The sequence below is a fragment of the Sparus aurata genome, chromosome 5 (assembly GCF_900880675.1).
Source record: "Sparus aurata chromosome 5, fSpaAur1.1, whole genome shotgun sequence".
Lineage (NCBI taxonomy): Eukaryota > Metazoa > Chordata > Actinopteri > Spariformes > Sparidae > Sparus > Sparus aurata.
The window spans coordinates 4,158,991-4,231,079 of record NC_044191.1 but is presented as its reverse complement, the minus strand read 5'-3'; the positions used below and the strand labels follow the sequence as shown (position 1 = coordinate 4,231,079).

Sequence of the window (72,089 nt, the reverse complement as noted above, 5' to 3'; positions counted from 1 at the left end):
GGAGACAGTCTATGTGTCTTTTAGACTGTTGTCTTTCTTAAAATAAATCTTTATTTCACCCTGGAATAACAAATGTCAAGTCTTTACTAATATTGTATAACCAAGGTCATATAAATCTTTGTTAAGAGTTGAAGATTCAAGATTATCTTGTCCCTGAGAAACATGCATTAGTCAGGGGCTGAAGAAGATCAGGAAATCTAAAGTTGAAAACCAATCTATTTGCACACATACATGCCTTAGGACAATATGAGTTTGCAATATCTATAGAAAAGGATGTTTAATCCAATATGGATAACACAGGCTGAGTGAGATTAAAGAAAGGAAGGATAGTGACTTTTGTTCATCCCTTGTATGGAGTATCTCATTATGTGTGATAAAAGGTACATTAGACCGGTAGATGCAGGGGCCCCCAAATGACTGTACGCCTTGAGCCCCCAAATGGCTAAGTTCGCCACTGCTCTTCACTTAGCACTAATTTTGGTTGAGTTGATATGTAGATGTGCAGAAGTGGGAGTTTAACTTCACACCAAAAGCAACTTGAGCGACCGTGGCGACCAGCTGCCATTCATTTTTCAATGTACACTGGCGACGAGGAGCAACTGGAGCGACCGGCGGTGTGAGCGACGCAATTTCGACGTGAGCGAGGCGATGCGAGCGACAAAAGTTGACAGACGCTCAACTTTATGCAAGAGAGCAGTGGTGTGACCGCGGGAACAGCAAATTGGGGGCTGATCTGGATTCCGAAGGCAGAAAAGGCAGAAAAGGATGAGAAACTTATAGCGGTCTACGGTAGTTCTACAGAACCATATGGCGCCAGCCTGTTTGTCTATAGAGACAACAGGGGAAAAAAAGGGGCTTGGAGGAAGGTTGAAGACATTGTGGGACTGTTTGGTGAGTTGTAGGTTACTGTAGGAAGGCTACATGTAAGTAAATGCAGACCATAAGTGACATGCTGTGTCTATATGCAGAGGGAGAGATAGTGAAGTTGTGTATGTTTACAGTTGATGATTGTAGGAAGAGGTGGAAAAATGTGAGGTACACTCACAGAAGGAAAAGAAAGAAAGAGAAGGAGAGGTGCAGGAGCAGGGCCGAGGCATCTACCAGTTGACAGTGGCTTTACAGCCAAATTATGGCATTTTTAAATCCTTTCATGGAGGACAGGGCCACCAACAGTAATATCCCGGCAAGTCATGGGCAGAGTCTGAACCCCCATCACACACATTCACACCCACGTCCACATCCATACTCACACCCACATTCACGTCCACACCCACACCCACACCATCACCATCTACCTCCAGGGAGAGGTCTAGGCCTAGGGGACAGAAGAGGCCACATGAAGAGTCCCTCTCTCCCTTTGAGAGGCAGCTGATGGGTGCTGTGGAGAAGGCTGTGACCCAGACAGCACCCCTGACCCAGACAGGCAGTTCTTTGAAAGCCTTCACCCTGACCTGAAGGCCCTGTCAGCAAGAAGGAGGGCTGATTTGAAATTTAAAATACATACTAATTTTTGATGCCACCTGCCAAGAATTGGATGAACAAGAACAATCATAATTTTTGTTGAGATTTTTGTTCCAAGTTGTTTTGTTTTTTTTCATTTCATAAATCTCTTTTTTTATTTTTGTTGTAATTGTTCAAACCATTGTTTCATTTTATAAAGCCTGTTCCTTGAGAGGTCTAGGCCTAGGGGACGGAAGAGGCCACATAAAGAGTCCCTCTCTCCCTTTGAGAGGCAGCTGATGGGTGCTGTGGAGAAGGCTGTGACTGATTGAATTAGACAATTTAATACATTCATATAACCCAAGTGTGGTAATGATGTTGTACTCATACTACCTGAAGCAGAGAAGGTTGAAAATATGACTGCATTATACATTTTAGTTACTAGAAAGGTCAATATTTGCAATCACAATGATGCATGGAATGTAACTCTGTGTTTGGTAATAATTCTGATAAACTATTATTTCTGAACGAAACAATGAAGAAAAAATATCACCAACAGGAGGAGGAGAACATGCTGTTTAGTTTAATGTAGTTAGTTCTTAAAAGAACCTTTTTTGTTGATGTGTTTCCTCGACTATAACCTAGGGTTGCCATGGCACTGCACCCTCAGCTGAGAAGTAGGAAGCATAGATCTCCCTCACACGGATGGCCTCCCGTGTAGCATTGTTGCTTCCCACTCTTGGCAGATCCTGCAGCACTGAGACCTCCACTCTGACACTGGCACTGGTTCCCTCCTCGTCCTGGTGATCCTCCTGATATAATTGTGCAGGATATAGGTCGCCTTCACACACGCATCCACATTTTCAGGGCTCACACCAATGACCCAACGGGACATGCGCCACTGACTGGACAGGATACCGAAGGTGTTTTCAACAATCATCCTCGCTCTGGACAGCCTGTAGTTGAAGACCCTGTTCCTTGGAGGGAGGTTGGCTCCTGGAAAAGGCCTCATGAGGTCCCGGCGGAGGGGGAAGGCTTCATCTGCCACAAGCACATGGGGTTGTGGTCCCAAGTGCTCTGCTCCTGGAAGCAGGGCATCTTCAGGGAGCTGGAGAGTGGGATCCACAAGTGTCTGACCAAAAGCGGAGTTTGCCAGGGTCCCTCCATCACTGGTCCTCCCATAACTACCGACATCTACCACACGGTAGCAATATTTTGCATCCACAACTGCCAAGAGGACAATAGAAATGTCCCCTTGTAGTTGTGGAACAGTGAGCCGGAGTTGTTTGGAGCCTGGATGACTACATGCTTTCCATCTATGGATCCCAAACAGTTCGGAAAGTTCCAGCGCTGGTAGAAGTCTTCAGAAATGGCTCTCCAGTCTTCTGTTGCTGGGATAGACATGTATTCCTTCACCAGTCAATCCTATATTGCCTTGCCCACTTCTGCCACAATGCTGCACACTGTGGAATGCCCCACACGATAGCTGTATGCTGTGTTGCGAAAAGAATCCCCAGTTGCAAGGTATCTGTTAAATGAGAGAGATTTAAATCTTAAAGATGAATGATCAGGGGGGCGCCCTTTAGCTCAGTTGGTAGAGCGCACGTCCCATGTGCCGAGGCTCTGCAGCGGACCAGGGTTCGACTCCTGGCCTTGGTCCCTTTGCTGCGTGTCATTCCCCTTTTCTCTCCCCAGTTTCCTGTTATATCTTCAGCTGTACAATCAATAAAGCAATAAAAGGCCTAAAAAATACAAAAAAATATAAATGGTTAGGCTATATTAAATTCACATACACAAATAATTATATATTGTGTACAGAAACAACACATTCATCCACACACTAATAAAGGAAAAGGTGAATAGACATTTAGGTTAAACTTTTTTTTTGCGATCATATTTTTATTTTCATTTTCATTTTCATGAAGTCCAACAGAAATATTTCAGGGGATACAATATTGTTAGGATGGATTCTCAAAGAAAGACAGTTAGCCCAAGACATAAGAACGTGTCATGAGAAAGAACACAGTGAAAGTATTGATGATTAAAAAAAAAAAAAACACATGTACACACAGACATATATGACAAGACAGAAGGGACTTGACATCTAGAAGGGCTAGGTGAGAGGTGAGAGAGCCAGTGGGAAAATCAACTCACAGCATGTTTTTCAAAGAGTCAGCGGTGCTACGCCAGGTGTTAAGGGTGCTCTCATTAGCACCATTAATCCGAGCTGTTGAAAGCTCCATGTATATGACGTCCAAAAGAGAGAGAATCCAAGACTGAGTAGTCAGAGAATGAGGTGGCTTCCAGCGAGTTGCAACCATTTTCTTGGCTGCTGTCAGTCCAGCAAAGATGACTCTCTTTTTGAGTTTAGAAATATTGAGGATTGACAGATTATTTAGAATCAACACACAAATAGTTACAGGTACTGTATCATCTATCAAATCAGACAATTTGGACGCAACATTTCCCCAAAATTGTCTAACAGGAGAACAGTCCCAGAACATGTAAATAAATGTGCCTTGGGCTTTCAATGAGCACAGATTACAACATGGCTCACTAATAATTTTCATGTGATGGAGTTTAACAGGGGTGAGGTATGTTCTGTGTAAGAAATTGAAGTGAATTTGCTGATGATCTGGATTGCTAGATGCTTAATGAATGCTGGACCACATTGCGTCCAAATCAAAATCCTGAGCTAGGTCTGGGCAATCTCTCCTCCAGACCCCCTCCACAGGGAGTGAAACAAGGTCTGTTACCTGCAAAAAAATGTACAGTTTGGATACCTTAGTTCTGTTTTGTTTAGTGAATAAATCTCGGAGTGGGTGGGTAGGCAATGGATATTGCCAGGGCACGCCATCTGCTCTAAGTGGTGACCTTAGCTGTAAATAAAAGAAAATGGTGGAACCTGGCAGATCGAATGCATCCTTAATATCAGCAAAAGAGAGTAATCCAAAATCATTATAAATGTCTTTTAAATAGTGAACACCCCTCTGCTCCCACTGGGGAGCACAGATAGGTCTCCCCCCAATTAGAAGTGCCTTGTTATTGAATATTGGAGAAAAGGTGTGCCACTTGCAAGAAAGATGACAGTGTGTTTCAACTAATCTCCATACCAGCACAAGATGAGAGATAATTGGGCCAAGGCATAGTTGACACTGCTTTTTAGAAACGTTGCTAAAGAGAACGTCTTGAAGTGTCCATGGCTGAACTATATTGCTCTCTAGCATGAGCCAAGAGACAGAAGAATGAGAATCAAACCAGGAGAGCAGGGGCCTGAGCACGAACGACCAAGAATAGTGTTCAAAATTAGGGACGGCCAGGCCGCCATCCTCCCTCCTTCCCTGAAGAATAGACAGTTTCAGACGCGGCCGCTTCCGTTTCCAAATGAATTTGGAGGTTGTAGATTGGAGCTTGCTCCAGGAATCAGGTGGATGGGGAAGAGGAACCATAGAGCTTACGAAATTGATCCGGGGCAGAATATTCATTTTTACAATAGAGACACGGGCTTGAATAGACATAGTGAGGTCAATCCACCGGTCCATGTCCCTCAAGATCTTATTCAGGACAGACGAATAGTTATGCTTAATAATCTGATTTAAAGAAGAAAATATTTCAATTCCTAAATACTTAAAGTGTTGTACTATGGGAATATTGGCCGGTAGGACAGACGTTTTTGCAGGGTCATTTAGATGTAAGAGAGCAGATTTGGACCAGTTTATTTTAAAACCTGACATACTACCAAACTCCTCACAGATGGTCAAAAGGTGTGGTATCGACTGAGCAGGATTATCCAAGAAAACTAAAACATTGTCCGCATATAGCGACAGCTGGTGTTGGGTGTTATAAACAGAAATGGGGGAGATCAAATCGGACTGACGAATTGTTTGAGCTAGTGGCTCCAAGGAGAGCAGGCTTAGCGGACAGCCCTGGCGTGAGGACCTGGAGACTGAGCAGAGGGAGGAGTACGTTTGACCAGTAAGTACCTGTGCAGAGGGGTCTGAGTATAGTGTCTTAATCATACCGATAAAGTGTTACCGAACCCCATTGCTTCTACAACAGACCATAAATAAAGAAGGCTTTCATAGCATCAAGTGAAAGTACAGACATGGGTATTTTATTATCTGTTGCAGCGTCAACGATGTGAAGTAGGCATCTAACATTATCTGCTGCAAGCCGTGACTTTATGAAGCCTGTCTGATCAGGATTGACTAATGATGGCATGTGGTGCTCAAGGTGGCGAGCAAGGAGCTTTGCAAAAATTTTTAAGTCAGAATTTAGGAGGCTGAGAGGACGGTAGCTAGAGCAGTCAGTAGGATCCTTATCTTTTTTCACCAGTAAAGAGATGAGGGCCGTGTTAACGTCCCTTGAGAATCTGCCGTTTTCAATTGAAAAAACAATCATATCCAGAAGAAATGGGCCCAACTGCTCCCAGAAAATAATGTAGAATTCAGGAGGGATCCCATCAATGCCTGGTTATTTACCTCTCTGCATAGCCTTTGCTGCTTCCCACACCTCTTCTAATAAAATCGGCTTATCTAAGTCAGTAGAACCTGTACTTGATAGCTGGGGCAAGTGTAATCGACTTAAAAAATTATCACATTGATTTTTGTCTAAGGACACCTCTGACTTATATAATTCGGAGTAAAATGTTTGAAATATACCATTTATCTGTTTAGGGTCAGTGCTAATATTGCCACTTGCCGACTTAATAGCTGGGATGTCTGCAAAGTGGTCACTGGTCCTAATTTTCATGGCCAGGAGATGGCTAGGTTTGGCGCCATGAAAGTAATACTTTTGTCTGGTCCTGTGAATTTGAAATTCTGACTGTTGCTTCAAAATGTTGTTGATTTCCTTCTTAACTAGTGTACGCTGTAGAGCAACTTGCTCTGTGAAGTTAGTTTGCAAGATAGAATCCAACCTGGAAAACTCTGCCTCAAGATTTTGTAACTGAAGAGATCTAGTTTTGCGAGCATTAGAGCTAAATAATATTGTGTTACTCCTAATGAAACCTTTTATAGCATCCCAAAGGATTCTGGGGTCCTCTACAGAACCAACGTTAAAATCTACAAATTCTCTGAATCCTGTAATAAACTGATTAATATATGCTTCATTTTTTAATAACGAGGCATTAAAACGCCACCTGGCTGCACATTTAGATAGACGGCCCAGAGTTGCTGAACAGAAGACACCTTTATGGTCTGACAGAGCTATCGGGAGTAAATCAGCAGTATTAATACGGTTGAAAGAGCTGGAGGGAAGCAAAAAGGAAGTCTATTCTAGAAAAAGATTTATGTCGGCCAGAGAAAAACGTGTAGTCTTTGATAGAGGGGTTTATTAATCGCCACATATCCACAAGCCCCAAATTACTGGCCCAAGATTTTAGAGCGTTCGTGGCCATAACCTGCCCCCCTGAGGAGGTTGCGCTCGACTTATCAAGAACTGGATCCACACACTGCATTGAAGTCTGCACCTACAATGAAGGAATATTCTGTTAATTCTAACATTTTTGATGTAATTGAATTGTAAAATTTGCTGTCGAAATCATTAGGAGCATACGCTGATATAAGAGCTATTTTCCTTGAATTAAATTCTATTTTAGCAATCACAAGTCTACCCATGTCATCTGCCCAGGATATTATAATTCTCATTTGAAGACTGCGTCTAGCAACAATGGCCACACCTTTAGTTTTCGTGTCAGCAGAGGAGAATGCTACTGTATGAAAGAATCTATTAGCAAGACGACCAGCGTCAGCTTTCAACAAATGCGTCTCTTGCAACAATGCTATGTCAATATTCTTTCTCTTCAACAAACCAAGAGTGCTAGCACGTTTGTGAGGAGCATTCAATCCGCCACAGTTCCACACTAAAATGTTAAGTTCACCCATAATCTAAAGGAGATGTTCTGAATATGGTCAAAGTGAAAATGTTGCTATGGCCCTCTTTCTGGAATAATTCTGGCACAGGTGCACCCAAAGTAAAGTCCCTCATTACACAGCGCAACCGAGACGTGGACACAACATATAAAACAAGAAAAAAAGGAGAAAAAGAGAAAAAGAACACAAACATATAAACATAATGTAAACTGTAAAGTAGGTCTGTGATCATATTGGGTATGGGGCAGCCAGGGGGAGCAGCAGCCCAGCACTATAACAAAACCTTGAAGGTAGCATGGGTAAAATAACTTGGTGGCGCTGAGGCATCATATATAACATGTTAAAGTATTAAGGTCTTGCATTTTAACTTTCAAACCTTCCATATAGCCTACAGAATAACATTAGGTACCACTGAGACCACAAGATACAAATTTGACTGAACATTGGGTTATTTATGAACTCAGATAGGCCTACTGCCATAATAAAACAAAATAATAACCCATAAACATAGTTATATCAGGCTCATTGGCAGCTTACCAACTGAAGAGCATCAAGTGGCTAGTAAAGCGGTGACTTAATGTCAGTCCTCAGTGTCCGGTGACAGCAGTGTGTCTGTCCTCTGAAGTAGTGTGAGAAAAACAAAGCAACAACCCACACGTACCAAGTCTTAAATTTGACAGGGAGTCGGTCCGCTTAGGTGTCAAACAAGGACAGAGTTCTGCCGCAGAAATGGCCGATGTGAATCTGAGGTCAAGGCGAGGAAGTGCCGTCATCTCGCGCCGAAGTCTCCGGGCATGGAGCCGGCACTGACGCCAGAAAATCCTCCGCTCTTTGGGTGAAGTGAAGGCTTTGTACTCAGCCCCGACTTTGACTTTCAGAGTGGCCGGATAAAGTAAAAAGAAGTCCAGACCTTTAGCTCGAGCTGCATCCATAGCCTGGTGGAAACCTTGACGTCGTTTGACGGTGAAGTTGCTGAAATCTGGAGAAAAGCGAATGCTCCGACCTCCGATGGAGAAAGGGTCTTTCCTGGCAGCACGCAGAATGGCCTGGCGGGTCGAGTAGCGAAGCACGTTGAAAATCAGAGTGCGGTTAGCTCCTCGGTTGCAGGCGTTGTCGTTGTAAATTCGGTGCGCTCACATAATCTCAATCTGGATGTCACCCAGAGTGGGGAACCATTTAGGTAGAGAGTGTGACAGAAACTGAGTAGCATTGGACCCCTCGAGCCCCTCTTCAAGGCCAGTGACGCGGATATTACACCTTCTGTTCCGGTCCTCCATGTTGGCTAGCTTGAGCTCCATAGCCTGAAGAGCTTGGTCGTGTCTGGTCAATGTGCCGGAGTTGCTTACGACGGAGGTTTTCAGTGTATTTACGTCGGATCTAATGGTGCCAAGGCCGACCGCCAGCGAGGTTAGCTCAGCCTGGATAGCACTTAGCTTCTCGTCGTTGTCTTTCCCCACCTGTTGAATCTGGGAGAGGCGCGGTTCAAGATAGTCACGCTGCTTCTGCAATACGGACTCGGCAATGGCGTCAATATCTTGACGGTTGCTTTTGGCTTTTGTAGACATTGTTGTTATCTATCTTTAGACAACACAATAGGCCAGTATGGAAACCTGTAGCTCAGAAAAAAATCAACAATTTGGCGATGCTGGGCCGGGAGCTGAAAGCCTAGGCTGCCATCTTGTCCAGCCGATCATGTGACTCTCCACATTTAGGTTAAACTTCATTAACCTAAATCTGAAAAAAAAACAGAGGAACGTAAGCTATTTTTTTTTCTAAAACTTAGCTTAATTGTTTTTGATACAATTTATATGCCATTTATTATTGTTATGACACGTTTAGGGAATAAAGTCAATAAAACCACTTTCAGGAATAATTTGTATAGTCAGGCAGTCCTCTCTCAATTCAATTCAATTCAAAAGACTTTATTGGCATGACATTTAACATGTGTTGCCAAAGCACAATCACAACAAAAATAACAATAATAGTATTCAACAAAACAAAAGACATAAAACAATATATGTACATGTAATCTAGGCTATATATATACGTATATAACATAGATTGAAAATAAAATGAAGAGATGTTAAAAGTTGGGATAGTACAACTAGTGATAAAATAGATAAGTAAAATGATAATAAATACAAATAAATAAATAAAAACAAATAAATAGAATAAAAAATAAATAAATAAAAGGAGATGGTGGCGGTATTAATGTCTATCTGACTATATATCTATGCCCTACTGGTTTTCTCGTTTGTTGTGGCAGGAAGTGACATATTTAGCAGCCAACACTGCACATTCTTTCTTTTCCCCCAGAATGAGGGGTAACTTCTCCCTTTCTGTTAAACCTCTGAATTCGGGGCATTGTTTTTCAAATTGTGGAAAGTATTCCTCTCTAATGTGTCTGTACTTATGACACTGTGGTAGAAAGTGGAGTTCTGTTTCTATAGCTCCCTCATCACAGTGACAGCACAGTCTGTCCTCTCTGGGCAGCCAGGTCTGATGGTGTCTGCCCTTCTCTACTGCCAGACTGTGGTCACTCAGTCTGTACATTGTCAATGTCTTTTTCAGGTTCTGATCAGTTACTGTGGTTAGGTATTCTGCCACAGTATACTGTCTGTTTAGGGTCAAATATGTTTCCAGTTTGTGTTGTGCACGTGTAATATCATTCCAATAAGTTGTGTATTTTTCTTTTTCTTTAGTTATAATTTGGTTAGGTCTAATCTTCTGAGTGATAGTGTAACTGCTCTGAGGCTGACCGGGGTTTGTGATGTCAGAAGGTGAAAGGTCAGCCAGCCTCAGGACCAGTTGGCTGTGGGGACTCCCTTCTATGTTCAACTCCTGGTAGGCGAGGGCTTTATAATGGTAGGAGGCAGGGTCGCTTGTTTTAATGTGGCTCCAGAACTTAATCGATCTTTTTTGAATATTTAGAAGTAAAGGATATCGGCCTAATTCAGCCCTGCATGCAGAGTTTGGGGTTTTTCTTTGTACCCGGAGGATACTTTTGCAGAACTCTGTATGCAGGGTTTCAATTGGATTTTTGTCCCATTTTGCACAATCATGTTGTACTAATGAGCCCCATACCTCACTGCCATACAATGCAATCGGTTCTATAACTGAGTTAAATATTTTGAGCCATGTCCTAATTGGGATTTGGATTTGAACTGAACGCTTGATGGCATAGAAAGCCCTTTTTGCTTTCTCTTTGAGTTCCTTCACGGCAGAGCAGAGGTTCCCTGTGGAACTTATTTGTAAACCCAGGTAAGTATATGTATTTGTTTGTTCTATGTGGGTCCCACCTATTTTAAATGTTGGTTCATTTCTCTGTAACCTTGATCTTTTTTGGAAGGTGATAATTTTGGTCTCTCTCTCTCTGAGTGTGTGTTTGTGTGTGTGGTTTCTCAACGCAGACAGATAGCCAGGCGCTCACTGGGACCAATAGCTCGGCAAGAGTTCATGTCTATCTTGTTGATCCGTGGACCAACCTTGGTGAGGAGATCATCAAACTGGCTTTTATCCAGCCGGAAATAACGCGGGAACCAAGCGTCATCAAAGCGGAGCTCTTGAAACAGCCTGTGAAATTCTCCATGGAGATGGCGTGTTCTCAGAACCAGTGGCGTGCACAGACTTTTTGAAGGGCAGGGGCGAAAAGAATGGCACTTTAGTGCGCGTTTTGGCTCCCAAGAGGGCACTTAAGCACGCGTTTTGGCTCCCATGAGGGCACTTTAGCGCGTGTTTTGGCTCCCAAGAGGGCAGTTTATCATGTTTTAACCAGCCAAGGGCGCAGTTTATCATGTTTTAACCAGCCAAGGGCGCAGTTTAGTGTGTTTTGCCAACCAAGAGGGCACTTTGACACGCTTTTTTGGCTCCCAGGAGGGCACTTTAGCGCGCATTTTTCAACAATTGAGCCACGACTTTATGGACCCAGATGGACCAACGGCAACGGGTCCTGCGTTTCCATCGCAAATATGCCGATGCTACACAAAGAAGGCTGCCCAAAGTGCTAACCATGGTGAAAGAGGGAACCGATGTAATAGATGGATTATTATATAGGCCTATGCCTGCTGCTTGAAAGACCCGCCCCTTCGGTCGCTTTGGTCGCTTCAGTTGCTGCAGTCGCTGCCACACAGGCGTTACAATGTCCAACAGCACTGCATTTAGTTTTGACCTAATTCTAGTATAGTGTGTGATTAGTGATTAGTACAGTATTTGACTTACAAAAGTTTGTGTCCAACTACCTGTTACACAGAAACTTTTAAAATAACCCTCAATAAAATTGCCATTTATAGCTAGAAAAGGCTATTAATTAATTTTTATTTACTGCAAGTGTTTGTCAGTGTGATCAGGCCACTCACTCAACACAATAGTAATTTGCACAATATCTTTTTCACTTAAAGATTCAGTTTCTATTCGGTGTTGATTAGGGCTGTATAGTTTTGACCATAGTGACTTAGTCTACAAGTGCCAGAGACTAACTTGTGGTGTGATAGGGAAATCCATCTGAAAAGCAGGCGACACACATGCAGTTAGAAAACTTTTTTCTCTATGCTGCTGCCTTGTACAACTTCTCTGTACATGTTTAATGAATAAAAGTCTTTATTATGTTCCTTTTTGGGTCCATGATCTACTGTGGTGCAGGCAACAATTGGTATGTGGAGGTGAACATCTTAGAGGTCAGTTAGTTATGGCCCACCACTGTACATAAGTTTATACAGCCTTGAACTTAATATTAACTCATCAACCTTGTTATATAAAGGACAAACACAACTCTAATGCCAGGACAAGGCACTGTCCCAGAAATCCTAGGAGGATCCCATTCTCATGTGACAATGTAAAGCTAATTCCTCCAATTATTTGTAATGCCAGCTATATTGTGTAATTACTATGTAGTCTGCTCTGAAAATTCAGTGATAAAATCATCACATGAAACATAAAATGCCAGTAGGATTTCTTTAAAGTACCAGGGGTTCCTTGATCAATAGGTCTGTGATTTCCAATGTACAAAACATTCATTAAAGGGAGAAGGCATACAGCCTACTACAGTATCAGACACTGTCAGACCTCATGTTCCTTTATCATCAGCCTCTATCAAGATTCACTGCTCTGTGAAAGAAGTGTGAAGTTCTAAAGTGTAAAGAAGTGAAACTGAGTCAAGGAAATGAACTCGACATAAGAGCAGTGAATATTGTGGAGGCAGAAGTATCACAAAGAGTAGACAGTGGAGACTTTAAGAGACATCGTGCACATGTTAAGCTCAAGACCTCACGCAGACTCGAGCCCGGCTGTGTGTCTGTAAAGTGGCGAGATTAGTCGTCCTCGCTCTGGCCATGCCCAGTTAATGCTGTTGCCTAGGAAACGGGGCGTGGATAAAGCGCTCGTGCAGCAGGTGACCGATGTGATTGGCTGAAGGGTCGGAAGATATACTAGCGTGCCATCGTTCCATCGGTCTTCGCTCGGCTCCAGAGGGTGTTTGCTGTGTCGGTGAGACTCTACCTCCGTCTGACTGACATCAGGGAGCTGCCCACCATCACACCGAGCTCACTCACCGGTCTGCCCGCTCAAGGTAAGTCCGTTTATCTCGAGAGTTAGCTTTATGTTCGTGATAAAATCGTAAAGACCCGCTTAGGCTCCAGGACTCAGTCAATGAGACAGACGCGCTTCGCTAACCTTCGTCAGAAATAGACTCGAGCACAGCGGGGACAAAGCCGCTCCGCAGACCGTCCACGGCCCGTCATATACACGGAGGCTGCGGCAGACACACCGTACAGTCGGTTAACTCACAGAAACAGTTTTAGTTACAAGCAGGAAGAGTTAGCTGCGTTATTTTTGGTTGCTTCCACTTAAAATGTGTTTGTTAAAATTAAAGTTGCTGTTTACTGTAGTTACAGGAGCCGACTGACAGGTCAGTTCTGAAACATTTCAAAATGATGCTTCAATTGGATATTATACAGAACATTTTATCATTTTATATTCCTCTGACTTTCAGTGTTTTTTTGATTAAAAATAGTTTATAGAATCGCTGTCAACGAACTTTGGATTTAGCTTGTTGTTAGTCCTTAAATCATATTCATCTTTGGGAACTAAGTTGTTCATGAGGTCCTGACTCAGCCAGACGTCTAGTTGGCTATTTGGCAGACTCTTTGTTGCATGTGTGGCCTGTATGAAGCTGTAGTCAGGCACAACAGTGTTTCACTGGTATTGACCTACCACACCACAATAATGTATCTGTGTGCATTATAGTTGTAAAGAGATCATGGGACTGAATTACCATTCAGTTTTTGGCACTGGACAAAATGGAAACAACTCTCTGAAACAATTTGCATTGGGAAAAAATCTAATTAAGATAGACACAAGGTGGCAAAGGCTCATGTCTAAAAAGAAATAGACAAACTGGATTTAATTTCAGGAAAAACAGAATTACACAAGAACAAATCCTTCAAAAGTAAATTAAACATAAGGCCACCATCAAACAGACTGTGTGAATTACATGATGAAGTCTTGGACCAGCAGCCCGACCTGGAACTCTTTGAGTCACTATAGTTCCAGGTCAGGGAATAACTGGAAGATTATCATGGTTGTTCATTTGTTCACATGTAATTAGAAGTTTAATATTGTAGTTGGATGAAGTGCAGATAGTTTTGCTTATACATTGTCAGTTAGTTTAAACATTTGTTTTCTTTGGTAGGTCTGTTGCAGCATGCTGACCCATCTGTTCCGAATGCACGGCCTCCTGGTGGCCTCTCACCAGTGGGAGGTGATTGTCGGCACAGTCACGCTCACCATATGCATGATGTCCATGAACATGTTTACTGGCAATGATCAGATCTGTGGTTGGAACTTTGACTGCCCTAAAACAGAAGAGGTGAGTAAACGAGACGATCAAGAACATGTCAGGGATTTGCAGTAGTGTATTGACCACACAATGTAAAGTAGGCCAACCAAGATTTAAAGAGCTGCAGGACTCTCCTCCCTCACTTGTAAAACGGATCGTATGTTGCACTTATGCACGGACAGTATATGAATTCTTTCACTAATCACACAGCTCTGATGCAATACCCTTATCCCCATTAAAAGTTAATATGTATTGGAAGGACCAATAAATATGAATCCTTTTTTTATATATATATTTCCTTGTTGACATGATTCATTTGTAACTGCATTACAATGGTGGCTCTTGGGGAGAAAGTCAGAGAGAAAGTCAAAATGTTATATTATATTGTCACTGCTGTGAATTTCCACCACTAGGTGGCGCTATAATCAAGGAAAGAGTGTTTTGCATTATAACTCTCATATACTTTGTCGCACATTCAAAAACCTTATATCCACATGTTCCCTGAATTTTGGTGAGTCTCGTGATATAGGCCACGCAGATTTCATTTCAAACAGGAAGTGTTACATTTCTCCACATTGGTATGCCCGAATGACATGAAACTCAGGTCACTACTTCCCCCATTAGCACCTTTGTGCAAAGTTTGGCTGATTACCACTAAGTGGCGCTCTTTAAATTGAAGAATTTTATATCTCCATATCGGTATGTCGGATTCACACGAAACTTGGTACAATTATTGCCAATGCCCTCCTGACAATAGCTGATGGAAGGTGTCATCGGACTCTATAGCGCCCCCTGGAATATTAAAAATCAGAGCCCCGCCTCCCACATCCACATACATGAATGACATTCGGTATGTATCATGACCAGACGCACAAAAAAAACATCTGGGGTACCAAACCATCTAGCCATTGTGATTCAAAGTTCCCATTTCACCCCCATTTTCATCCATTCCCATGCCTCGTACTTTAACGAACTCCTCCCACAGATTGAACACCACAGACTTCCAATTCACTCAGAATCATCCTCAAACCTTTAACATGAAAAGTTATCAAAAACCTTTTGCCTACGTCAAACATGGTGGGTGTCATGGTGCGGTCCATTTTCATTCTTCACCATAAAGCATCAAGTCCTTATAAATTCAACATACAGTTTCCCATGTATACCAAAGTCATCACACATGGATATGATGTCGCCCTCAATACCTCCATGCATTAGTACTGTGTCATATTATAGCGCTACCAACTGGACACAGGAATTCAGACAAACATCCTATTTCCATGACATTTATAGGTTTTTTCCTCCATAATATACACTACAAGATGACATGCAACTAAAAGGTGTGCACACCCTCCGACAGCGTTGCCGCCAATCAATAATCAAGGTTTTAGGGATTTTTCACCTGTAGTCCATGTAGTTTTTATGTAGATTGCAGAGAGTTCTTCTGACTTCAGCGTACATTATTGAATACCAGCAGGAGCAGGCCACCAAATCATAAAGGAACAACTTCCTCATTCCTAATTTAATTGATTTGATTGATTTTTTTAAATTGAGACAATAATTAATTTTTTGGTCCAGTGGATTCTGACTTCTACAACTTGTTTCAAGTCTTTTTTACCCTCAAGACGTTTAACAATCCTAAAAAGATTTCCAACAAAAAATTTGAATGACCACGAACGAATTGTGTTTTGCTGCCACTATGTTCCTGTCCTTCCAAGAAATAACGTGCCCTAATGTTACACCAATGTAAGGCTTCCATGTGTAGAAAGAAAATATTGATTCCAGCCAGAGAAAAACAATTAAATTAAGCATTCATGTACATGGTTATTAGGTCCTAATATCTTCCTATTGAACGGATTATCCAAGGGGTACACCAGCTCTCTCAATCTGATTGAATATTCAAGCAGATCAGTAGATATTACCAGTCTGCCCTGACTGACGTGGTTACATGAGGCATTTTTAATGCGATCATCGGTAGAATATTAAGGTGCATGTAAATGCTGTTAATGCTGATAGTCTACCCCTGATGTGCATTCATGTGAGCAAGCTAACCTAACATTATGATTAATCACTGTGAAGCACCTATGCTTAACAGCTAACTAGTTCACTACCTCATGCCGGCCTCCTTCCAGGGTGTCATATAGGCCACCAAGGTTTTGTCATGTCCTTCAGTGTGACTTTCTGGCAGGAGGGTTTTGCACATTGCACACAGAAGCTAAACATCTACATTATAGGTCAGCATTTGATGACCTGGGGTGAGAATGTGTGGCTGACTGCATATTATCGAGACATCTGGTTAGCTACAGCTCTGTAGCAGGGTCCTTGCACTGTATCTCTATATTTAACAGCGAAGAGGATATTGGCCTGAAGTGTTTCACTGAGGATTATGCTGTAGTTGCTTACTAACCATACTTTTCAAATTAATTCCTGTTGCCTTGCCACTGATCTGATTTTCTTTTATTTTTACAGCAAATTCTAAGCAGTGACATCATCATTCTGACCATCACACGTTGCATTGCCATTGTCTATATTTACTTCCAGTTCCAGAACTTGAGACAACTTGGATCCAAATATATCTTAGGTAAAGTATTGATGTGACTAATGATGTGACTAAGATGCTATGGATCTTGTGGCTGTAGAGGAAGGACATCTTTTGATCTGACTAGCTAGATAAAGCTAAAATGCACCTCATTCACTCTCTTGCAGGCATTGCTGGCCTTTTCACCATATTCTCTAGCTTTGTCTTCAGCACAGTTGTCATTCACTTTCTTGATAAAGAGCTCACAGGCCTCAAGTAAGGACACACTTTTAGCATATTTTCCTTTCTTGTCGGTATCTTACAAGTTATGAGTGAAGTTACAACTTGTTCTGTTCTGCTCTCCAGCGAGGCCTTACCCTTCTTCCTGCTTCTCATCGACCTCTCCAAAGCATGCGCTCTCGCCAAGTTTGCCTTAAGCTCCAATTCTCAGGTAGGAAAAATTGTTACTCATCATATTTCAGCATTCCACATGAAATTCAACAGTAGCCCTGACTGAGATGTCTTGGTGCTACATATATTCAGGATGAAGTGAGGGACAACATTGCTCGTGGCATGGCAGTATTGGGACCCACCTTCACTCTGGATGCCCTGGTGGAGTGCCTAGTGATTGGAGTGGGAACCATGTCTGGTACTTACTGTCATTTGGAGTTTAGTTGATTTCTTGAAAGATGTCAATGTTTTTGTTTGTTTGTTTGTTTTTTCAGCTTTATGCATTGTCACTGCAGTTAGTTCTTTGAGCTGAGATCACACAGTTTTCACTTTATTTACAGAGTTCAAGTATTGGTGAAGATAAACATACTTGAAGAAAGCACATTGAACATTAATTGAAAAAGCTCAAAGACGTTAAAAAAGTAATGTCAGAGGAAGTAACTGTTAAAAGAAAAAAAAACAACTTGTGAACCAAATTGTTTGCTTAGATATGTGAATGTGGCAACACTGTGAAGCATATCTGTCAAATTCAATCATTAAACTTGACTCCTTAGCAGACAATAGCCTATTTTGCTGTTAATTCCCCAAAATGAAAAGAAAGTAATTCAAAGTGTTCTTCTGATTTAACGGTGCAATATGTAATCATTTATGTTAAACATTTTCAAAAATGAACAAAAATATTTGTTACAGACTGTGGGGAAACAAGATATTTAATAATATAATATAAGACATCTATCAATTGTGTAGCAGAGAGTCCACATCTCATGTGTGTTCTTGTGAATGGCTGAGTATCTGTCCTGTATTTTTCAGGTGTGCGACAGTTGGAAATCATGTGTTGCTTCGGCTGCATGTCTGTCTTGGCCAACTACTTTGTGTTCATGACTTTCTTCCCAGCATGTGTCTCACTGGTTCTGGAGGTATGGGTACAGCATTTCATTTTATCTGCCTATGTATGAGTGTTAATGTCAGATTGTTTGACTGTGTTGTGTTTGCTTTTGTAGTTGTCCCGTGAGAGTCAGGAGGGCCATCCTATCTGGCAGCTGAGCCACTTTTCCAGAGTGATGGAGGAAGAGGAGGACAACAAACCCAACCCTGTAACACAGAGAGTCAAAATGATCATGGTAATGCCTCTCTTCCTCTTTCATTTGTTTCCTTGTTTTAATTTGAACACAAGTGAGATCTCTCTGCTCTGTGTGCAGTCTCTGGGCCTGGTGATGGTTCACGCCCACAGCCGCTGGATTGCTGAGCCCTTGTCCATCAACACCCCAGTGGGAATGCCACAGGTCAGCATGGAACTGGACCACCTCTCACCCAGGAGGATCGAGCCAGAGAAGCCACTGTGGCACTTCTATCTGACCAGGTGAGGCTGCTGTTATGCTTGCTTTTAACTTCACGTTCACGTGAGTGTGGAGACTAACGTCTAGTCCCGGAGCTCTTTGGAGCATAAGCTTTGCCTGTTCTCTGAATTTGTAAGATGCAATTACATGTGTGAACAGTGGGGACTTTCAGTGCGTATACATGCACAGCTTAGTCGGATAACAGCCATAGTTCGACTGTGCTAATTAACCAGACAACTGCAATTATCTGAGTATACATGCCGGTGAGAAAATCGGATTATTGGGCTGGAGCATGTCATACCCCAATACACTAGGTGGCGCTGTACCCATTTCAACTAGTGGTAACAGAGCCACCTCCGGCTGACCTCTTTACGTCACCAGCTACCTCGGCATTCAAGAAAGATGGCGTACGATGAGTGAGAAGAAGCTACATCTTTGTACAATTTGTATATGGTCTACATGATAATTACACAAACTAGATGCACAATGGCGCTCTTTCTTGCAGTGATTTCGGAGGAAAAACGCTACCGTCCGTGATGCGACTAGCAATCGAATACTCAGGGTGCTTTAATAATTAATTAATTAATTATGAGAAATCCGATCCAGTCCGATTTTAGTCAGACTAAGGTGTATACATGCATCTTAAAGATCCAATCATAGTCTGACTAACCCAGTAATTCCGTTTTCTTGAGTGTCATGTAAACGCACTGAGTGAGGATGTTAACATTTGGTAACCGTGTCCATCCTGAGTGATCCAGTAGTAATTGGACAGCTTTGGTTCGTAGCATTGACAAGTGTTTTGAGTGATGACTTGTAGTCAAATCTCACTTTGCAGCTCTACATGCAAATGAATGCATACATCATGAACAAACGGATACAATGAGTTTTTTACAAATAAAGAAATATCTTCATTTATAAAATCTGCTGAATTAGAGGCAAAGGCCCAAACACAGTTGCCTATTTTGCTTCCTGTTCTCTGTATTTGTAAAATTTGACATGTTCACCATCAGTTCCCAGAGGTGATCATTTCAGTTGGCCCTCAGTGAAAATTGTGATTTCTGACAAAGTGTAGTGTTATAGTGCAATCCAGCAATTCAGAATTTCTGAGTCTGTGTTTCCAGTGCCTTTGCTTGGAAAAACATGGATGCTCACTGCAAACTAGGGCTGTTAAAACTGCTCCAAAATTGCGTTGGAATATTCGCTCTTACAAAAAAAAAAAATTTGAACATTCGAATATCTATATTTGCGCATTATGTCAATAGCAGGAGGAAAAACTAATACAACGAGACATAACTATTTGTATAGGTATTTTTGGGGTATGGTACCTCGGTTCCAATTCTCGACAAAACTCTCTGAAGCCCGTGCCCTCAACGATACTGATCAGCCTCATGTCCTTGCACATGAACAAAGCAAGTTTCTTTGTGCACGCCTCATATAGTGCTGCAGACAAAGAGCTTGTGATGGGTGGTGAAAAATATGGGTCGAGACGTGGCTCTTTAGTTGGAGTTCAGACATCATGGCATGCTCGTTTGGGTAAGGGCTGGGCAATCTACATTAACGATATCTATCGCGATAGACACGTGATCAATATTAATAGAAAATATGTTCGATAGAACGTTCGATAATTTCACTGAACTCCGTTAGAAACAGGTGATCTGCGAGCGGCGAAATACAGTGTGAGGCCCAGTTGCTGGACGAGAGGTTTCTGCACGCAACTCTGTTTACTTTTGATCAAAACAAAACTTAACAATTTCAGACAGAGACGCAGACCTTAGAACCTCTGTATCCCTACGCATTAGCGCAATGGCCCAGTTGCCAGTCTCATTTCACATTTAGCATAATGTGACCATGTATAGATAGATTATTATACATTCATACTGTCCTGCTTGATATTTCTTTCAAAATGCATCAGATTGATGCTCTTAAATATGAAATATTCAACATTTTCTTCCAGGGGAGCATGCCCCTGGACCCCCCATGAGGGGTCATATCCTTCTCACTTTTTCCACCCCTGACCCGTTTTCATGCTTGACATAGAAGCTTACAAAAATGCAGGGGGATAACATCTCAATAAAGAGAACCATAGAGGTACTTTCATGTTGCCTGCCGCATTGGATTTAAAAGCTGAAATGTTGTGGCACTAAATATTTATCTGGCCTAGGGCACCAAATTGTATAGTGCCGACCCTGATTTGACAGTGCTATCAAGAGCCCAACAGGAGAGACCGTGATGCACTGGGATCGCATAACTGAACTATGAGCAGATGTACACTCTCTCTGTGTGGAAATCTGATGTGTTCATATCAGGGGTATGAGGCTTCAGGTAAAACATGCAAACAGTTGAATCTTTTAATTTAACAGCAAAATCCAATAGGACTAATTAAATCCTGAGTTGGGTGCAGCCTGACACGGCGTCATCACAGTACGGCAAAGCATTATCCGTCATCATCTCCCGCATCATCATGCGAGTCAATTAGAGCGGATCATTCTTGGTGGTGGCCCAGTTAGTTTATTTACTAATATCAAGTCTGTAGCTTTGATTGTTTAAAGAGTTCCCCTTTTTAACTATTTCAATACAGATTTGTTGTTCACAATATAGCATTATCAAGCATAAGATATGGTGCATCCTCTGGACACATGGACAGTGAAGTTGAAGGTCCTTTTGGATTTTAATACATCAGAGATATAAGGATGCATGCCCATCAACATTACTGGTTAATGATGAAATCAGTTGAAACTGTGTGTTCAAGCATTTGCAAAATGTTGGTAGGTAAACTGCACTTTAGACAGAAGCAGACAGGCTGATATGGCAATGTTGAGACACACTGACACTTTTTTGGAGGAAACAAACAACTTCATGATCTGCATTTAATGCAAAATTTACAAGAATCAGAATAGTCGTAGCAAGGTTTCTCCTCACTCAGCAACTCTTAAAAAAAGTCACCTTTAAGAAAGTCTGGAGATAATGGAAGTTACTATTTCAACGGTTAGTGGAAACAGACTGCTCCTAGAATTGGCACTTTTCCAGTCTACAGGAGCAGTTGGTGTTCAGTATCTTGCTCAAGGAGACTTGGACATGCAGCCACGGGAGCCACGGAGATTAACTAGCGACATTCCGATTTACGGGAAGACTTACTCTACCTCCTGAGCTGCAGCCTGTAATAAATAACATGTCATTTGCATTATCGTGAATCACATAAAAGTGTCTTGGGAGTGTTAAAAACTACGAACTCTACACTTGTGATTGGATCGCTCAGGACATGTGTTGATACCAGAACAGCCTCAATATGTCAGGATGTCCACCAACGTTTGTAGTGTGTAGTACGCCTTTATTGACAAACTCACGAACATCATCTGATAATGAAAACAGTTTTGTTCTTTATATTACGAGTGTGGCTGGAACATTAGTCTCCAGCAACACAACACTTTTTGAACATCAAATGATTTCTCGATGCAACTTAATAATATTAAATTCATTCTAAAGATTCTTATTCATAGTATTTCCAGGTAGGAAATGATGTTCATAGAGTTACAGGTGGGCCTGACTTTGTTTTCAACTCAGACACTGAGTGATGACTTGTAGAATGTACATGTATTAAACTGGGTTTTTTTGGCCATAATTGAGCAGATGTATCGTGAAGTGACCAATGAGATCCTTCCCCGTTTGTCTTGGTTGCTTATACCAGCCTATGAACCATTTGTGTAAGTTCTTTAATGTGGCTGCACTGTGGATTTCTTCGTGAAGAATTTAGGTCTTATATACTGCAACAGCCGAAAGGATATGACTTTCTACACATTCTCAAGTGCCTCGTCTCAGTGTCTCTCTCTGTCTGTTAACAGAGAGCAACCGTAGCTAACATGAACAACCAGCTTTCAGAAGTTCCAAAGAGCCACTTTAGCATTTATCTCGACAACTACTGTCGATACCTCAGCATAAATAGAACATTGACATTTGTATTGATGCTATGCTATGTACAAAAAAAGAAAAAAGAAGCAATTGGCAACTTCTGAACTCAATAATAAGAGTTCTTGTACATTTTTTTGTCCCTCGTCCCCCACAGGATGATATCCATGGACATAGAGCAGGTGATCTGTCTGGCCTTGGCCCTGCTGCTGGCTATCAAGTATATCTTCTTCGAGCAGGTTGAGATGGAGTCTACACTGTCACTGAAGAACCCCATGACTATGTCCGCCCCAGCCCTAACCCCGCGACGGCCTATTGAGACTTGCTGCAGGATGGAGCCATACACTCCCCAGTCCCTGGCCCCTGCCCAGAGTGTGGCTGCTCCGGCACCTGCCAGAAAGGAAGAGAGAGGTATGTCTGTGCTCAGTTATGATGTTGTAGCAGGTGGACTTAAGTTGCACTGTGGTATCCAACTCTGTCTTGTTTCATTAGATGAGGTTATTCGGCCATTGTCTGCCCCAGCTACGGATCCACAGCCAAAGAGCATCTTTGTCGTTGGGGGGGGGGAAGAAGAGTTCAAGTCCAAGATTGAAAAGTCAACCCTCCTCCAAAAGCCCAGAAGCCTGGATGAATGTGTAGCCATCCTTAACAACCCTGAGGTGAGACAACTGAACCGTACAATCTCCCTTTCATAGCTTACCTCCTCTCAGGTGGCTGAGTAGTTACATCATGTCAGCCTACTGTCCAGCTCCCTAAGATGTCTCTTTCAGTTGTGGAGCCATGCCATTAACTGCACTGTAACGAGATTTGTCATTCCACTATCTCTCTGAGGCTGAACCAATTAGAGCATGACGCCAATAGAAAAGACACTTGCACTGATTTGGCTGCCTCTGTGCGTCCTCAAATCCACTCAGCTCACTTTTGAATTTTTTCAGACTTGACTTGAGGTGTCATGACAGTTGAATAGACTTCTCCCACAGTGCAAGGATTGTTCCATCCAATAAGACTTGTGAGAATCGTGATTTATTATCACTTTTTTAAAACACGAGTAAAAAAAAAAATGGTATTAGAGTCAATTGTGCTATCTCTATAATAATGAGTGGACATAGATGAATTTGAAGAGTGGTTGTATGTGGTACGATAAGTACTTCATACAACCCCACTTTATAACCCCACGAAATAATTGCTTCTATTGCTTCTTTATTTGCCTATACATTCACCATTGCTCAGTTGCATCGTTGCATTCTTTTGTTATACAAGAAGTTTATAATAGAACGTTTGGAGGTATATATTTCACAACGCTAATAACCTACATTTGAACAAAGCTGGCACAAAAGCCCTTCCTAGCAAGTTGGAATATTTCATTTCAGTTATTGTCAGGATAACTGCAACAGTCAAGAAGAATACAGAAAGTACATAAAAAAAATATGAGAAAAGACTGTAATGAATATTAAGTATGTATGTATTAAGCTCACAAAGTTATTCAATTCTGTGCAAAGCTCTTCCTCATTGGATGTGCACAATTTCAGAGTGTAGAGAATATGTGTTATGAGATGATGGTCAAAGATGTCAACTGATGTAATGTGCAGAGACAAATGGGGGGACTTGTTGGTGAGAGGCACTGTTAAGAGAATTGTCTCCTGACCAGCTTAGCCTGTGATGGATGGATTTACTAAACAACCCCTTTTTGAAACAAACCATCTGGCAAAATACTGAGCTTTTGTGACTCCAGATGTTTATTCCTCTCGAAGCTCCAAGCTCTGCGCTCAACTGTCGCCTCCAGGGCTTGCCAGTTCCAGCAGCTGTTTGCTGGTTAATGCTTGAAGGGTAACTCGTTAATCTAAAACATCGGTGTCTTCACCTTTGCTCTGGTGTTTTTCGAGCAGATGAGAATAAAAGGCAACTCTGTTGGTAGGGTTAGTTCATTTTTTAAATGTTTTCAACTTAAAATTAGTCTATATCATACAAAATCCACTTTTTTTTTAGGACAATGTGGCCATTTATGTTACACAATTTCGGTCAATTAGAACTACCAGACTTATTTCAAATACCCATTTATAGGGTTAGGGTTAGGGCCAGTAATTTGTGCCTCTGTGCTGATTGTGGCATGATTGTGTCTCTAACAGCTGGGGCCTCGTTTACTGAGTGATGCTGAGGTGATGCTACTGGTCAACTCCAAACACATTCCTGCATACAAACTGGAGGCCATGATGGAGAGACCAGAGAGAGGAGTGGCCATTCGAAGACAGATGATATCTGCCAAACTTCCCTCTCCTTCTGCACTCTCCTCACTGCCATACACCAACTATGACTACTCCAAGGTGAGGACGCACACACACACACACACACACACACACACACACACACACACACACACACACACACACACACAAAAGAGCTGTCTTCTCTGTTTCACTCTGCTTCCTGTTTTACAAGTTACTCAACATTTTTGTTTTCCAGGTAATGGGTGCCTGCTGTGAAAATGTGATTGGCTACATGCCTGTACCTGTGGGTGTGGCTGGACCACTGCACCTTGATGGGAAGCAGTTCCAGGTCCCAATGGCAACCACAGAGGGCTGCTTGGTTGCCAGTACCAACCGCGGTTGTCGAGCAATCGCTGTAAGTGTCAGCAATGTTGTTTCAAAAAAGAAGCTGATGGGGCCTTTCAGGACATGTACTGTAGTGGAAAAAAATGAATTGTAATACACAACATATGAACAGCAAATTTTCAGCCACTGCCCTCAGGTCAGTCATTTTTTTATAACATAATATATATCATACTGCATCGTGTTGTCACTGCTGGTGGTAAGATGTTGCTACCTTTACTAAGAATTATCTAGCTGTAGCTGAAGGAGTTAATTTCATACGTTGCTTTGAAATCTCAGGACCACAAATTAATTGTAGAACTTTTTTTGACAGCTGATATATAGAGTATTACTAATTAATAATACACTGCCTGGCAAGTTTTGCCTTAAAATTATAAGGAGCAAATTTATATTTGAATTGAATGTTCAGTCAAAAATACATGATTTGCTCTTTGGGTATGTTGTTAAAATGAGAACATAGAATTTTTAAACTGAGCTCTCAAAAAAAATGATAGCAATGCTGTCAAACTGATTGGTCAAGTTTTTTAAATTACTAAAATGACGTTTCCCTGACAAGGACTTATTGTGAGTTAATTCTCAGAGCACAGAAACTAGTGGTACATGTGATAGTGCTTATAAAGATCATAGAGGAGTGGTTCAGATGGAGAGCTGGGTCATCACAGCATCAGACTTTGGAAATGAGGGACACGCTGACAAATGACTAATCATATATTTTTCATTAAGTGGTGTTTCTTTTATTTCAGAATCTTTAGTAGTACTCTGAAACTGTGATAATATACATGGTACCTGACTTGTGATCCTGCTCCCTGCATGCTGAAGCTTGGAGGTGGAGCCAGCAGTCGTATCCTGGCTGACAGCATGACTAGAGGACCTGTAGTGAGGCTGCCCTCTGCCTGCCAGGCTTCTGAGGTCAAGGCCTGGCTGGAGAGCACAGACGGTTTTCAGGCCATCAAAGATGCATTTGACAACACCAGCAGGTAAAATATAAAGCTGTCGTGGAGGTAGACAGTAGACATAGACTTCACTCAGTGTCCATTGTGTGTCAACATGTTGTCTTTGTGTGAAAGAGTGTGTGGTTGCTGTTTGCAGGTTTGCAAGGCTCCAGAAGCTGCTGGTTGCTCTGGCTGGGAGAAATCTCTACATCCGCTTCCATTCCAAGACTGGTGATGCCATGGGGATGAATATGATCTCTAAGGTAACTGTTTAAGTGCTTAAAATGCATATGAAAGTAACCCAGTATGTGAACCATTTCATGACAGTTGTAACCCTAGTATAGGTATGATGATTAACCACTGACTGTAATGATACCAGCTGTTGCCATCATGGCAGTGCCTGACTCTGCGTAACCGGCAGCTGATCAAAAAAGGATAGAGGTGGAGCGTGGCTGGAACTGAACCGAGCCGAGCTAGTTAGACAAGTCCACCTAGTGGAAAGATACCAAGCTAGCTATATTTAACAAGCTGTTTATGTTCACACATAAAGAGAATGGTCCCCTGAACAGTTATGCCTGTGATAGATGATAACAGACAGATAGTTTGTCCAATCACCTTTTGTATCAAGTAAGTATTTTTTGAAAGTACTTTTTTACTTTTTTCCAAATAGTTTCTAATGGCTCCTTCCCAGGTAGATTTATAAGACAACTCCTTCTGTAAAACAAACCATCCAGCAAAATACTGAGCTTTTGTGACTCCAGGGCCCATATTCACAAAGACTTTTTTTTAACGTTAGAAGGACTCCTAAATCAGACAGAAAAGTTTTTATGTAGGAGTCGTTTCTTAAAAGTAATTCACAAAGCCGCTGAGACCTACTTTTAGTTATGAAAGCAGTGAACTCCTAAACTAGAAGTAACTCTCTGTTGCTATGGATGACGTCATTTTATAAGGACGCACTTAGAAGCGGTGACAACGGTGATTGGTTGTTGAGTGACAGGGCAGCCCATTGAAAAGTCATTTAGGCTACGCAATGCATGAAGTGAAAATAAGGAAGTTGCCTACAAGCCCATGACAAAGCCTATGGAAAGATATTGGATGAAGAAATGTGTTTGTGTGGGACTAGTATAACCTGGGGACCTCCAGTAATTTGTAATAATTGCGGAGGTCGTCTGTGATCTTAATCCTGTGCGAATCTGCTATGTCCATAATTTGTAAAGTAAAAATTCCACCGTGAATTACCTACCATATTTCACCAAACACAGAGGTCATGGGATAATATTAGTCCCGTGCGAATCGGCATCTATGTGATTTGGGGTTGTTTTTTGTTTTTCTTAAGGTTCTTTGTGTTTTCCACACCTTTTTTCTGCCTTTTTCCCGGTCGAGAATTATGGAGGCTGCATTGGGAATTATAAATTAAAGTTTTGACAGCATTTTGGGTGCAAATTCAGGAGGCTCATCAGAAGAGCGAAATTTCGAAAGATGATTAGATGGATTACATGCATGGCAGCATGCGGTAAGGAACATTTTTCTATCTTTCAACAGGCTCACCAGTTATTATATTAAAAATATCCATATCTAACAGTTGTGCTGCTCCAGCAAGGGCTCCGGTGCGATCGACCCGGGGGATAATGTCAGTAAATTAGAGTTAAAACACAGACTTTGCTTATCCTGTGCGAATGCGCCGCACGAAACACGGACGTGGTGGGATAATTTCTAAATCACTTGAGGTCCCCAGGTAATACTAGTCCCGTGCGAAGAGCTGCATTTTCCCCGTAGCCAAATACAACTGTGTTGCCAAACATTTTAACTCTGGCGTTATTGGATTGTTTCAGTTGGTTGGGAACGTTATTGCGTCCCCCACCAACTCCACCACAACTTCAGTCTCTTCGCGGTCCATCCGACCTCGTTTTAATAATTCCCTGTCATTTAGCGTTTCCAAAACATTCGGCTGTGACCAGGTCTTAGCGAGTTAGGAGTCCTCTGGACTACTTCTAAGGTCTCCCAGAGGGAAACATTTAGGCTTAAAATGTTTTGTGAATAACTCTTATTTTCAAAAATTAGGAGTCCTAAAGTTACGACTGACACGCCCATTATTTTTAGGAGTTGCTCCTAAATTCGCCTGTTAGGAGCTACTTTTAGCCTTAAGATTCTTTGCGAATACGGGCCCAGCTGTTTATTCCTCCAGACACTCTGGGCTCTCCCCTCAGCTGTCGCCTCCAGGGCTTGCCAGTTCTAGCTTCTGCTGGTTAATGCTTAAAGGGTAGCTCATTAATCCCATACATCAGTGTCTTAACCTTTGCTCTGGTGTTCTAGTCCAATTATCTATACAGCAGACATACTATTTGTTTGATGTTTACATTAAAAATTCTCCAAAAGGCACTTCAAACATGGGTGGCGGTGCAGATCAGTGACTTGAATTAGCTGAGGTTGTTATACCAGGATGTAAACAGTCTTATTTCTGCAATATAGTGGGGCATTTTAACATGGAGTCTAGTGGGCCCCAAGTGGCCATCAGAGGAACTGCAGTTTTTGGTAATACTGCATTGGCTTTATTTTTCAGCCGCTTGTTATTAACTATTGTTGTTCCTGCAGGGTACAGAGCAGGCTCTGAGCAGACTGCAGCAGAACTTTCCAGAGCTGCAGGTTGTGGCTATTAGTGGGAACTACTGCACCGACAAGAAACCAGCCGCCATCAACTGGATCGAAGGCAGGGGCAAGTCTGCTGTCTGTGAGGCTACCATCCCCGCTAAAGTGGTCAGAGAGGTAGGAGGTCCCAGGATTGAGAGTGCAGCTAACTGTTGTTGGCACTTTGTACGGCCCTACTGGCCTAAAATTGTGACTACATAGTGCCTTTCTAGGCTTAGCCGCTACTCAATGTGCTTTACAACACAAGTCAGCATTTACCTATTCACACACACATTCATACACAGGCTACCATGCAAAATGACACCTGCTTATCAGGAGCGATAACCATTCATAGGCACACAAACACCGATGGGGAGCAATTTGGGGATCAGTATCTTACCCAAGGATACTTCGACATGTAGACTGCATGGAACAACGACCGTCTGATTGGTGGACAAGTGCTCTGTGTCCTGAGCCACAGCCGCAGAATTAATGAGTTTTTCCATCCTTAAAACCACTGACTTTGTGTACATCAATCAAACTATACTCAGGTGCATAAGTTAAACACTGGAATGATTTTTGCATCATTCTGGTGTTCATGCTGAGCTTTAATCCTTCGTGCTCCCTTCAAGTGCACTGCATCTTCCTATGTTGTTGTGTCCCTACACGCCTTACACTGTAGGCATGTAGAGATCTTTTCAGGGTCAGTGGGAACAGGCACAGATGGAGAGACTAAAGTTGTGAACTCATCTTGTGTGAACCTTTGTTTCTTGAGCCATTCAAACTTGATGTTTTTACTCAATTTTTTTGTGGGAAATAATGAAAATAAAAAAGCAATGTACGAAAGAAATGTACTGTTGTTTAATACTTTATCCAAAAGACATTATAGAAGTACACAGAAGGAAATTATGAATCTAGATTATATTTCACAATAAATTACATTTTTAATTTTAGTTTCACAGAAGTTGTAAGTTTTACTCTATTAATTAGAATCAACCAATCTCATATGAACTCTATATTTACTCCTCGTCCTTGTGCTGCAGGTGTTGAAGACGTCAACAGAAGCTCTGGTGGAGGTGAACATCAGCAAGAACCTGGTGGGCTCGGCCATGGCTGGTAGCATTGGTGGATGTAACGCACATGCAGCCAACTTGGTGGCTGCTATCTACATAGCCTGCGGACAGGTAAAGTAGTTCTCAGGAGCTGTTGTACATTTGGGTATTCTAATGTATCTGTGTTTTCTGTGTTAGTTTACGGCTGTCTTTGTTTGTCCTTCAGGATCCAGCCCAGTCAGTGGGTAGCAGTAACTGCATCACCTTGATGGAGGCATCAGGACCAACAGGGGAGGACCTGTACATCAGCTGCACCATGCCCTCTATAGAGCTGGGCACAGTAGGAGGAGGTACCAACCTGCCCCCTCAGCAAGCCTGCCTCCAGGTAGACACACACATAGACTAGCCATACCAATATGAACAGTGTTTCATAGTTGTTATTTTCATCCTCATCGTGTGCGTGTGTGCAGATGCTGGGCGTGCAGGGAGCCAGTCAGGACTGTCCAGGGGAGAATGCCCGGCAGCTGGCCAGAGTGGTTTGTGCCACCGTGCTGGCTGGAGAGCTCTCACTGATGGCTGCTCTGGCTGCTGGCCACCTGGTCAAGAGTCACATGACACACAACAGGTAATTCACATTTTACATGGCTCATTGTGTCTGTTAGCTATAAACTGGTTTTCACGCTCTGATCTGAATAGCAATCATGGATCTAACAAGGGAAATACAGCATCAGGGAGACGCTGTTCATTCCTATGAAAGCTGCTCAGTGGTACATTAGGCCAAAAAAGCTTGACATACCGAGCAGTAAATTACCCAGACTTATATGTTGCAGACCTGCCAACTTGTACGCATTTTGTACACTCGGCACGCATTTTGACCCTTAAGTACGCTTGTACGCATTGCTGCTCTGCTGGTACGCATTTTGTTGCATTTCGCAGTTCGCCCGTTTCAGTTTCTATGCAAGTTCAGATCTATGAAGTTGATTCTGTGTGTAAGTGGAGTGAAAAGCTTTTGGCCAATCAGAGCACTGCATTTTAACACCCTCGCCCACCTCCCCCTCCTACCAAATGCTCCGCATGTTCAATTCAATTTGGTGCCTCAAGCAAGCCAGGCTGGCCGGATAACTGATCCCTCTTTGGCCGTTTGCTGTTGCTGCTGATGCAAACAGCATTGAAAAGGTAAACCACTCCTCAAAGTTACCGTTTGTCGATGTTGTGTGGTGGTGGTACCGCCTCCCAAAAAAGGTTTGGAAACCTCAAAGATTTCTTGACAGCTATCAGGGAGATGGTGTTGGCTCCACATGTCCAGGCTACCCCATCACGCGTTCTGCATCATGTGCAAGACAGACATTGACATCAGTCACCAAGGGGCAACAGGTAACGAGCACAGAACATCCTGGTAGTGTGCAACCTGTCTAAGCATACAAACTAATTGCGGTTAAACAACCTGTTGAAGCCTTATTCAGCTATTGTAAGTGCTGTATCTTGTTGATGAGGGTTCACAGTCATCCAGGTCAGTTTCTTGATGACATTTCACCTCTCATCCAAGAGGCTTCTTCAGTTCTAACTAACTGGAGAGGAGTTGCAGGCTTTTAATCTCTGTGTGGGAGAGATACAGAGTTGTTAGGGCCACCTGTGGGTCATTGATCCAACTGACCATAATAATAATAATAATAATAATAATAATAATGATAACAATAATAATAATAATGATAACAATAATAATAATAATTAATTAATTGTAAAGCACTTTGTAACTTGCTTTTGAAAAGTGCTACATAAATAAACAGATAATATAAAAAGTTAAAAATCCAAACAAAGATAAAACATATAAAATAATTTACATAGTTGGTAGTTGGTATACAACAGTACCAAGAATTAAGAAAAAGCCATAAGATTAAAGTGAGTTTTAAGAAGGGATTTAAAAGAGGATACTGAGTTAGCCTGCCTGAGATCTCTAGGGAGTTCCATAGCCGAGGGGCATGAATAGCAAAGGCCCGGTCACCTTTAGTGACAAGTCGAGGTTTTGGAACCATTAAGAGGGCCCTGCTGGAGGCGGCGATCAGGCTCATAAGGAGTCAGCAGATCACAAATATAGGCAGGAGCCTGACCATTCAAGGCTTTAAAAACAAGCAGTAAAATCTTAAAAATCAATTCTAAAACTCACAGGTAACCAGTGAAGGGCAGCAAGGATTGGTGTTATGTGGTCACATCTCTTAGTACGCGTTAAAAACCTAGCAGCAGCATTTACTATCAGCTGCAGTCTTTGGATGTTTCGCCTGCTGACACCAGAGTTAAGTGCATTACAGTAGTCTAGTCTGGAGGAGATGAAAGCATGGATGACCTTTTCTAAGTCTGGACAAGAATGACCTGATCTTTGTTAGCTGTCTCAGTTGGGCAAAGCATGCACAACTTTAGTCACCTGAGTATCAAAAGATAATTCTGAGTCAAAGATGCTACTGAGATTGTAGGCCTCTTTTCGAACATTGTTAGATAAGGCGCCAAGACTAGAGGAGAGAGTGGTAATGTTACTAGTGCTGGGGCCAGAGGGGCTCATTATAACAATGTCTGATTTGGAGTCATTTACCTGCAGAACATTTTCGGACATCCAATTTTTTATCTCACCAAGGCAGGAGAAATTACGAGAAACATCACTTTTACCAGGTTGTAGTGGGACCAGGGGTTGAAGCAAATAAAAATCCTGAGCATGGATGTTTTGCGTGTGTGTGTGACGGGGGGGGGTATCTATTTTTAGATCATACTGGAAGTACTGTGGCATAAGTGCTGAGGCATTGCTATAATCACTTTCCTGTGTTGAGTTTGTACTCCATTGACAAAGAAATGTTGTTGTTTTGCGATGAACGTGCACACGCGTATTTTCAAGTTGTATTTTCACACACACGGTCAGCCATTGATGCCAGCACTGTGGTTGTTGCTCCCGGTAATCATGTTGTGTGTTGGAGAGTGCAAACAGCTGCTCTATGAGTGGTGTCTACCGCTGGCTGGTTAAATTCTTTTTAGGAGATTAATGTTGGTTTCATTGATGAAATCTAACAACTATGGCAGTTGCATTAGTTTGTCTGAGTGAAAAGTGTGCAGGGCTGCCTCTGGGCTAATGTTACATCAATCGCTCTGGCTACGTTGTCCGAGGTGCCTGAAAACTTAAGGCCCGCCCTACTCTGCTCTGATTGGCTAGAACTCCTTGGTTACCTTGAGTACCATTGGTAGTTGGAACTATCACTTAAATCATGTTGCTGTGGCAACATGATTTTAAAAAAAACCCAAAAAAACACTTCATCAAAATATTGCTACGCCGGATTTCTGGCACCGTGCCGGAGGTCTTCAAGCCCTGAGTGGGACATACAACTGCGTATCATCTGCATAGCAGTGGAAATCAATATTGTGTCTACACATGATTTGCCCCAGGGGTAGCATGTAAACAGTGAATAGGAGGGGACCCAAAATAGACCCCTGAGGGACCCCACGGAAGAGAGGGGCACAAGAAGAGGAGGCTTTTCCAAGCCTTACCTGTTCATGTGGGTTGCCAGGGCTAGGTGCTCCATCCAGGGGTACTGCCAAGGATTTTGGGCCCCATGAAAAGAAATCTAATTGGGCTCTTGTATAGGTCGGCGAAAACATTTGATGCCGTTTTATATAAAACTATGCATTTTAATGATATTTTTGACTATCATTCCCATATTTGTAAAAAGAACAACATGACAGTTACGTAGTCACTGCTCACTGTCTCCCTTGTAGTCCTGTATTCAGGTCTAATTTATCTCTACAACTGCAGTGGCATTGGATCTGGGGTGAAAAAATACATTTATGAGGCTATATGGTCATTGCGATTTAATCTTCTGATTTCCAGAAAATATAAACATTTCTCTGATTGTACTGAGAGTTGTATTGTGTCACACTGTCTGCACGCACCAGAAATGTTCTCCCATGTTCCTAATGCAAAGCAGAGGGGTGAAAGTCCCAAACTACTGACCAAACATTCCACTTTTTGAAGTATATCATATATACACATGCATATGCTCTTTTACTTCAGAACCGTTTTTAATACATGAAAATGAGTCTGAAAGAAATATGGATTACAGGCTATTTTTATTTTATGGGGGGCTGACAGACAGTTGCTGCTGCACTAGATATCTGTTCGAACAACATGTTTATTTTAATGATACTCTGCCTCATTTATCATTATGTGAGAAAATGTTTTTTTGAATTTCTGTCATTAATAAATATTTCATTTTCTTTTTTGTGATGGTAAAAAGAGACCATTATAAGAGAAATCCCCACAGACTCCCTGGAATGATGCTAACTGGCTTGTCATTGAACACAATGTTGCTCACCATCTTCACTGGGACAGGGAGGGGCACAGTTATCGGGAGACTAAGCTGCTGCTGACTCATCTGTTGTTAAGTCTGCTAAAAGGGGCATGGACAATGATTTAATATGAATATCTTGCTAAAAGTAGGCTAATACTAGTCTGTAGCCAGCTAGCTAGCTTATTTCGCTATGGACATTAAGGCCAACAGGTTAATACCACTCACAGTAGAGGTGTATAAATCTTTACTCATGCGGATCTTTAACCCGGTTCATTAAAATAACCTGTGAGTCGCAAATCTCTAGTATCATTAACTTGAATCGATTGAGTCCTACTATAATCAAATCTAAAATGATGAAAAGTGTTGCGCAGAGCCGTATACATAGCAAGCGTGTAGCCCACTAGCCCCGGGCTTGCTACAAGCTACTAGCTACTAGCTTCGAGCTACTAGCTACGAGCTACTAGCTACAAGTGTTTCCCTCATCGGCTTGCGGGCTAGCTTGCGAGCCTCTATGCCGGATGCCGGAAACACAGCCAACTTGTGGCTTGCGAGTCGGCTGTGTTTCCGGCATCAGGGCTCGCAAGCTATGAGTCGGCTCTGCTTCCGCCACCGAGGCTCGCAAGCTACAAATCGGCTGTGTTTCTGGCACCGAAGCTTGCAAGCTAGCCCGCAAGCCAATGCCGGAAACACTCATAGCAAGCTCTTAGCCAGTAGCTCGTAGCACGCTCGTAGCTCGTAGCAAGCTCATAGCTAGTAGCTCGTTACACACAGCCGGAAACACAGCTGACTTGCCGCAGCACTAGCTTGCGAGCCGCGATGCCAGAAGCGGCCACGACTTGAGTCAGAGCAGGATAGCGCAAACAGCTGGCTACGTTCTGAATGAGTAGCAGACGAGGGAGTGAAGTCTCTGGGTTAGACTTCCTTGTGTCAGCGTGAAAAGCACATCCATGTCATAGTACAACAGAAGCCATTCTTCCACCTCTGAATTTCAGAAATAATTCTTATATAAATATTATTCAAAAATATTAAGTAGTATATTGTAAGTAGGCTATTATTATCTCTATTTGGGAAATGTATCCATTTAGTTCTCTATTATTTTCAGTTCTCTATTATTTATTTAGGGTTCTAAACCTGATGGGGTAGAACTAAAATTGTGCCGGTTTAATTTTTTTTTGTTGTCTGCTGCTTGAGCTCAAATTCCTGTGAGCTGGAATGGGCCAGAAACTTGGCCCAATGATTGGAAATGATGTGCATCAACTTTTATTAAAATATGAGCCCAGTCAACCAGATGGTGGCACTGTAATTAAGGCTTGAACATTTTTGGGAAGGCCACGCCCCTCACACCAGTCTGATTGACTTGAAATTTGACATTCAAGTCCAGCTCGATGTGCTCTACAAAAAAGTCTCTTGGACCATAAAGCTCCGCCAATCCTAGAGTTTTGCTAATTTGCATGTGAAAAACAGTAAAATGAACAGAACTTTTGAAAGATTGACTCTATCAACACCAAATTTGATATACAGCTTCGGGGGATGAAAAGACATATTTCTACTGTAAATGAGCAAGATTCATAAAAAACATGGCCGCCACGGACCAATGTATTTTCACAATGGGCGGGGCTTATAAATGATTGGCCATAACTCCCACACCCTTTGCCTGATCATCACAAACCTTGGTGGGTAGGTTCAAAACAGGACTGGGAATCTGCCTACCAAAGCATGTTTAGCTCAACCTATAGGGGGCGCTATAAATGCTACACATGCGTATCTCAAAGACCATTGGACCGAATTTCACTAAATTTGGTATGCATGCTCTAGGGGCGACTATTAACTAATGTCTTGAGTGCCATGTTGCTAGGTGAAAGTGGGCGTGGCCTATTCGTCATTAACCATCATTGTTTAATGGTGAGGTGGAAGGACCCAGAGACACGAAACTTGGTACGTTGAGTATAAATGACGTCCAAATGCTGCTCCAAAAATGTTATCCCAATCTGTCAGATGGGGGCGCTATAACATAGGGTGTAAACTTCAAAAGGCTCTCCCTGCTAAGCCATAAGTGCTATTGACTTGAAATTTTTCATACACGTCCTCCTGATAGTCCTCTACAAAAAAGCCTCCTGCACCACGAAAGCCACTATTACAGATTTTTTGCTCATTTGCATAATTATCTCCACATTTCTCGCAAATTATCATGATCATGGAACTGTGATTACTTGAACATTATAATACCTATTGAAACTTGTATACACATCAATAGGTAAATTTGAATTTCTGTTTTAATGTTCAAAGAAAGTCTCTATGTGAAAGTATAACACAAATGCCATTAGCATGTAGCTGAAAACCCAATTTGGAGAAATCTGGAGCTCATCATGGGGATGTGTTGCACAGATCTTTTAGGAACACGTCGGCCAATGTCATCAACTGCGGGGGATGAGGGTCAGGGTGGCCGGTTTGGGGCGAAAGGGGCTAGAAACTGCAGATTGCCGCTTGCGGCTTTATTTGTTTTATTTTGTTTTATTTTATTTTATTTTAGTATCTCTTATTTTTCCAATCATGTATATAATGTTTTATTGCATTGTGTTTTTTTTACTACGTTAGTGGTTAAGAGACAATGGGCTAGGACTGAGTTTCCATGGTGATTAGGCAATACTGACTCAAGTGACTCAAGTGACTAGGACAACCCTGTTCAATTTAGTGAGTGACTCATAATGACTTGAATCCTTAAAAGGAACCGTATTTACCAGCTCTAACTCAAAGACTATAGGCTACCCACCTTTCTTGGTGAAAAACTGGGTTACAGATTGACACCCTTTCCTTTGTCTTTCCTCTCTCTCTTTCCTTTTTTGAAAACCAGATTTTGATTTAGGCAACATTTTCATCACTGTAGTTCTGACGCATTTACTGACTGCAACAAGTCACCATCACTGATAAGTGGAGAAGGGTCTAACTGCAGAACCGGAGCGCCCAATGGCCCCTCCCCCGCAGTTGTAGATGCAGCCGTTTTAGACGTATGCATGTGCGACTGCCACCATTTTAGACGTACCCATGCGCGACTGCCACCGATGACTTTGTTCTTTCGTATCTAGGCAACACAGTACACAGTCTTAAAGGTTTGATTTCAACTCGCGCATGCGTACTTCTAAAATGGTGGCTCTCGCACATGCGTACGTTTCAAAACTGCCAGGATCTAGGGCGCTGCAGCTCCATGATATTGGGTAAGTGCGCTCAGGCAGGATCAAACCATTTCATGCAGGTACAGGGGAATGGTCGGCAGGGGCGTCGCTAGGAGTGCAAAACATCCGGGGCTTTAGCCCTGCGCAGTGTTGCCTCAGTTACCTTGAAAAAGTAATCTGATTACTGATTACTCCTTAAAACTAATTCGAAGCTTGATAGTACTTTGTCGCCAGCACAGAGTGAACAACAAACCTTAATATTCTCATCTTTAGCTGAGAGGAACTCAAAATAATGACTATATTTCCAGCTAGAAAACGCGCATCTCTCTCCTCCCTCCATTGTTGTTGTGTTTATGTCGCTGCGTGGTGTTACACATGAGTTGTGCTCGTGCTGAAAATGTGATTTGTCGCAAACGATCACTCCCCGAGACAAGAAGAAAGCAAAAATGTACATTCTTACTAAGGAAAATTACAAAAACAATGATAAGTAACTTTAATCTGATTACTGGTTTGTAAATATTGACGTGTCAGATTACTCGTTACTGAAAAAAGTGGTCAGATACCGGCATCACTGCCCGCAGATAGAGTCTTTTTTTAACGGGGCCCGGGGAAATTTGGAAAATTTGGAAAATTGGGCTATTTAAAGATGCAATTTCAACATAGTTTGAGAAGGAAAGGAAGGCCAATTGCTGGGGTCCTCATCGTCATGTTTTAATCACAAATAAAGCTAATTTTCCCTCACTAGGCCTATGTTTACATTAAAGATACTAGTGCAGTGCCCGTAACAAAAGTGTATTCCTATAAAAAAGTGGGAGGTTAAGGAGCTTTTTCATGGATGGCCAAATGAGGCTGTGTTTGAAGGTGGGACGTCAGGGATATTTAGGTTTGTTGTGAAATCCGATATTCCAGGGTATAATTGGCTGTTTTTGACTATTTTTGATTTTGCCATTATATTTCACCTTAAAAACTATTTACTTGGTGTCATTATTTTCAGCACAACCTCACATGTGTGACTGTACAGTTATTTTTTTTATTTTGACAAACTGTATTAACACAATGGACCTAAAATCACAAAAAAAAACATAAAATCCGAGTAGAAAAAGTTTGATTTTTTTACTGTGAAAACCACAAATAAACATATTTACAACAAACCATTTTTTTTTTACTTATAATGCAAATATAAATAGTTGTTTGCTAAATTTGTGCATACATTTAAAAAATTTACCAAATTATATGTAACTATTTACATTTAAATGCAGGCAATGCTCAGGTCTGCCTGTGCTCCATGAGAGCTGCACTACCTGCTCCACATTCAGCATCTTCTCATTGTTCTGACTCATTAAACGAAAAACCAACTCCACTACACACTAAACACACTACACCAAACACTACATAACACACTAACTACACACTCCAAACACGCTAAATGTAACAAATCTCTCAACTCTCAATATCGCTGTCCGACCGTCGTTGCCTGTCAATCATCCGCCTAGGTCCCTCCCACAACTTCCTGTTCCTCAACAACCAAACTTGCTGCTTGGACACTTTAGTGACAAAAGCCCGTTTTTACCGTTTCTTTCTGCACCAGACACAAAGCAAACGTGACGGCAATGTTCGCGAAAAGGGTCCGGTTTTGGACGTGCCGATGCGTCCGGTCCTTCGCCTCGGGAGGTGGGCCGTGTAGCTAGCCGCTAGCAGCTAGCTTCGGTCCGGACTCGTTTAATCTCATTAATCCACAACAGTCAGTTTAGATGCACAGAACAGAACAGAACGGGACCGAACCGCCGGCAAAATCCCGGTCCAGCTCGCTCCGCTGCAGGTATAAATCCGCTTGTTTCTTCAGGTATGTCGTGGGCTTGAGCTCTGCAGTGATTGGCTCTGGTGCGCACGTGGCCACGGTGTGCAGTGATTGTCTCTGGTGCACACGTGACTGTGGTGGCTCCGGTGGACAATGCTCGGCGGAATTTGTAAAGCATTTATGAAATAATTTATTCACGGTATCATTGCAGTCCAAGCAAATGCTTAGATGCACACCACTGAACCACGCAGCAGCCATGTTGAAAGTCTCAGGTCAGTGCGATCCTGATCCGCAGAGATATTTGACTAACAGACACATACACACACACACACACACACACACACACACACACAGACAGACAGAGATTTCTTGTATTTATAGATAGATTATAGCCTATAATAAGAACTGTGCTGTGTGCATAGGCTATAAGAGCAGGTAAAACACATTATCCCTTTTGTAATTTCTTGACTTTATTGTCTATCTGCATCAGGCCTACAGGAGGCTTTGTAGGTTATTAAGAGAAAAACATCGTCATTTAACATCGTCAATAAACCCAAAAAGGTAATACAAATCTGCAGCATTTAATGTAATAAACCCACAAATGTAATACATTTTCCACAAGAGCCGCTGCCTACTACAAATGTAACAAACGATTTCCCACACATGTAGTAACTGTTACGTTTGCAGGGATTTCTTTGTGGGGATGTGAAAATCTTTATTGTAATAACTTCCCACAAATGTAATAATACAATGAGTAATGGTCATGGTGGTTGTGGTTGTTTTTTTGCCCATACACCTACTAATACTATACTGACCGTGGGTGCAAAATCCAGCTGCTGACTCTCCGCTGTCACACAACAGATCCCCCCGTGACCAAAGTGTCAGTTGGACTTCAGAAGAGCCGGAATTCAACGCTACTAGAAAGGCCGTAAACGGTCATTTGGACCGCTAGATTTAAACTCTATAATCTGTCAGGTAAATACCCAACTGAGTGATGAATGCATTCATTGTCATGATATTTAAAAAAATAAATAAATAAAAAATAACGAATTAAAACCAAAGTGTACATTTTAATAAGTTTAATTATAATTAAACTTAACTTATTATTAATGTACACTTTGGTGTTATTTCGTTTTTTAAATGTATATATTTATCAATATTCGTATCATTGCACATAGTAAACCGTAATTATTGTATATTTACACACAATTTTAATAGAGAAAACTCTAACAAAAAATTAACTATTGAAAGTAACTTATTTGATCATGAAACATTTTATTTTAACACTTAATAATATATAATAAAATAATAATAATAATGATAATAATAATCGAAAAAGCTGGAAACGAGCTGATCTAAAACAACGACAAACAAAGAGTCGTTACGATCGCTGGTCACAGTCTGCAGATTACCTCCGCTCTCGTACAGTTACCACACGGGCTTGTGGCATTTCAAGTGTCCGACGTTTGGTTCCGTTTGCAGCTCTTTTGGACCGGCACTGCCTCGGTGTCTGTGTCAGCGAAGATGTCCAGTGGCGGTCTTCTATAACATCCTCAACCTGGCTGGGATCAATGTCTGCATCTTATTCAAGGAGCACCAGCAGCAGGAGAGCTTGGAGGAAAGTCCTGCAGCAGCTGGCAGAGGAGCTGAGGGCAGAATACATGGAGGGGAAAGCGGCCGCAGTCGGCACAAGGTGGGCAGCAGTAGAAGCCACCACCGCAGCAGCCGCAGGCACGGACACGGAGGCAGTGCCGGTCCGAAAGAGCTGCAAACGGAACCAAACGTCAGACACTTGAAATGCCACAAGCCCATGTGTGGTAACTGTGAGGAGAGCGGAGGTAATCTGTGAACAGTGATCACAACGGCTTTTTTTTTTGTTTTAGATCAGCTCGTTTCCAGCTTTTTTGATGATTATTATTATTATTATTTTATTATATATTATGAAGTGTTAAAATAAAATGTTTCATAATCAAGTAAGTTACTTTTAATAGTTAATTTTCTTGTTCTGAGTTTTCTCTATCAAAATCGTGTGTAAATATGCAATAATCAAGATTTACTATGTGCGATGATATGAATATTGATAAATGTATAATTAAACTTATTAAATTGTATACTTTGGTGTTATTTCGTTTTTGTTTTTTTAAATATCATGACACAATGAATGCCTTCATCACTCAGTTGGGTATTTACATGAGAGGTTATAGAGTTTAAATCCAGCGGTCCAAATGACCGCTTACGGCCGTTCTATGTTGAATTCCGGCTCCTTTGAAGTCCAACTGACACTTTGGTCCAATCAGAAATATATAATTTGACCGGATCTAACTCTAGGGTTGTGGAAAGCGCATTGTTATGCCCTAACCAAGATATCGATCATTAAGATTAATTGGATCAGATCTGACTGAACCCGCCACAGTGGTAAACTGATTCAGTTCACCCGCCAGCACACAAACTCACCCGCATTTGGCGGGTGGCAGGTTTAATTTCTATCCCTGTTATAAACGCTGCAGTATTACTGAACAGTAGGCTAATAGACGGCTCTGGTCATATCAGTGATGCATATAGGGGGAAAGAGTAACACTTTTGTTGAATTTGCAACAATTATTCGGACTCTGGTGACAATGTTGCATTTGAGGCTGCTGGCCGTTCGATATGCAGCCACATAAAAACCTTTCACTATTAGACAATTATATTTGATTTTTTTTTTTTTCAAAGCATGACATCCGGGGCTATTCTCAAAACATCCGGGGCTATAGCCCTGAATGCCCAGGTCTAACGACGCGCCTGATGGTCGGTCAATATGGATGTTTACTTTTTGGTCATTGGGGATATTTAACTTTTACCGCCAAAAACAAGTAAAAACAAAGAGATCATTAATTTTACTATTGTATTTGAAATATATAGTCAATGATGATGGTTTAATAATTTTGTATTAGTTTTTTTGCAAGCCTATTTTCTGGGGCCCTGTCAGTTAGGGGCCCTTGGAATTGTCTTAACTTTCCCCCCCCTTTAAGGTGCCCCTGGCTGCATCGTAGGCATCTGGAGTGACTGGAGGGAGCAAACCCTGCAACTCATACACTTTTATCAAAAAGAACAAACACAAGAATTTTCACCATTGAAAATGATATACAAGGCGTGATGGAATCTGACCTAACTGTTCTGTGTGCAGATCCAAGGTGAACCTACAAGAGACTCCAGTAACCTGCATCAAGAAAGCCTCCTGAGAGCAGTGCGTCATCCCTCAGTCCCTGGATGAAGCTGTAAACGAAAAAGATGGACAAATGGAATGGGACAAATCATTGTGTTCAATGAAAACAGACCTCCGATATCTTACAGGTGCTTTGGAAAAGACACAGGAGTGTCTTTTGACCAATCTCTATGCTGGATATATAAAGGATCCATACAAGCTAATCAGAATATTATGTCCGAGTAATTCCTTTTCTTTGTGTTTGTTCTTCTTTTATGTCCACATTTAAAATATCGGTATTTGGGAAACAGACAGAATGTGTTCAAGAGAAACATTTCTGCTCCCCTGTTGCCAAATGAAGCACTGTGAGCACAGAAACCTGTTTGGATAGTTGTAATTGTTGGATGTGGCTGTGGCTCTGCATTCAAACTTAAGAACAATGCTGCTTAATACAAATTCTGAATTATTGGATTTCTTCATCAGGGTGATTTGTAAAGCTAACAAGAACACATAGTGTCACCATTACACTCACACAGCTCAGCACTGGGAAAAGAGACAGCAGATTATCCATTACAGACTTCAGAAATTCATAAAAATAAGAATAATCCAGTAAGCACTTTAGAACTTAGAACTTGTTGACCTCCTTTAAGGACAGGACAGGACAGGCGTTTTCTTCAAAAAAGCAGGATGATGATTACACAAGTCTAAAAGTGCCTGTCCTACTAATGTAACTATGAAACAAATCCTTAACCCACTCATTTTGAGATTACATTGTCTAATTGATCAAAATAAACATAACTATTGGCTCAGGTGACCTCTGCACTGCATACTAAGTACCATAAAGAAAATTACGTAAAAGCACAGTGCATTCCAGTGCCATGCATGACAGATATGAATGTGTGGATACAAACTTGCAAAGAACAGACATTTGCATGTGTCAGGTATTGTAATCTATCACAGTATGACTGCTTTTAAACATTCAAAGTTCTGTTCTCACTGTGTGGTGATGCAGACACAGACTTTTCAAATAAATCAGCATTTTAAACTGCATTAGCATGTGACAACGATGCTTAAAAATGTAATATAATATGATGTACTGCAGATGTGTTGATGAGTCTTCCTGATGTTCTGGCAGATGGCAAATATTTTGAAATTATTTTATAATAAATACAAAAGGACTTTATAATTACAGATTGTACTACTTTGATAACAGCTGCCACTGTCATAAATTGAAAATGATCTTAAATATGGAATTTACGATAACATGACAGTAAATGCACCATTGGCCTTGACAATGAAGAGCTGTGATTCAGGGTCATTCAACAGTTTAGTTTGTAGCCAATCTGTGAAGCTCCCATGTGTTCTGTGTAGCATGTGAAAAGTGCATGCAGAAGCTTAATGTAACAGTTTTATTTCAGGGTTCATAGATTATAAATGGCCACTGATTGCATTTAGATAGTTAAACATTAGTGTGCAGTCGTCCATAAAGAAAAGCGTCAGTGAGGTTGCAGACTGCAATGAATGAAATACTGCTTATCTCAGCCTCACCCACAGTGGCCACTAAAAACATGAATAAAGCAAAAGCCTCTCTCTAGAGCAACTGTTTACTACTGTGGAAACACGGCATTAGAACATGAATGACCACCCCCTCTGTAGATTAGGCCCTAACAAAAACACAATGGGCTCTATCTTAACGATCTGAAACGCAAGTATCAAACGCAAAACGCAAGTAGCTTTGTGGGCGGATCTCAGGCGCTGTTGCTATTATGGCAGCGGGATAAATGACTCTTGCGCCCGCCGCAAATCTAAAATAGGTTGGTCTGAAGTAGCTACATTACTCATAGGTGTGGTTTGGGCGTAACGTGCAATATACCAATCAGAGCGTCATCTCACATTCCCTTTAAAAGCAGGCGCGCTTGTTCCATGGCGGATTGCTATTATAATGGCGAATTTGCCAGGCGCACGCCAGGAGCAATCACAGCCGAGGAGACCGACGTTCTCGTCAGGGCCGTAAAAGACAGAGAAGTGGCCTTGTATAGGGATGGTAGAAATCTATCCAAATTAGCTTTGGTTAAACGGGCGTGAGAGGAAATTGCCACAATTGTTTCTACGGCTGGCATCCCCAGGACATCGCACCGGGCCACGGGAGAAGTGCGCAAGGGCCAGCTGAGGAGGGAGCAGCGCAAACACCAAGGTGCAGAGGATCCAGACCCACTACACGCCGTGGCAGCATTGTCAGACCGGACCGCACTGTCCGGGATGCGGCAAGGTATTAATGCCCGTCTTGACAGGGTGGCGATGTTGCTCTGGCCTCTTAGGCGCATCGCCTCAAGTCTCCAAACGCACCACCTGCTCCTGTTGTGCCCCTTCCTCCTCCTCCCACTCCATCTCCGTCCACCCACTCCACTAGGAGCACATCGCTCACGGCTACAGCGGGCTCGTCGCATGCCTATCAGAGGGAAAGATAATTAGTTCTTCTGTTTAAATCTTTTCAACTTTTTTTGTATGGTTTGCAAAAATGGGAACTGCTTTCTATAGATGAGAGAAGCAAAGTGTATGCACGTTGAGCACACACTACATTATGGCCAAGCATGCGCCCTTAAAATAGCATCTGAATAAGCGCCACTGACTTTAGACTAGGTTTTTCCTGGTCTGTTGCGGAAGTGTTTTCTGAAACAGCAAAATAGCACCAGTGAACGTTTGCGCCGGAACACGCCTCCTCTTTTCGCTGAATCGCCCCCGGGAGCGCAAAGTCATTCCCTAATTTAAGGACGTGCGTCTGTGGAGGGAAAATTCCAATGTGCGTCGAATGCAAAATAGGAATTATACAAGCGCCAGTGTACAAAGTCAGTTGCGCTTCGTGCAAGATAGAGCCCAATGTGTCTTTGTTTTCAGGTGATTTTAGATTGCTGCAAGAATGAGTTAAAAAAACAGAAATAAGTTTGCATCTTTGGTGCTTCCCTTGTCTCAGTCAGTGTGTAATTAAGTGGGTTTGTGATTAAATGCCTGAAATAAGGTTGGTTAACACAAGTTTAAGAGATTTATGAAACTCCATAAATCACAGAAAGTTGAGGAAGAGCTGTCGGAGGATGTCAGAGGAACAACCAGGAAACCATAAAATATGATCCTGTTTCACCAAAATCAGGGATAGTTGGAGCCGTGTGTGATGTACCGCTGTAAAGCTACCGGCTAAAGTTACATAGCACAGAAACAAGCTAAAAGGGGGCAGAATGGCAGCCACCATTCACCCTGTTGCATGTTACTTTACCATCAAAATGACTTTGAAGCTGTTACTTTAGGTACAAAGTTACGATATGCTGCTTGAAGACCTGAAAGTGTTTGAAAGTAAAAAAAAAGTGAAACATTCAGAAAAATCAGAAATGTATTTGTAAGAATGTTTTTTTATTTACATACATCGTGGTGAAAAGTTTACAGACACCTGTGAGGTCAAAGAACATGAACATCATGTCAGTCTTCAGTTCCAGTGATTTCTATAGCTCTCATGTTTCTGTGATGAATGAGTGGAACACAAACTACTTTATCACTTAAACATTCATGAAGTTTGGTTCAATAATTTATTATAGGTCTCCTGAAAGTGTGACCAAATCTGCTCGATCAACAATATACATACAGCTGTTGGGCCTCGCATTACACAAGGCCTAGTTAAGGAGGGTTTAACAACAATAAAAGGGGGATTTAGGTTAAATTTGGCTATCAATAATAATTAATGATTATTTGGGATAATTATTCATTATGATAAATAATATGATCCAATTTGAGGGGTGGGGAAGTGTCTAAGTATCCTTGAGCAAGATACTGAACCCCAAAGTTGCTCCTGATGTGCAGTTGGCACCTTGTGTGGCAGCCACTGCCATCAGTAAGGGTCCTGCGATGAGCTGGCCACTTATCCATGGTGTACCCTGGCCTTCGCCCATCGAGTAAACTGGATTTGGCCCCAGTAAGCCCCGCAACCCGTTAGGGGGAAAAAAGTGGCAACATCCTGCGACCCTCACGGAAAGCGAAAAAGCGGAAAAGCGGAAAGAAAACGGAAAGGAACAGAACGGAACGGAATGGAATATGATCCAATTTGCATTAGATCACCTCGGGGCACCGCCCTTGAAGAAGGGAAAAGACAGCAATTTTATTAAATCAGTCTCATAAAAATGTACTGAACTGTTTATACCTCTGGTTAATAATTAACTTAATAACTACAACCAAATTTACCATAACAGCTAGTAATGGTTGAAGGTTTTTCGAAATCTTGACAGTGTAGAGGTTGGCAACATTCACTCTTGTACAATATTAAATAGACAGCGAGAAGGTTCAAGGTCTTTTATTTAACACAAAGATGGAAACACAATCTAACTAACATGTACTATATACAATTGTGTGTTTGTGTGTGCCTGGCAGAACAAAGAAACAATGGCGGTCAATGATATCACATGTGGGTGTGATATGCTCTAGCCTCAAGGAATGTGTGTGCGAATGTGTGTGCCTGTGAGTGTGTGTGTGTGTGTGTGACGTGGTGCCAGGTTATAGAAGATGGTTAGTTGCATGCAGAGACTCTGAGTCTGTGTGAAGCATAATTCGACTAAAGTCAAATTAGCCATCTAGGAAAGCAAACTACCAACAGCTTGACTTGAGGTATTGATTACACCAAAACATTTAACAAACACATATATTGAACACATTATATCAACCAGAGTTTAAAGTGCTTAGCCATGCTTTGGTTTGCTATCTAAGCCCAGTTCAGCGTTACCAGTCTTTGAAGAGAAGGTGCTGGTGGTTGCAGGTTTGATGAAAGTTGGCAGAGGAGGAAACTGGTCGCTCCTTTCCTTTGTAAAGATAGCAGCTCAGTAGTAACCTGCTTGCTGTTCCTCAGATCCTCAGATTGGCAGGACTTTGTGTCGCTGGAGTGAGGAGAAGTTCTTTGGGCCTGCTGCCAATGCAGCTTGCAGCTCTCTACAGCTTGTTGGGCCCAGAAGAAGGGATCTTGAAGGCAGGCAGCCCCGTGGGGGGCTGGTGGAGAGGAGCCCTTGAAGATCCGAAGTTGAAGGAGTGGAGGGCATTAAGTGAGAGAGAGAACAATGAATGCTGTGGTGTTTTGACTACCTGATCAGCGGGTGTCACCCTGACCAATAGTAGCTCAAACCAGAATTTTGCACCTAGGTGTGAAGAATGGGGAATTCTGGGACACTGAGTTCAGTTCAAAGTCCATTTTGAAATCCACAATGAATGACTTTATCCGTGGGTCCCAACACAGCAAACTAAATTAACAGTTGAGGTGATTATAAAAAGTTGTGTGAATCAAATGTTCTTTGTTTCATTTTAACTTCTTCTGAGTGGTTCTGATTGATAACAGCTGGTGACTTTTCTGGGCCCATTTTAATAGAACTGTTTGATACAACCATTAGACTCAGACACAAACACTACAATGAGAAAGTCTAAGGAGCTCAGCATTGAACTGAAAGAGCGTTATTGATTTGAACAAGTCAGTAAAGTCACATGGATCCATTTCAAAGCAGTTACCGGTACTAAGATCAACTGTACAAACAACTGTTAGTAGGTATAAAGTGCATGGCACAGCAGTTTGGCACAACACAAACTATCACCTGCTGAGAGAATACTGGTCAGGATGGTCAAGAGTCAACCAAAAACACCAAAAGCGTTGGCCGGTGAGGCCTTTAACCCCAAGAACACCAGACCTGCTGTCCAGCATGGTGTTGGTAGTATTATACTGTGGGGCTGTTTGCTGCCAGTGGATCTGCAGCTCTAAAGAAAGTAAATGGAAAAATGAAGAAGGAGGATTATCTCCAAATACTTCAGGAAAACCTAAAATCATCAGCCAGAACAATGGCTGTTGGGTGCAGTTGAGTGTTCCAACAGAACAATAATCCCAAACACACACACAAGAGGTAAACGAACGGATCAATCAGGCTAGAAATTAGGTTTAGGAATGGTCTTCCTGACATTAATCCCATCAAGAACATGTGGACTGTGCCAGGAAGCAAACACATTTAGTTGAACTAATTCTGAGCGGGTATGTGGATGACTATCATCAGCATCTAGTTGAAATGAAAATGGTCAAGGGACATTAACAAAACTTGAGAATTACTGTATGTTAATTGATTCAGCAGATTTAGTCACATTTAACGAAGACGTATAATAAATTAATGTTTGAAGCACATTTTATGAATGTTTTAGTGACAAAGTAGTTGTTGTTACACTCATTCATCACAGAAACACAAGAGCTATAGAAATCATTGGAACTGAGGACTGACATGATGTACATGTTCTTTATGAGTGTAGGTAAACTGTACAGATGAGATGACGTGGCTTTAACTTTCTCACCTTTTCCTCACGTTATGTCTGATGGATATACAGATGATCTCTGACTGCATGGCCCTCACCAGAGAAGCAGCACCAACAATTTTAATAATGACATGATATAAAACATTTATGAAACAGGTACTGATGGCATACTGCAGTTTAACATGTTCCTGTGATCGCAATTCAGTTCAGCTGAATTCATATCATCAGAATACATTGTGTTTAAATTTAATCCTTCTCGCGTTTTTAAGGAACTAGTGCAGTGCTCGTAAGAAAAACTTATTCCTATAGAAAAGTGGGAGGTTAAGTAGCTTTTTGATGGATGGCCAAATACAGCTGTGTTTGAAGGTGGGACGTCTGGGATATTTAGGTTTGTTGTGAAATCCGATATTCCAGGGTATAATTGGCCATTTTTGACTATTTTTGATTGTGCCGTTATATTTCACCTTAAAAACTATTTACTTGGTGTCATTATTTTCAGCACAACCTCACGTGTGACTGTACAGTTATTTTTTATTTTGACATACTGTATTAACACAATGGAACTAAAATCACACAAAAAACCCCATAAAATCCGAGTAGAAAAAGTTTGATTTTTTTACTGTGAAAACCACAAATATGTTTAACAAACCCTTTTTTATTACTTATAATGCAAATATAAATTGTTGTTTGCTAAATATGTGCATAAATTGAAAAAATTTACAAAGTTATATGTAACTATTTACATTTAAATGCAGGCAATGCTCATTCAGCAGTCTCCTCATTGTTTTGACTCATTAAACAAAAACCGACTACTACAAATACTACATAACACACTAACTATACACTCCAAACTCCGTTGTTGCCTGTCATTCATCCACCTCCGTCACCCCAACAACTTCCTGTTCCTCAATATCAAACTTGCTGCTTGGACACTTTCGTGACAAAAGGCTGTTTTTACCGTTTCTTCCTGCACCAGACACAAAGCAAACGTGACGGCAATGTTCGCGAAAAAGTGTGGCGGACATTATTTACCCCAAGTCCGGTTTTGGACGTGCCGGTGCGTCCGGTTCGTCGACTGGGAAGTGGGCCGTGTGGGTGGGTTAGCAGCTAGCTACACACGCACATCCGAAGATTCCGATTCCACTTTGTTGTCCCCGCGTCTCCGGATCTCCTCAGACCGGAACAGACTCGGTCCGGACTCGTTTAGTCTCATTAATCCACAACAGTCAGTTTAGATGCACAGAACAGAACAGAACGGGACCTAACTACCGGCAAAATTCTGGTCCAGCTCGCGCCGCTGCAGGTATAAATCTGCTTGTTTCTTAAGGTGGGCTCTGCAGTGATTGGCTCTGGTGCTCACGTGACTGTGATGGCTCCGGTGGACAATGCTCGTGGAATTCGTAAAGTATTTCTGAAATAATTTATTAACGGTATCATTGCAATCCAAACAAATGCGACATTGCACACCCTTGAACCACGCAGCAGCCATGTTGAAAGTCTCAGGTCAGTCTAATCCTGATCCGCAGAGATATTTGAGGCACAGATATATATACACACACACACACACACAGAGACAGAGATTCCTTGCTTTTATAGAGAGATAGGTGGAGACCCTTCAGCATTGAAAAAAAAGCATGAGTGCAGAAAGAACTTAGTCAGTTCACTGAATGTTGAGAGAGAGATGGGGTTGACATGCAGCAAAGGTCCACAGGTAGTGGGATCGAGCACCACTGCAGCAGGGACACTGTACATGGGGCCCACATGTGACCAACTAACTCACTGTGGGGTCCCACAAAATATATTTTCTTGCCGCTGGAATACAGCCAGGAGCTGATCTAAAGAGATCTTGAAATATAAAAAATCAAGCTGCTTTCACTACCTTCTGAGAAAGAGAGATTCGGTGGTCTGTGAAAGGTGACACACCTCCGCCCTTCCACTAGGGGCAGTATGTGGCTGCTGAACGTCCGTTTTGAATCAGCCAATAAAAACGAAGATAAGAAGGCGGAAGGAGAACAGGACATTATGACGTGTGAGCAGTCTGACTGTTGACCATGTTATCCTTTACCAGAACCGCCGGTATTCACTTTCAGGTGTTTCACCTGGCCAACACACAGCTGTTCACAGCGACAGCGCAGAGAGTCCGGACACTGTCGAACCAGGTAGCTCCGTCCGGAACAACCGACACGCTGCTATCGTTTGCTAACTGTGGCACGTAACGCTTGTTAGCTGTTACATCATATTGCATCATGTAGCATATCCTCAATATCAGGCAACTCTCATATTATCGTTTAATATTCCAGGTAAGGAGATTGTCTGACTTTATGGGAGTCCGTCCGTTTACCAAACATCCGCTGAATCCCATCTGTCAACTTCCGAACAAAGTAAGTCCCTCTTCCAGACTCCATTTAAGAAAATGACATTTTAATTATGTATTTTATTTCCCCTATCAACAAAGGGGATGAAGTGACTGACAAGGAAAATTGGAATGTCATTTATCAGTTACCATAATTGGGTGAGATACTTGCTAAGTGAACCTAGAAATTCCATCAAATACCTATCAAAGTGAGAAACTGAAAAAGGGCATTCAGGTGGATTTAGACAATTTATACAAATTCTGATGATCGCTATTAATGTCCTCCTTGTTTAATATCTGACCTCAGTATTTCCCTTTGTCAGTGGTTAGAGAGCAGAGGCGATGGTGACAGGTGGAAGAAAAGCATCCATCTGACATCATCCAGGCAGGAGAAAACCAGCCCTGTGCAGATAAGGTCTCTCACAGATATTTGGTTCTCTAAGCGTTGCGAGTTTGCGTCGATTGTCGAAGCAAATATTCCACTCCTGTGTGTTTCTGTCTGACAGTGAGGCAGAATATGAGAAGCTGGCAGACGAGACACTGGATGCTCTGGCTGAGTATTTTGAAGACCTGATGGATGAAGCTTTCACTGCAGCAGACTATGATGTTGTCTTCTCTGTAAGTCTTTCTGTTTTTATGCTTACTGACACTGACGCATCTCTGATTGCTCGGCATGGTGTTTTTACACTCAGATAATAGGATGATGGGCCACAGTTGCACACCTGAGAGGAATACTACCGGGTTGTTTTTGTGGTTCTTATATTTTACACTGTATTTATTTGGTATACTGGTCTAAACAACTATAAAAATAGTAGTGGAAAAAAGGGAATCCTCACATCTATAAACCTTAGATAATTGGATATTCTATTAAATAACTATTAATAAACAATCTATTAATTGGCTCCCCAAATTAGTTGACTTATTTATCAACTCACTGATTAAATAACTGACTGTATCTAGCTTGTATCTTAATTTTTAATCTGGAGGTCTTGGGACACAGCCAGGGAGCCGCTCTACAGGGCTGGAAGAGAGACAAGATCATAAATCCACAGAGCCTGGATCTCATCTGACACTGTCACCGTCATCACAACACAACAATAATTACTCTGATCTGTCAATCAATTCAATTCAATTCAATGGGGCTTTATTGGCATGAAAGTTTGAAAAAAATATCAATATTGCTTAGGCGTTTTGTCCAAACATTTGGACATTAATAATAATTTAAACACAAACACAACATCAAGATTGATTTACATTAATTATATATACTGTGCTGTGTGTGTGTGTGTGTGTGTGTGTGTGTGTCGGTCACTCACTGTCCCTTAGGTTGTGGCATGCTGATATATATTGGGCAGCAAGATATGCCCTGTCTCCTTCTCCCAGGAGTATATTTATTTTTGATTGGTCAATCAGCTCTTTGAAATCGGAGATTAAAGAGCTGAATTTGTTCAAATAAATGTTTCTTGTGTCATTGAATTATTCAAATTTTAGGAGAAAGTGCATCTCTGTCTCGACCTCACCTGTTGAACAGTGACCACATGTTCCGTTTTCTTTTGGTTGCCATGATTTTTTGTGTCTTCCTGTTTGGATTGTCAGTTTGTGGTCACTGAGCCTGTACCTGGTCAGGATCTGTCTCTGCTTTCTATCTCTGACAGTAGAGAGATATTCTGCTAGTTCATAATCTCTGTTTAGGGCCAGATAACGTTCTAATCTATTTAGGGCTGCTCGATTATGGCAAAAATCATAATCACGATTATTTTGATTGACATTGTAATCACGATTATTAAAGACGATTATTCGTTGATTTGAGAACAAGCACTTTTTGAACTTTGAATTCTGGTATTTCTTTTAACACGATAAGTTTGAACTGAAAAACAAAAAAAAAATGCAAATAAATAAGAGAAAAATACATCAATAAAATGAATTAAAAAATAAACACCATTCCGATGCGGCTCAATCATAGGTCCGTTGTGGTGGCAAAATATAATGCTGTTGAAGTGATGGTAACACATAGTGTGTCCTTAATTGAGGCCTGTGTGGCAGTGGCAGGAGTCAAGAAGCTTTTCATTTTTGAGTTTTTTTGTTCCTTCACTACTTGGTCATGTATTACTCTGTGTGTGGACTTTAAATGGATAAACAAATTGTTCGTGTTCCCTTGAGGTGCAGACACGGTCGTATGACATATCTTGCACAATATGTTCGTCTGTTCCGAGTCAGACTCCTCGAAACCGAAGTGTTTCAACACCACAGAATTCGCTTTACCTTTCTTCCCGACCAAAGGCTGCATTTCTGCCATCTTCTACCGTCTTCGTCTACATGTTTTTTCAAAACATGCACTGCATTTACCACACAAGACATGGCGTGCGGCAGAATGATCGTTTTATTACGATTATCTTGTTTTCATGATCGAGGTAAGCCAAAATCGAAATTGAAATTCAATTAATCGCCCAGCCCTAAATCTACTTTGGCTTTTAGTTTCTTCTTTCAAAAGTTCAAGATAGGTTTCTTTACATTGTGTTATAATTTGCTTTACTCTGATTGGTGTTTGGAGAGCAGTGTTGCTGTGAGGATGGTCAGACTGTGTCTGAGAGGGGGCAGTTAGCCTCAGTACCAACTGACATGGGGGACAGTTCTGGGCTCAGCTCTTGAGTTTGGAGGGCTTTGGAGTGGAGTGTGTCTCGGGGCTGGATTTCAGGTGGTTAAAAAAGTTGAGTGTTCTCTTGTGAATGTTGATTATCAGTGGGTATCTGTCTAATTCTGCTCTACATGCATTTGTTGGTGTGTTTCTGTGTACGTGTAAGACGTATCTGAAGAATTCTGCAAGTAAAGATTCTGTTGGGTGTTTGTCCCAGCGGGTATAGCTCTGATGACTGAGAGGACCCCATACTTCACTACCATACAGCGCAATGGGCTGGATGACACTATTAAATATGTTAAGCCAGATTTTGACTGAAATTGGAAATTATAAAATGTTCTCTTAATTGCATGTAAGGCTCTATGAGCTTTTTCTTTTAGGCTACGTTTACACGATGACGGTCTGAACAGAAGATGCAAAAGTGGTGTCGCGTCTTCACTTTTTATTCCGCGTTTAGACAAGCATTTTTGGGAGGAAATCTGTGTGCATACGGTGATGCAAAAGTGTGTGGAATTCGATTGGGTATGCATGCCCGGCAGCTAGGTGGTGCTGTGATACACTATCACACAACACCGCCACGTCTAAGCGCATGCGTAGAATCTTCCTTCTTCTCTAATGTGCGCCGTGAAAACCAAAACATGGCTAACGCCGGTAATAAGAAGAATTTCGTCTGGTCAGATGAAGAAGTGGAATTATTGCTTCAGGTTACACTAGACTATGTCCGTTTATTAGAGCTGCCAGAGCAGCTTGAAGGTCCGATGCATGGCAATAATCCGACATGGTTGTTTATTTCCCTGTACTGGTGCATGTATGTGACGTAAACACGTACGCGACGTGAGCAGATCTGAGCAGAGTTTTGCATTTTGCCAGTGTACACGGAAACGCTGTGGCGGAGCGTATCCAACTTTTCCACTCTGGAGGGTGGTTTCAGATTTTTGCATTTTTAAGCCCCAAAAACGCTGTCACCGTGTAAACGAAAGGCACTTCTGATAAAATATTTTGTCGTTTTTACCTGCAATTGTCCTCGTGTAAACGGGGTCTTAGTGCATTCACTGCCATGTTGAAACTCACTGATGCTGTGATGGTTATACCAAGGTAGGTATAACTCATGCTATGTTCAATGACATGGTTATTTTTGGTAAACTGGTGTTTGTTCTTCTGACATCTGGGGCGTTTTTGAAAGATTATGATATTAGTTTGCTTCATATTTACTGCCAGCGCCCAGTTCTGACAGTACTTTTCTACTATGTCCAGCTGTTGCTGTAGTCCTTGTTCAGTAGGAGACAGTAGAACAAGGTCATCAGCATAAAACAGAGACTTCACCACTCTATCTAGGAGGGAGAGGCCAGGAGCAGCACACTGATCCCATTTAACAGCAAGTTCATTTATATACATGTTAAATAGAGTCTGACTTAAATTTCAGCCCTGGCGCACACCTCTTCTCTGGGTGAAGAAGTCAGTTTATTTGTGTCCAATTTTAACAGCACACATATTTTCCGAATACATTGATTTGACCAGGTCATACATTTTGCCCCCTATACCACCGTATAGGAGCCTGTAATAGAGCCCTTCATGCCAAATAGAGTCAAAAGCTTTCTTGAAAACAATGAAACAAGTGAATATTTTACCATTTTTTGTTTGGTGTACATGTTTGTTAATTAAGGTGTGAAGGTATACATGGTCGGTGGTGCGGTGTTTTGGGAGGAAGCCAATTTGGCTTTTACTCAAGATGGAGTGTAACTCAAGGAAATCTAGTATTCTTTTATTGAGAATACTGCAGAATTGTTTACCCAGACAGCTGCTGACACAGATGCCATGGTAGTTATTTGGGTCTGATTTGTCCCCACTCTTATGAATGGGGGAAATGAGCCCTTTGCACCAGATGTCAGGAAACCATCCTTACTGTAGTACAGTATTGAACGACATTCAACACTGTACCCTGCATCTCTGGGGTGCTGCATTTGAGCATTTCATTTTAAATGCTGTCTTGACCACAAGCTTTGAATGAATGAATGAATGAATGAATGCTTTATTTCAAATTTGTGAATAATATATTACACTTGAAGCTCTAGTCATTAAAACCCTTTGTATGTTTGAAAAGGAGTAGGAAAAAGCATTAGCTTATTAATTCCTACCCCTTCTCCACTTAGTACCTAGTACTATAGGTTATCTTACTTCCTGTGTATCCTGTTTTTTTTTTTTTTTTTTTTTAATACTCTCAACAAAAACAAACAATCACCAACAAACAACACAATAACCGCTTGTGTAAAAATAAAATAAATGACAAGTATGGCAAAATGTGAGAACCCTAGTGTTTGTCATACCCCTCTTCTTCCCTGTACCTTGTAAATACCATCTGTTTGTACCGCTGTTTGAATTTGCTCATGGCTGGACATTGTCTGAGCTCCTCCGCTAGTCTGTTCCACAGTTTCACTCCACATATTGAAATGCAAAAGGTTTTTAAAGTTGAGCGTGCATACAGATGTTTTAGATTCAGTTCCCCCCTCAGATTATATCCCCCTTCTCTCAGAAAAAAACATGCTTGAATATTTACTGGTAGTATGTTGTTTGTTGCTCTATACATGATTTGTGCTGTTTGGAAGTGTACCAGATCAGTGAGTTTCAGTATTATTGATTTTGAGAATAAGAGGTTATTGTGTTCTCTGTAACCAGTGTTATGAATTATCCTGATTGCTCTTTTTTGCAGAATCGACAGTGGATGTAGTGTAGATTTATAAGTATTGCCCCAAATCTCTGCACAGTAACTCAAATACGGTAATATCAGTGAATTGTAAAGAATGTGGAGGGATTTGTGGTCCAGAAAATGTTTTGCCTTACTTAGTACTGAGATGCTCCATGACAGTTTGTTTCGAACATGCTTTATGCGAGGTTTCCATGTTATTTTTTCGTCCATAATTACACTCAGAAATTATATTTTCATGTACCCTTGCGATGTCCACACCGTCTATCTGTATTATTGCTTGAGTGTTCATTTTACAGTTCCCAAACAACATGAATTTGGTTTTGTTTAAATTTAAAGATAATTTGTTTCTATCAAACCACCTTTTTAATTTACACATTTCTTCAGTGATGCACCCCAGAAGCTCTTGTAAATTCTTCCCTGAGCAAAACATGTTTGTGTCGTCTGCAAATAGTACCAATTTCAATATATTTGAGACGTTGCATATATCATTTATATATAGAATAAACAGTTTGGGACCCAGCACTGACCCCTGGGGGGACGCCACGGGCAATGTCCAAGCACGACGAGCTATAGTCTCCCAACTTCACAAATTGATTCCGGCCCTTTAAATAACTCTCAACCCAGTGCAAAACTATCCCCCCGATCCCGTACCGTTCCAGTTTATTGATTAATATGTCATGATTGATTGTGTCAAAGGCTTTCTTAAGATCAATGAATATTCCAATTGCATATTGTTTATTTTCTATGGCGTTAGTGATTACCTCTAATGATTCCATTAATGCCAGTGATGTTGAACTGTTTGGTCTGAATCCGTACTGATTGTCAGTGAGTGATATAATTTTGAATTTGTCTAATCGATTATTGAATACTTTTTCTAGAATTTTTGAAAATTGTGGTAGTAATGAGACGGGTCTGTAATTTGTGAATTGGTGTCTATCTCCAGATTTATACAGCGGTACAACTTTAGCTATTTTCATTTTGCTTGGAAATTTGCCAGTTTGGAATGATAAATTACAGATGAAAGTTAGCGGTTCTGAAATCCCCTCAATGACCTTTTTCACAATTTTCATATCGATGTTTTTGCCATCAGTAGATGTTTTATCTTTACATTTATTTACAATATCAATTATTTCTTTCTCTTCCACTGCTGTGAGGAACATTGAGTTAGTGTTTCTATCTATAAGATTATCATTCCAATCCTGTGATGACGGGGGATCAGGAATTTTTTCAGCCAGGTTTGGTCCAACACTCACAAAGAACTGGTTAAAGCTATTCCCTATATCATCCATGTTTTCCTTTCTGATATTATTATCTATGAAATACTGAGGGTAGCATTGTCTAGAGCCATTTTTGATAATGCTGTTTAGTATATCCCATATTCCTTTAATATATCTTTTATTTTTATTTAATATCTCATGATAGTATTCCTTTTTACTTTTCCTTATAATACTGATTAATTTATTTTGATATTTTTTGTATTTATTTTCAGCCTCTTTAGTTCTTTCTTTTATAAATTCTCTATAGAGTGTATTTTTCTTTTTACAGGCATTCTGTAACCCCTTAGTGATCCATGGTCGATCTGAGTATTTATGTACTATATTGTTTAATAGGACAGTTTTTATTATATAATTATGTAAATATGCTTAAAAATGTGTTGTATGCCCTATCAATATCACTTTCCTTATACACAGCATCCCACTTTTGTGCACATAGGTCATTTCTCAGTGCCTCCATAGTTTCATCTGTCCTCAGCCGTCTATATGTTGTCTTTTCATCTGTCTGATTTCCTTTAAATTCACTATCGTAAACTGTGAAGACTGGCCAGTGGTCACTGATGTCAATGATCAGTAATCCGCTGACAGTGTTGTGTTCAATATCATTGGTGAAGATGTTGTCGATTAATGTGGAACAGTGAGGTGTGATTCTGCTAGGTCTGGTGATTTTTGAATAAAGGCTCATGCTGTACATTGTATTAATGAATTAGTCTGTTACTTTGGATTCAAAAGATCAGTATTGAGGTCGCCACAGATGAAAATGACTTTTTGATTAACCTTTGAAAAAGATGCCTCGATCCAGTTATTAAATGATTCTATGCTAGAACCTGGTGCCCTATATATACAGCTGATTATTACATTTTAGTTTTTTTCTCTACAGATTTCAATTGTTATACTTTCAAACAGATTGTCCACAGCAGTTGACATATTTTCCACTACCCTATAGTTCAAGTCTTTGTCCACATACACAGCCACACCTCCTCCGCTTTTGTTCTTTCTGTTGATGTGGTTGAGTTCATATCCATCCAGCTCGAAATCCATTCCTTTATCAGCTTTAATCCATGTTTCTGATATGGCAATAATCTTCAATGGTTTTGTTAATTTACTCAAGTAATCCTTAATGTTACTAAAATTTGCGTACATGCTTCTGCTGTTGAAATGGATTATGGATAGTTTGTTATCCGTTTTAATGGTCTGATTGTACTGTTCGTCCGTATAGTAACAGCAATTATAAGTAATATTAGAAAATAAATTATTGTCTGGATCTATATCGTTTTCTATGTCCAGTACATTATGGTCTGTATATTGAAAAGTTTTCAGTTCCATATTGTCGAGATCAAAAGTCCTTTGAGTTGTGTCGTCATGGTTCCCAGATGAAGGTGTATGAGATATTTCCAACGGTGTCATGATCGTGTGTGGAATGGATCATACCTTACAGTCCGGTTCATGATGCTTACTGGTACCTGTCCAGCTCCTCCATGTTCCTGATGACGACAGTTTTTGCTTGTTCTGGCGTTCCGTTCAGCTTGATCAGTACTTTACAATTGCTTGTCCATGTGCTTTGAATTTTCCCTTGTTTTTTCAGAATGCATGCTTTTCTTGCGATGTCGGAGTTTCGTTTTGTGAGGTGCTCGTTAATGAATACATTCGTTCCTTTAAGTTTCCTTCCCTGCTTCAACAGTGCCGACTTGTGTTTTCTGTTTACAAATCTCATGATAATGGCTGATGTATTTCCGTCACTTTCCCGGGGCAGAGGGTGGCAAGCCTCTATGTTGTTTAAATCCACTTCAATCCCCTTTGAGTGGAAGAAGGCAGCCACCTGTTGCTCTACCGATCTGTCATCCTGCTCACCGGGCTCTCCCCCTGTTGTCAGTGGTTGCCGCCCGGGCGTATGACCGGGGTTTGATGCGGAGCCCAGTCACAATTACATCATTGATCCTGGAGTATTGCTCCAGGTCCGCCACTCTGTTCTCCAGCTCCACCAGACGCCGGTCCTTCTCGGCGTTCTGGATCCTGAGAGCCTTCACCTCTTCCAACAGCCCCAGGAGGCCTTTCTGCTGCTGTTTAACCGCAGAAATCTCCTCAGCCAAAAACTCTGGGGTGTTTTTAAGTTCGTCTCCCTCCTCAGCTGTCATTGCCTTCTTCGGCGGCATGCTGCTGCTAGGTAACGCTAACAATCAGCTGTTAGCCTAGCCGCCGGCTAGGTGACTTGCGAACTTTGCAACTGGCGTTGCACTTCAGTCCATGTTCCAAAATCAGCGTCATAACCAAGCAGTGTCAAAAGCCGGTGGTATCAATAGTCAGGCCGATGTCCGTAATCCAGGCTCAGTAGTAAAAGTAGAGTAATAGTCCAAAACTGAGCACCAAACACACAATGAGCGAGCGAAGGAACAGGAAACGGCTTTCCTCGGCTGGAGAGATTTTGTCTGTGTGGTCAGTTCTTCCCAAGTAATTGGGAAATCAAGGGGGTTTTGGTTGTCTTAAATTGTTTTTGTAATGTTTGGAGTTTTTCTTGTATAATATGTTGATCTGAATTGATTTGATTTATTGGTATGTCTTTGTATCCATTTTCAAAATGTGCACTCCAGATGTCACCTTTTTGGATGGGTAATGTCTGTTGCTTTATGTTGAACTTGCTCCACATATCCCAGAATTGACTCTGATTAATGGCAATCTCAATATCTTCAAGTTTCATGTGAGTATAATTTTGTCATTTGTTCCTAATTGTACATTTATATTTATTTAAAATTTCATTGTATCTAATGCGTAAGGCTGGGTTGTTTGATTTGCTTTTGTTCTCAGGTCTTTTCTGACCGTCATGCATTCTTGATCGTACCATTTCTCAGTGTTTTGCCTTTTAACAGGCTTCTGTTTTTGTTTTATGAGGTCAGCTTTTATAGCTTCCTTATGAAATATTATATTGATATCATCAGTGGCCTTGTTTACACCATCTCTGGTAGAGACATATTGCTTTTGGTCATATGTCATTCATCAGATCAGGTGAGTTCAAGGTCATGATGAATTTGTCTCCACTGTCTGGGGCCCAGCTGTAGGTAGGATTTAATTTAAACAGCTTACTTTTTGTGTTACTCATTTAATCTGAGATTTTCATGAACATATTTATTTGGTTGTGGTCTGAAAGGGGGCATTGCTGTCTGACAGTGATAGTGGAGGGGTCCATAGTCTACTACGCTAGACCCAAGAGCTGAGGAGTATGTGAATCTCCCTAAAGAGTCCCCTCTGAACCTACCATTAACTATGTACAGACCTAAGGCCCGACAGAGATGCACTATCACCCTGCCACTTTGATTTATTTCAGAATCAAGGTTGTTCCGACGGGTGATGGTTGGTGTGGTAAACGGGGGGCCTGACCAAATACATGGTTGTTGACTTGTGGGTCCATGACATCAGGTTCAATTCCTGTTCGTCCATTCAGATCTCCGGTTAGAAGCACGTTTCCCTGGGCCTGTAAGTAGCTAATTTCTGAATGGGGAGTGTCAAAGATGTCTTCTTTAAAATAAGGAGAATCTACTAGGGGTATATCAATTACACAGAGATATAGATCCCTATCAGTTATGCCTAGGGTATGATCTAATCTCAACCAAGTGTGTGATTTACCCTGTTTTACTGGTGAAATCTGATGGCAAAGATCTCCTTTACCCCACACCAAGATCCCCCCTGATGTTCTGCCCTTGCATATGTTCTTCAATTTTACAGAGGGCACCATGACTTCATTATATCCTGGAAGACAGTGAGTGAGCAAATCATTTTGACGCCATGTTTCTGTCAATACAATTATATCAACGTCTTTGATAGATTTAATTAATTCAGGGTTTCCGCTCTTCAGCTCAAAGGTTGAGGAGTGGAGACCCTGAGTATTTCAACAGCTTATATGAAATGAACACATAAGAAAACAAACAAAATGAACCTTATAGTGAGACAAATATTAAAATACCTACAACTATCTATACATTTATAATACCAAATAATGATTTCACATAAATTCCATGGATGTATGTACTATTTTTACTAATATTATCTACTGAATACTACTATTTGCTAATATTACTATTACTAACTAATAATATATTTACATATTACTGATATGTGAAAGTGCTGCTCTGTGAGTGGGAAGGGGGACCAGGAGCAGGTGCTGTTGCATAGTTCTGCTGCTGTGGATGGAGAGGTGGACCTGGGGCAGGTGCTGTTGCATAGTTCTGCCGCTGTGGATGGAGAGGTGGACCTGGGGCAGGTGCTGTTGCATAGTTCTGCTGCTGTGACTGGGGAGGTGGACCAGGGGCAGGTGCTGTTGCATAGTTCTGCCACTGTGGATGGACAGGTGGACCTGGGGCAGGTGCTGTTTCATAGTTCTGCTGCTGTGGATGGGGAGGTGGACAAGTGGCAGGTGCTGTTGCATAGCTCCGTTGCTGTAGATGGGATGGTGGACCAGGGGCAGGTGCTGCTGCATAGTTCTGACGCTGTGGATGGGGAGGTGGACCAGGGGCAAGTGCCGCTGCGTAGTTCTCCTGCCTATGCTGTAAAGGGGGATTGTGGGCAGGGACTGAGGAGGGGGAAAGTAGCCTCTTTTGGTTGTGTTTCACTGTGGTGAGGTGGTGGGCATGTGGGGAGTGGGAGTTCCAGGCTGAGCTGTTGTTTCCTCACAGCAGGGGGGGATGATCCTTGGGTGGTGATGGAGAAGAGGAGGTCTTGGATGGTCTCTGAAGCTTTTTGTAGAAGAGAGGGTGGAAGGACTGCATCCTAGTGCCGTGTCTTTGAGGGTCTTTGCAAAGATCCTCATCTTCTCTTTGTGAAGATGGAGTCTATCATATAGGTCCCAGGTGCCAATGGTTGGGTAGAGGGCCAGGTGGATGTTGGGTAAGGTGGCACATCCTCTTCTGATCTCCATATTGATGTCATGGATGACATGAGGAGGGGTGTCTGTCCTAGGTAGCAGGGTGGAGATCACAATGCTGGTGTCAGGTAATTCCTTACTGGCCTGCTCTGCCATCTTCCTCACTGCCTCAGCAGTGTCCTTTCGGAGGCTATGCAGGTCATTTGTTCCTGTGTTGATCATCAGGTATTGAGGGCTCCTGAGGGTCTCCTTTTTTAACAGCTTCATTGCCTGGCCTGTGGTGCTGTGGTGTTTTGACAGCACTTTTTTACCAGGAAAAAGCTTGTTTGTGTCCAGGAATTTTCCATTTGAGTCAGCCAGCAGGACCACTTGTGGAGCTTGTTCTTCTGGCTGAGTGGAGGGCAGCTGGGATGGGCAGAGCTGGCTGTTGGCGGCTGGCTGTGTGGGTGTATCAGGAGTTGCCAGGGTGTTGTTGGGCTGGGTGCAGAGCTGAGACAGTGGGCCAGAGACAAGGCAGTGGTTTTGGACACTTGCAGGGAGAGTCTGTGTTTCTGTGGTTGTCACTGTGGGGACTGCTGAGAGTTGGTCTGTCAGGTGTTGGACTTTCCTGGCGAAACTCTTTTCTCTATTCTCAGCATCCTCCTCTACTTTGGCCAACTGAGCATGGAACACACTGTTCTCCTGTTTTAGTGCCTCTATACTTCCTCTGAGGTCAGATGCCAAGGCTTGGTTGTCTTTCTTGAACTGCTGGAGTTCCTCATGAAGCTGCTGCACAGTGGTGTCTTGGCGGTCAGACAGCCTGGCCTGGGTCAGCTTTTTGAATTCAGTAAAGTCCAGTTCCAGCAGGGCCATACTCTCCTTTAACTGGTTGGTGGAGCTTGCAGGTGTGGGAGGGGCAGAGATGGATAAGGTGGTGGAGTTCTCTGTTGAGGTCTCATCATCTTCACTGTCAGAGGGGACATTGATCCTCTTGGTGTTCACCTCAGCTTTTAACAAGGAGAATGCCTCTTCAAAGGTCTCCAGGTTGGTTTAATTTCCCTGGACCATAATCTTTCCTTTGGTGAAGTAAGTGATGGTGAGCAGGGGGTCATCCTTGTCAAGGTGTTCATCTTTACAGATCTTTAATCTGCCTCCTGAGCCGATGCCCTCACTTGATACATGCATAATTGTTGCACAGTGTATCTTTCCAGATGTAGATGGAGTCAGTGAAGAATATGAGGTTGTTCTTCTTCCTTCCTTCATTGTGTTTGGTGTAGTCAGTGAAGAGGACCTCTGGATTTTCCCGTAGTGTCTTTTCCTTGTGTTTCTCCCTAGCTGCTGCACTCTTACATTTAGTAGGGTATCCAACCTCCCTGCTTTCTGTCCTGTTAGCTGCCTTGTGACTAGTTTCCATGGCGATCACTTGTTTACTCCACAGGAGGCAGGGCTAACTGTTTACTTTCTTTGCTTTTGAGCCTTTAATCACGGTATTTTTTGGTTTGTTTGTTCTTCCTCTTTTCTTCATAGGATACCTCTTCTGTTATCGTCTTTAGTGCAGTTTCTGCTTGTAAATGTTGGTAACAATGGTAGGTAGTATCTGAGTTAGCAATTGATATTAGGTTACACAGTTGACAGCTAGCTAGTTGACGGTTAGCTAGTTGTTTTGATGTAAATTATATATCCAAAGATTATATTTTTCCCTCTGTTTTGATAATGAATTTTGTTACCTCTTCTCTGTGAACTAGCTCTCATCTCACTTATCAGTTAGAAGAGATGTCTAGTCAGCAGGTCTATTGGTGCAGCCTTTAGTCCTGATGCTGTGTCACTCTGCTGTGCTGAGGTAGAGGGACAGGAGCACCTGCTGCTGTGTCACTGGGCTGGTGGTAAAATATGTATAAGTGCATCTGAAGAGAGAAGAGAAGTATATGTGACCACTGCATGTTACATTTAATAAAAAAAACAGATGCTTGATGTGTGCTATACATAAGACTAATATAGGTTAATAATTAAAATGTGATTAGATTCATTCAACGTTATTGTTATTGCAATGCAATGCAATTCAGTCTAACCAGAGTGCAAGTGCAGTGTATATATTTCGCCTATGAATGAGATGGGAAAGCTAAGGTGTGGAGTATTAACAATAATACACTTTAACTGCACTTTAACACTGATGTAAACTTTAACAAAAGCTTTCAACTACCCTATTACAAAGGGGGAAAAACTCATGGAAAACTAATGGCATTTTAACTGACATACAAGCAGGAAAACAGCCAGTAGGTTAAAATAACACCTGAACAGGCCTAATGTTAACCAAATGTCCCTGATGAATTTAAGTGGAGTAACATAAACTTATGTCGACTCAGTTACTTATTGTTTATTAAACAATGCTGCTATCGTCCGATGTAAGCTAGCAAGCTAACACTCTGCTCCAACAACGATAACTACAATCACTGTTCTACAACCAACTATTAATTTTGTTCACTTTATCACATTGACGCGACTGTACCTCTATCTTCTTCACATTTTTTTTTCCTCTTCTTTCCTTCTTTTCTTTCACTGGGTGCCGGATGGTTTCAGTCTTTTGGACCTTGTAATTCCACTACAGTGTCAGTAAATCTCTCTCTTGGTCTTGGGGTCTCGATCCGGTCAGATTCACGTAGCTAGCCTCTCGACTCGCCCCCAACACAGAGGGCAGGTACAGTGCAATGTTTGGAGTAATCGGGGTTCGATTATTTTCCCCTGTGACCTGCCTGTGACCTACATGACGTCATTTCAACACTTTTATACTCGTACCCACAAACTTGAATTTGTGTTCACAGTGAAGACTTCGTAGTTGTAGAAATAAGAGTTGTACTCACAAGACTTTGCACTCACAGCTTTTAGATTCATACTCACATAAAAACGATCCTAACCCAAACAATTTCTCAGAGTCGCGTACATGACAGTAGAATTTTGTGTACAACAATTTTATTGACATACAAATGTCTAACATTACGAATATGAATGGTATCCCTGAGCATTCTTACAATAACCAGAATATGCCCAGACTTCAGATTTGGTTCTCTTTGAAGGCGGAAAAAATGCCTTAAGGGCCGCTACTATCAAGTCTTCCCTTCCGCCATGTCTTCTTCACTACAAAACAAACGCACATTGTGCGCTGCAGATGCGTAGTGAGTATCTTGCGAGTTTTACACACTGTGGTTATCGACCATGGCAGTTACCATGGTAATTAAAACTTAACTGGTAACCTTCACCGTCGGGAATTTTACTGTGGTTTACAGTGACACCGGTAACCGTTACATCCCTAGGCTGGAGTAAAATGAACTGAGGCTGTGAAGAGAGATGTTCATATTTAATTTTTGGAAATGTCCACATGGTCGGTAAATGCAATTTAGGATTAACCCTGTTTTTATATTTAATGAATACATGGCTGTAGAGCTGTCCCAAATGATTAATCTAGCGATTATTTTTTCAATTAGTCGACTAATCTAACGATTAATTTAATGTTGCATGACCAAACAAAAATAACGTAGTAACTGTAACTGTCGTTGGTAACTTATATGAGGAAAAAATACAGCAGTTATAGGCGGAGCAACGTCTGTCCTCCCGCCTGTCCTACCGACTCTTCGTCACATTTCTGCCCGAAAAACAGCGTCTGTCACCGGCAAAAACCTTTAACTCACTCAAGTGGTTGTGTTGATAGAAATCACCGCAATGGTCAGCACTCCCGACCAAGACTTCAGTGAACTTTCCCCCAGAAAACAGCCTCCATCCCCGCAAGTGACAGAGTCAAGCAGCGACCTGTTTACTGATGGCGATTATGTAATTTAGCGCGAAAAACGTAACTCTTTCACTACACCTTCCAGGATGTTTAGGGGCCAGGTTCACATTATAAATGGTCCGCGGGTTTAGACACCTGGGAAACACCCTGACATCATCATCATGACGTGTAACATCATGGGCTCTATCTTGCACTAAGTGCAATTGACTTTGTACACGGGCGCTTGTATAATTCCTATTTTGCATTCGACGCACATTGGAATTTTCCCTCCTCAGACGCACGTCCTTAAATTAGGGAATGACTTTGCGCTCCCGGGGGCGGTTCAGCGAAAAGAGGAGGCGTGTTCCGGCGCAAACGTTCACTGGTGCCATTTTGCTGTTTCAGAAAACAATTCTTATTTTAAGGGCGCATGCTTGGCCATAATGTAGCGTGTGCTCAACGTGCATACACTTTGCTTCTCTTTTTCCCTCTGATATGCGACGCGCCCGCCGTAGCCGTGAGGGTTCGGGAGTGGCAATGCGCGATGTGCTCCTAGTGGAGCGGGTGGACGGAGATGGAGTTGGAGTGGAGGAGGAAGGGGCACAACAGGAGCAGGTGGTGCGTTTGGAGACTTGAGGCGATGCGCCTGAGAGGCCGCAGCAACATCGCCTCCCTGTCAAGACGGGCATTAATACCTTGCCGCATCCCGGACAGTGTGGTCCGGTCTGACAATGCTGCCACGGCGTGTAGTGGGTCTGGATTCTCTGCATCTTGGTTTTTGCGCTGCTCCCTCATCAGCTGGCCGTTGCGCACTGCTCGGCCCGTGCGCACTGCTCCCGAGGCCAGGTGCGATGTCCTGGGGATGCCAGCCTTAGAAACAATTGTGGCAATTTCCTCCCACTCCCGTTTAACCAAAGCTAATTTGGATGGGTTTCTCCCATCCCCATACAAGGCCACTTCTCGGTCTTTTACAGCCCTGACGAGAACGTCGGTCTCCTCGGCTGTGAACCGCTCCTGGCGTGCGCCTGGCAAATTCGCTGTTATAATAGCAATCCACCATGGAACAAGCGTGCCTGCTTTTAAAGGGAATGTGAGATGACGCTCTGATTGGTTTATTGCACGTTACGCCCAAACCACACCTATGACTGATGTAGCTACTTCGGACCAACCCATTTTAGATTTGCGTCGGGCGCAAGAGTCAATTATCCCGCCGGCATAATAGCAACAGCGCCTGAGATCCGCCCACAAAGCTACTTGCATTTTGCGTGTGATACTTGCGTTTCAGATTGTTAAGATAGAGCCCCATGTCTCTTTAGGAGCACCAGTGCAGCTTTCTGTGTAAATAACATGGCGGTTCGTCTTTATTCCAGCGGCGCTTCGCTCTGTGTGAATGACCAACGGCGGAGAATTGACAAATTTATGTCGACGGTTACGCCGACATGTCGTCCCAGCCCTACATGGCTGTCACTTTCTAAGGAATGGTTGGATGTACATAGATACAAGTCTAAAAAAATAAGTACACCTTTTTAAATAAAAGTACACTTGCTGAGGTTCTGTCTGAGTTCACATTAATAGAACACTACCTAATTCAGACTTTTATTTGCCACTCAGTGTGCTTGTTGATGTATTTGGCCATTTTGTTATAATAGATAATCAGAGGTTCCTACCTGGGCTGTCTGTTTGTATTTAAAATCCACACATTTGTTTGAAAGTAGGGTGAAAAGGTAATATTCAAGCTGTCTTAACTCTTTTGAAAAAGCACTATTAGGCTGTATTGTAGTTTACCTTGTGATCCAGCTGAGGGTGCTCCAAAACTTCACTATGAGATGACTTGTGGTGCTATTGATCAATAATCTGCGGTAATTATTATGTAATCTTGAAAAAGAAAAGTCAGAAGAGTCACCCTGAGAAGACAGTTACAACACCAAAACATGTGAGAAGCACTTTGTGAAGTATCTTGGGCTCCTCAGCATTGCAGCCTTTGGCTGCATCCTCATGTTCAGACTTCACATCTCATCCAGTCAACAAGGGGAGGGAACTTGGCAATATGTATTCATGTTAATAGTTGTTGCTGAATGTTTACAGTAATCAAATTAATAACAGAAAGTCTTTTTTTGTTTTTTTTCACCAGAATGAAAATAATTGAAAAAATCATATCTCCATTAGTTCTCACTTTCTTGTAACCACATTTTGGTTCTGTGTAGTATTAATGTAGTTCTATTACATCGAGAAGTTATTTGGTCCTGAATAAAAGATCTTGTTGGATACAGTTTCAGAACTGAATCCACTTTTTGGATTCTTTTGACTGTAGATCTTCCCAAAAATGATCATATTAATTTCCTTAAAATGTATGTATGTGAACGTGTCGGTATTCCTTGCATACATATTATGTGTTGTATTACTCCTTCATTGTTTATGATTTTTTGAAACAAGCTCATTCTTTATACTTTTCACTGGCTATAATATCACAGTGTTTTTACAACATCAGTTTGTCGTTTGACTGTGTTGACTTCAAGGTTTTGTATCTGTCTGATACCTACTGAGTAGGCCTGGGCGATTAATCGAATTTTGATCGCGATTTCGATTTTGGCTTCTCACGATCATGAAAACACTGTAATCGAAGAAAAAAAACGATTAATGTGCCGCCGCGCGTCGTGTATGCAAATTACTGCGCTGTAAAAGCACAGTGAATGCACCTGTGTCGCCTGCAGCTGCAGCAGTGAGTGTGTGGATCAATTGTGAAACGAGCGATTGACAACATGGCAGAAAAGCAGCCTGAGCCTTTAGTTGAAAAGAAAGGTAGGACAACTTCGGTCATTTGGAGACATTTTGGCTTCAAATCGTTGGACGTGGAGCAGAAGGAGATTGTTTGCAAAGTCTGTCACACCGTCGTGTCTGCACCCCAGGGCAACATGACAAATTTATTTAACCATAAAGTGGTCTATGACAAAGTATTGAAGGAGCAAAAGACCCAAACTAGTGCAAGAGCGCCAACTTCAGCCACCGCCACCGCAACACAGTCCTCCATTGAGGACACGCTTTACAATGCCGCTCCATATCCAACCGGCTCCCGGCGAGAGCGAGAGATAACGGAGGCTGTGACATTCATGCTAGCTAAGGACATGTGCCCTATCAGTACAATTAGCGACCCAGGCTTCAAGACACTGGTCAAGACTTTGGACAAGCGGTACGTGTTGCCGTCACGCAAACATACAAATATTATTATCATTAACTTTTGTACTTGTTACTAATCTATCTGGTTGTTTTTCTAAAAGTTATATTTAAAGTTGAGTTTTGGTGGCTCAATAAATACTTTTTTTTAAATCAGTGAATAATCGTGTTTATTAATCGTAATTTCAATATCAAGCAAAATAGTCGTGATTATTATTTTTAGCATAATCGTCCAGCCCTACTACTGAGCCTGCCTGAGCATTGAAAGATTGAATGTAATTCAAGTAATATGGAATGAAATTGGAATGGGATTAAAGATGTAGGTTAACATCACTACTGAAGACCTTTTTTCAATATCTTGATTCATTAAATTCTTAGTAAAAATCAATCCTTCAGAAGATCCACTAATGGACAAATCACTACTGTGTGTGTCCCTACAAGCTGATGCCATTTTAGTGTGTCATTTCCAGTTCAGATTGACATATCACCGGTAGGGTTGGGAACCCAAAGTTGGTTCCAAGTTGGAACCAAGCTTCATACCAAGAACTGGCTAAATGTGGAAAAACAATAATTTCCGTTCTGCTTATCAGCCACTAAACATGATATAAAAGTGAATTAATGTTGTGCACTCACTGCCACCGAATGCACTCAAGTTGAAGCATTTTGAGTGTGTGTTTCCTGTTGTAATGTAGCCTGTCTACCACAAGGTGTCACTGCAGCTGCCCAGTGTAACATGAAGTACAGTTATTGTGGAGCGGTTAAGAGGTGAACTGTGTTGGGCTCATTGTGTATTTGTGTGTGTCAGCCTGGCTTATTGATGCACTACATTGTCACAGCTAGGTTTGATACGGCTGCTGTGGATGTGGAATCTGTGTTTCTGATTGGCTGCCTGATAAATATTCATCATTGGTGAAATGGTCGTCCTACACACGATCACGTCTTGCTATATTTTATGCAGTCGTGGAGTGAATGTGTGGACAACAAAGTGCTTTTTATTTCCTGTTTCCCGCATTTTTCATCACAGCACTTCCTGTCTGTGTTCCATGTGATCGACTCAACACAGTTTGGTTTCCTTTTTCATTCCCCTGTCTCTTCTGTACCATCTTCTTCCTCCCTGTCAGTGAATCATGAGAGGATAAGTGTGTGTGTGTGTGTGTGTGCGCGCGCGCATTGGACAGTGTTCCAATCTTGGCAACTGACCCCCTTTTTCATCTGGCTGCAGTGACATATGGGGCCATAAACAACACACAATCACACACACATACACACACACACACACACACACACACACACACACACACACACACACACACACACACACACACACAAACACACACAAATAAAGAGCCAGGAGCAGCAGTGTACCCTGCAGAGGGTGTACACTAAATCTTTGTGGAATATTGAAGAGGCTCTTCACTCTTCACAGGGGGCATTTTTGGGGTGGATCGTACAGCCCAAAATTATTTCACAGCAGGTTTTTTTTTTTTTTTAAATTGCAATGGATGTTGCAATGCTTAAAGGATTTTTTTGCATTTAATTGTGGAAACAAGCAAAAATTTCAAATATAGTTTAATTTTTTTAACTGTAAAATCACACTCATACACATTACTACACACACTTGCTATCCAATCTCTGATTTCATCATACATTCAACTTTTGTATAATGCTTGCACGACATTTTTTTAACATTTTATTTTTCTTTCTTTTTAAGACACACACACACACACACACAATGTAAGCACTTGACTATGATAATTGACTATGATAATTGCAAAAAAGTTGCGGTGATTAGACCAAATTGCAGGTTGTGCACAATTCTAAGGGATTGGTCCAATTTGCATGGTGATCACAACATTGTAACTTCCTGCTGAGACTGTTTTTGGAAGGTTGTGTTTAAAGCAATGCTAAATCCACAAAGGATCCCTTCATAGGCTTGGGAAGTTTGTCGTGTCATCTATTTGATCACCTGGCAATGTAACATTTTTATTTTTGTTCCATTTAGGTTTATTCTTCAGAAGGTTTATTACGTTTGTGTCACAGGAAATGTGTTCATGTGTGTTCATGTGTGTCCTTGGTTGATGTACAGAGTGGTGTGCTGACAGTGAAGGTGGGCGGGGACCATGGCACTTACGTCATCAACAAACAGACTCCAAACAAACAGATCTGGTTGTCTTCTCCTACAAGGTGAGATTGGAGACTCACACCACACCTGACTCCACACTGTGATTGTTTTAAGTAAACTGACATTTTATACGCACACATCACATCATCCGAGAGTGTTTGTCAGGCACCTGCCTCAGTGGTCGGTGGCCAAAAGTGCCTCTACAAAAGTCACATCTGTCTGCAGCTGTCTATCTTTGTTCCTCTGCAGTGCAGCAGCCCTCTTCTGCTGTCAATAAACACAGAGCTTTTCATGCTGCTGCAGAGTGCTGCAGAGCAGGGATGTTTAAAGCTTACATTGACTGGTTTATGGGGATCAACAAGCAGAGTAAAAGGAAGTGCACTGAAAAAAACTTCTGAGATACATGAATACATGTCTTTTTTCTGTTTTTGCAGTGGGCCAAAGCGCTACAGCTGGACAGGTGAACGCTGGGTGTACACTCATGATGGTATAAGCCTCCATCAGCTGCTTTCTAAGGAATTTTCCATTATCTTTAATAAAAACATGGACCTTTTTGACCTAGCCTATTCCTGAGTCCCCACACCTACTGATGACCTGCCTGCGATGTGACTCATTAAACAACTATAGAGCATATGGGAGCCAAAGATACATAGTGTATGTACAACTCCACTTAAACTTTCGTTACCTTTAGGCGAGCGGTTGTATATTATGTCAGTGATCTGTGTGTGTGAGTTGGTCTGTTGTTATCTATAAATTCTGCAGTAATATATTGGACATTTGTATTTAAAGGTGATAATGACACTCATGTATTATATATAAATAAAAAATTAAAAAAAGATGTTGATGTGGATTTCAGCCACATTCAGTCTCCTGTTGTCATTGCAG

At 41.7% G+C, this 72,089-nt stretch overlaps 2 protein-coding genes across 2 annotated transcripts; both read left to right on the top strand.

Annotated features, from left to right (window-relative positions):
- Positions 1-12,727: 12,727 nt before the first annotated feature.
- On the top strand, positions 12,728-43,225 carry hmgcra (3-hydroxy-3-methylglutaryl-CoA reductase a). The gene is made up of 20 exons (XM_030417307.1): positions 12,728-12,876; positions 13,999-14,175; positions 16,612-16,723; positions 16,849-16,936; positions 17,027-17,111; positions 17,204-17,309; positions 17,921-18,027; positions 18,112-18,231; positions 18,310-18,470; positions 22,508-22,761; positions 22,843-23,009; positions 24,477-24,671; positions 24,811-24,969; positions 25,776-25,933; positions 26,046-26,151; positions 28,481-28,651; positions 29,557-29,697; positions 29,792-29,950; positions 30,036-30,190; positions 42,025-43,225. Exons 2-20 carry the CDS (start codon positions 14,011-14,013, stop codon positions 42,077-42,079), a joined length of 2,664 nt encoding a protein of 887 aa, XP_030273167.1. The 5' UTR covers positions 12,728-12,876; positions 13,999-14,010; the 3' UTR covers positions 42,080-43,225.
- A 7,097-nt stretch (positions 43,226-50,322) lies between these two features.
- Positions 50,323-72,043, top strand: fxn (frataxin). Its single transcript, XM_030417308.1, has 6 exons — positions 50,323-50,513; positions 50,655-50,735; positions 51,031-51,122; positions 51,214-51,325; positions 71,169-71,266; positions 71,639-72,043. The coding sequence occupies exons 1-6, from the start codon at positions 50,406-50,408 to the stop codon at positions 71,775-71,777; spliced, it is 630 nt and encodes a 209-aa protein (XP_030273168.1). The 5' UTR covers positions 50,323-50,405; the 3' UTR covers positions 71,778-72,043.
- Positions 72,044-72,089: the final 46 nt, after the last annotated feature.

What these genes read in the sequence shown, in the direction of transcription:
- hmgcra (XM_030417307.1), top strand. Translation starts at nt 14,011, where the DNA reads ATGCTGACCCATCTGTTCCGAATGCACGGCCTCCTGGTGGCCTCTCAC. An exon ending in CCTTAAGCTCCAATTCTCAG is followed by an intron (nt 17,112 to 17,203) that starts GTAGGAAAAATT and finishes ACATATATTCAG; the next exon opens with GATGAAGTGAGGGACAACAT. An exon ending in TGGCACTTCTATCTGACCAG is followed by an intron (nt 18,471 to 22,507) that starts GTGAGGCTGCTG and finishes CGTCCCCCACAG; the next exon opens with GATGATATCCATGGACATAG.
- fxn (XM_030417308.1), top strand. Translation starts at nt 50,406, where the DNA reads ATGTTATCCTTTACCAGAACCGCCGGTATTCACTTTCAGGTGTTTCAC. An exon ending in ACCAGCCCTGTGCAGATAAG is followed by an intron (nt 51,123 to 51,213) that starts GTCTCTCACAGA and finishes TCTGTCTGACAG; the next exon opens with TGAGGCAGAATATGAGAAGC. An exon ending in TGGTTGTCTTCTCCTACAAG is followed by an intron (nt 71,267 to 71,638) that starts GTGAGATTGGAG and finishes CTGTTTTTGCAG; the next exon opens with TGGGCCAAAGCGCTACAGCT.